Raw genomic sequence first — 72,089 nt, forward strand, 5'->3', positions numbered from 1 at the left:
ATAACATACCAAAATTAATGGGATGCAAAAAAAACAGTACTAATGGAAAGTTTTATATATTAAATTAATTAAGTTTATGACAGAGAAAGAATAGTTCAATGCAACAACAAAGAAACAAAACAAAACTGGAAAGATAATAAATTAAAAATCCCCAGTTAAATACCAGACTGGAAATCCTGAAAATCTAAAGGAGAGAACAGTAAATTGAAAGTAAGAAAACCACTGAATAAAATTAGAATCTAGTTTTGTGAAAAAGCAAAATAAAATGATAAACCATTGGTTAATTTGATATGAAAAAAGAAGCCAAATTATCTTGTCAAAAATGAAAAGGGTGAAAATATTTTTAAAAGGAAAGGTTCTGACAAAGGTCTCATTTCCAAAATATATAGAGAACTGACCCTGATTTATAGGAAACCAAACCATTCTCCAATTGATAAATGGTCAAGGGATATGAACAGACAATTCTCAGATGATGAAATTGAAACTATTTCCACTCATATGAAAGAGTGTTCCAAATCACTACTGATTAGGGAAATGCAAATTAAGACAACTCTGAGATACCACTACACACCTGTCAGATTGGCTAAGATGACAGGAACAAATAATGATGAATGTTGGAGGGGATGTGGGAAAACTGAGACACTGATGCATTGTTGGGAGTTGTGAAAGAATCCAGCCATTCTGGAGAGCAATTTGGAACTATGCCCAAAAAGTTGTCAAACTGTGCATACCCTTTGACCCAGCATTGCTGTTATTGGAATTACATCCCAAAGAAATACTAAAGAGGGGAAAGGGACCTGTATGTGCCAAAATGTTTGTGGCAGCTCTTTTTGTTGTAACTAGAAACTGGAAGTTGAATGGATGCCCATCAATTGGAGAATGGTTGGGTAAATTGTGGTATATGAAGGTTATGAAATATTATTGCTCTGTAAGAAATGACCAGCAGGAGGAATATAGAGAGGCTTGGAGAGACTTAAATCAACTGTTGCTGAGTGAAATGAGCAGAACCAGAAGATCACTATACACTTCAACAACAATACTGTATGAGGATGTATTCTGATGGAAGTGGAAATCTTCAACATAAAGAAGATCCAACTCACTTCCAGTTGATCAATGATGGACAGAAATAACCATACCCAGAGAAGGAACACTGGGAAGCGAATGTAAATTGTTAGCACTACTATCTATCTACCCAGGTTACTTATACCTTCGAAAGCTAATAATTAATGTACAACAAGAAAATGGTATTTACACACATGTATTGTACCTAGACTATATTGTAACACATGTAAAATGTATGGGATTACCTGTCATCGGGGGGAGGGAGCAGAGGGAGGGAGGGGATAATTTGGAAAAATGAATAAAAAAAAAAATGAAAAGGGTGAATTCACCACTAAGGAGGAAGACATTAAAGCAACTATTAGGAGCTATTTAGCCCAACTATGTACCAATAAATCTGACAGTCTAAGTAAATTGATGGATCTTTACAAGAACATAAATTGCACAAATTAATAGAAGAGGACATTGAGTATTCACATAATCCTATTTTTAGAAAGAAAAAAAAAACTAACAAATCATCAATGATTTCCCTAAGAAAGGATTTATGAATCCACAAGTGAATACTATTAAAAAATAAACAATTAATTTCAACACACTATATAAGTATTTGGAAAAATAGGCAAATAAGTAATCCCATAAAAATCCTTTTATGACACAAATATGGTGCTGACTCAGAAAGAGTCAATTTTGTTGCAAAATTTAAAATATGTATATTAGGAAAGAAATTATGGCAGTATATTACAAAGATCTTATACTATGAACAGGGTGGGGTCTATGCCAGAAATTCAGACTGGTTCAATATTAGAAAGACTTTAGCATGATATCAATAACAAAATCAACCAGAGTTATATGATTACCTCCATAGAAGTGGGAGAAAAAAGCTTTTGACAAAATATAACACTCATTCTTAATTATATCTAAAGAAAGTATAGGAATAAATGGAGTTTTCCTTAAAATCATAGTATTTATCTAAAACCAACAGCAAGTATTACTGTAATGGTGATGAGATAGGAGCCTTTTCTATAAGATCAAGAATGAAACAAGGATGTCCATTATCATCCCTATTATTAAATACCGTACTAAAAATGCTATTTATAACAATAAGAGAAGAAAAAAAATTGAAAAAATTAGAACAGGAAATAGGGGGAAAGAACTATTACGCTCTGGAGATTTTATGATGGTCAATCCCAGGGAAGCAATCTAGTTGTAGGCAAAGTGCAGGATTGTATTTAATGTGGGTATAAAAGTTCCATGGAAGAAGTATCCCCATAAAAATAAAGAATACACACTCCAGAATTAGCCATTATAGGAAGGTAACTCTATGTGTGTCATTTATGTTGTCATTCTCTGTATTTGCATCCTATCAGAGAATCCATTTGGCCTTCAGGAATGGAGAACCAACTAAGCTGAAATGAATCCTTATGAAAAATGTGAAAGACATGATTTTCAGAGTTCCAAGTCATTTTTTTTTTCGTCCAGAGAGTATTTGTGTCAGATGTTAGTAAGCCATCAGATGTCAAGATCTCAAGATCTGACTCTGAAGGCTCCAAAGCATTGTGAAGCAAGTAGTCAGAAAGATCTAAGTTTGACATTTATTAACTACATGAGCCAAAACAAGTCACTTATCTGCTGTCTGCCTCCGTTTATTATCTGGAAAATGGCAAAACAAACAACATCTTTTGAATTGTGTCAATAAAAAAGCATGCTTATAAAGCACTTTGTGAACCTGAAAGACTAATGTAAATCTTAGATTTTCTTTTTAGGAAGCCTCTCATACATAAGCCAATCTAAAACGTCATGATTCCCTTAAAATGGCATCCTAGTTTTTTATTTTGAAATACACTAATGTATGATCCCCCCATAAAAGAATCATGTCAGGTTCAGTTACCACTGTTTCCAAGGTAATGCTGAAAAGTACCCAATTGCACATTGGAGTTGATATTATATAAAATAAAATACTAGAGTTAATTATTGTTTTCCATTTCTCAGATGGGTTCTAACAACTCATCTTTCCCATTGAACTGTGAATCATTTCGGAGAACATGGAGGTGAGGACCTTTGGACAAAAGAAAGAGCAGGCATTAGGGAGGGGAAGGAGAAATTGAAAAGAAATATATTTCAAAAATAAATTGCTCCTTTCTCTCCAGTTTCCTCCCTGAGCAGATGGCTCACAATGAAAGCTAAGCATTTTAACCCCATCTCTCTGTTCCTTGTGGACCATCAGGACATTTTCTCTGCTAATTTGGCTCCAAGATGGCATCCCTTGCCAATCACCAACCAGGCCCAGTTCACAGAGACAAATGTCCGTGCTTCAGTGACTTTTAAGTCTTCTCCAGGTTATTGAATTAATTAGGAAAGGTTTCCAGGTCTTGACTCCTATCTCTCCACTGATGGCTTTATTTTTCAGATGGCTCATTGGGTGGGCTTGGCATCTCCCCTTCCAGGGACAAGAAAAGTGGAGGGAGGTAAAGGAGTCTGGCAGGAATTCAGGATGAAACCCATACAGAGCATCAAGAAAAGATATTTTAATTATTACCTGGCAGAAACAATAGAGAAAACCAGAAATCGACCATTCTGGCTTACCCTGAACTAAATCATAGAGAAAGTGATGCTGATCTTTAGCCCAACATTTTCCTCTTTCCTCCTTCCTTACTTTGTTGCTCCTGTTCTACAATGACTGCTCTAGATGTCATTGGGTATCTTCCAGATGACTAGAACTCCCAACTGGAGATCATTTTCCATGGGTTCATGCTCCATTCTCTCAACTATTCTTTTTTCCCTTCAATTCAAACAAAATTGAATTCAATTCACAATACCTTAGAGTACCAACTCCTGTCAGTTAAGTGGATTTTTTAAGACCTCTCTAGAGTTCTTATCCTCAAATGAAAACCATACCAAAATCTGTCTTGTGTATAGACTTCTTTAAAGTGTTGACTGTCCAAAAGAATGAATCACTTGCTCAAGATCACACAATCAGTATGTTTCAGGGACAAAACTTAATCCCACTTTTTCTAGTTCAGAGGCTAGTTCTTTATCCACTCTGACATGGATGCCATTTGTTATAGCTTTAAATAAATCACATTGTTTTTCTAAGCCTTGATTTCCCAGTTGGTAAAACTAGAATAGTAATTGTGATAACTGCATTCCAGACAGTAACTACTTAGCTCAAATTAGTTACTTAGTTCCCTATCTAAGAGGAATATTTTGTGTCCCAAATCTTAAAGGGATGTTGGGAAATCTAATATCTAACAGAAAATCTGGGGCCAGCAGAGCTCATCTGTATTTAGAGGGTATGAATCTCTTAGTTTGGAAGGAGCTAGATTAGTAGGTTTCAGACCTACTTTTCCCTGGATCTGTACTTGAAGTCCTTTCTGTGTATCCAAATTTATTTCCCATTTTTGAATTTTTCTTTTTACAGCAAGGAGCATAAACCATCACCATGAAAAACACCCTTATTTGATTGGGGAGAGTGGTTCTCATGGCAAATAGACTGACCATGAATCACTAAGACAAAATTGCTGTTTGGATGGCTGTCTTATGGGAATATGTAGGGGTATCATGCTGTCTTTTGAGAGAGAGTGGAAGGAGCTTACCCTAGGCTACCATCATCCTTCTTGTTAATGCAATGCAATGCTAAGCTTTACTATTCTGTAGCACTGAAGTATTATAGCTTTTGTCATGGCTACATACATTTTTGTCCACAGACCATTATCCAATCCTAGTTACTTCATTGGCATTTGTTGTAATTTCATTTTCTTGTTTTCTCTACCCCAATCTTTTCCTTTCTGTCTCACTTTTCTCTATCATCCTCATCTTCCTCTCCTCTCCCAATGGCTATTCCCTAGAAGCCTGCTTATCCTCATTGGTTTAGCCAGTTGTTCAAGATTCTTTTTGAAAACCATCTTCTCAGAGCTTCATGTCATTTTCTGCTGCTTGGCATCTGGGCAAAACCAAAGCTTCTGAAAATGTTCCTTGAGAAGAGACAGCACCCCAAAATAGAGGCACCCAGGTACATCTAGGGCAATGGACTTGTCATTGGAGGCAATTAAGAGTTTTTAATACTGGGTATAAAAAACTGGGACATTGTTTCTGGCTCTATTTTGGGGTGTCAGTCACAGCAGGAAGGGGGAAAATGTGGAAAAGAATTAAGACAAACTGAGCTAAAACCAAAATACTTAAAAAACTAAAGCAAATCCCTGGGACCTGGATCAGTTCCAGTTGAAAATTTCACTTTTCTCCAGAACATTTTTTAATTAAATGTGAAGGCAAAAACCACAGTTAAATTTCAACTTTTCCCCAAAACTTTTGGTTTTCTTCTGGAAGAAACCCAAAGGTCTTTTAACTCCCACTTCAGACCTAGTGAGATGAATCTTCCCTTCCTGTTAAGAGAAAGTAGGTCTTTAGTTACTATTTATGCATAAATTGAATTTTTAAAAGCCATTTTTTTGCATCAGATTTCCTAGTTTGCTTATTTTTTTGAGTCCTGATTCTCTGTCAATTTTACCTAATGTCAGTATGATGTGATTAAAGATGGTCAAGTTTAAGAACACTTAGCCAAAAATCTAATACCTTCATTAAGGGAAAGGGTAGCTACATTGATATTTCTTAAATACGGTATTCCAAAGATCTTGGAATCCTGTTCCCACTTCTGCCATTCCACTATCTTCATTTCTGGATACTAAGAATCCCAATAGGGTACTTTCTAAAGCTAGGGATGGCAAAACCTAGTAAAAAGATATAAACTTTTGAAGAGATTCTTGATTATATTCTAGTCAGCATAGAGTCATTTCAGTGGTCCTGCTTCATATGCTTTTTATTTCAAATCTGAATCCCTTTTTTATTTGTTTTTTTCCTAGTTTTTCTCAGCAACCCAATATTTGAAATCAATCCATGTTCTATACACCCTATATATTCAGACAAAAAATTTTATTCCTGTGAAAGTGATCTTGCCTCACTTTCTCTGACTGTATAAAGTTCTTCAATCATATCTTTACATTATTAGAAATAATTAAATTTGTGGTACCTCTAGGAAAACGATTCCTATGCATCCAAACACTTCACTGATAACAGCAATAGACAATTCACTGAGTATCTTGCCAATAGGTATTAAAGGCCAAAGTTAACTCAAGTCAAGTAAAGACTTTCAGTTTTGAGAGACTTCATTTCCCCTTCATTTTCATTTTGTAAATCTTTATAATTATTTTAAGAGCTTGGTGTTACTTAAGAGTTTATTCTCCCAACAAAAGACATCAGACATGTCCTAGACAACAAGCAACCTAGCTGAGGTAAGATAAGCTCATTTTTCAATCCTAGAAAAGGCTTCAAAAGCTGGCTTTTAAAGGAGACTGTTTACACATTGTTTTAGTTTGTTCTCAATAATTTAGTATCCATTATGCCTGTATTTTTTTCAGGTTGATTCTCAGTGGAAGCAGCCAAGTCTTACTTAGGATATGTTTAGTATGAGGAGGCAGAGAGGAGAGATGCTAATGGATTATCCATTACAGTCTTGAACTTCATTGACAGATCTTCATAGGAGGGAGACAGGGTGTGAGAGGAAGCAAAGGAGTCTTGATTAAGATATCACAGCAGCCTAAACTGGACTGTTTCACAGAATTTATCACTTAACTTGATATTATCCTAGATTATTCTCTAATTAAAGCACTATTATCTAACACTTGGAGGTTTTCAAAGAGCTTTACATCCATGATGAACCCAATAATGCTTCAGATATTATTGTCCCTATTTGTAAAATGAAGAAACTGAGGTTCACGAGATTCACTGGCATGTCCATAGTCACATAGATAGTAAAAAACTAACAGCATGATCCAAACTTGATTCTCTCTTCCTTCCAAGTCCAACTCTCTTGCATTGTTGACTGACAATCACAAAAAAACATAGAGTTTAAACAGTAATATATATTTGCACCCAGAGTGTGTGCCATTGTCCCCCAGAAATATTTTCCTCTTTGTGTCCACAAAAGGTTAACAAATACCAACAAGAAGAGACCGAATCCATTTTTGTGAAATTCTTTTGTTTATCAAAAAAATCTGGATGATCATTGTTGTTATCATATAATAATGTTCTTTAGATTATGTGGTACATATCACTAATTATAATAACTCTTATTATTCAATAACTTTGGGAAATTTTGGACTTTTATATAATGTTTATATAAAATTATCTATTTTCTATCTCCAATATTGCCCTAAATACTAGTCCTAAAAATAAATGCCTTTCAAAGCTCTCTCCAATCAAGCAAGCAAGCATCAGGCAGTTATTAACAATCTATTATGGTTCAAGCACAAGGGTTAAAAACATAAACATGAAATAGTCCCTTTCTTTGAGAAGCTTAGAATCTCGTCATATAGTCATCATGTTATAATCCAACTCTTTGTGATCCTCTTATGGGGTTTTCTTAGTAAATATAGAGTGGTTTGCCATTTACCTCTTTAGCTCCTCTTACAGATGAGAAATTGAGGCAAACAGGAGTAAATAACTTGCCCAGGATCATGTAGGCTAGATTAGAATTCATGAAGATGATTTTTTTCTGATTTCAGGTCCTGCACTCTATCCACTGCACCACCTAGGTCTTTCTGAAGACTTCCCTATATCTTGCACAAAATGATCAAAGCACTGAGGGCTTCTAGTAGCCAAATTCATTGAAGCTCTAGATTTCTCACTTATGCTCATTTAGAAGCTCAATCCAAACATCATTGTCCCTGCCCCCACTCCTGCCTCCATAGGAACTGCTCTCTTCTTGGAATTTAAACTTTTAAGTACAATTCAAAGGAAGTCTCTATGACCCCTAATGCTATTCCAAAGCTGATTACAGAAACTCCACAGAGACACATCCTGTAGGTTGTCCAAAAGTGAGCTCAAGAAATTGCCAGTAAGAAAGGGACCAATCACTTTTGGTAGATTTTAAGAAATGAAAAATGACTATTTCTATCAATTCTGCTTTTCATATGCCCACCTTCAAATTTGCCAAAGAACAAGAATGCAGTAAAGGGTCAGGAGACATTGAGTCAAGTCCAAACAAATGATCACAGAGATTTCCTGATGAGAAATATTTCCACATAATCGATTAGATATTTGTGACCCTAAGATTCAATCTGGAATTGACTCTGAAATTAATATCTGAATCAAGACATGGACAAATAAACACCTACAATGCTCTCTTGTCCAATTTTCTATGTAATTGCTGAGGTGGGAGTTGGAGAAATGTTGAACCTCATCACTCTCCATTAGCTGACTCTGATCCCTGGACAGGAATAGTATGTATACTCTTCAGAGCAAAGAGAGACTCTTTAAGGTGATGCTTCATTACAGGAGACTCAGTACAGAGCTACCCGCTCACTAACCTCCATCTGAAAAATCAATATATGAGGAAAAACCGTCATTTGGGAAGGAAGTTGGCAACAGTCATAGAAACATAGACTTCAAACTGTAATGGACCTTTGAGTGACTTCCCTAACGTCCCATAGTTACTAAGTGTTAGAGGTGGGATATGAAATTTTCTTCCTGACTCCAACTGCAGTACTCTATTATCTATTCCACACTGTCTCTTATGATAGAACTTTTCCAGGACCAAGAGCTCAAAAAATCTGTCTTGAAATAATTTTTTATTCCCAGTTCAGTAAGGGGGAAGAATGTTGAAACCTTAGGATGACAGAGGGAGCAAGCCACAGTCAGTGTTATCCCTGGGGGAGGAAATTCACTATCTAGTAACTTTTTATTTTTAATGAATTATTCTTGCAAACTCAGTGCTGTGCTTGGTTGTTCCTACTCTGCTGGAATGAAAGTGCTGGTAGAATCTATTAAATAGTGGTGTCTTTGGGAATAAAAACAACAACAACATAATTACCCAATTCTAGATCTAGTTCTGTTCCTAGTCATTGCTGACCTGAATCTCATTTCCAGAATGAAAGAAAAATGCATCCTCTCCAATTTGCAAGGAAAAGAGAATATAAAATATTTCCTATACTTAAAAATGTTCATGTGGGTGGGGGGTGGGGAGATAGGAACAAGTTTGTTCTTAGCTCAGAAACTGGGATCAGCATTAATAGTGGTCTGGCATTGTAAATGGGACTTGTGAACTAGTTTGGGAAGTAAAAATTGCATCATGTAACATGTAGAAATGTTGTAAGAAACAAATAAGGCAATCAAAGTGCTTTGTAAGTATAAAATGCTACAGAAATGCTTTGAAAAATGGCTGTAAAAGACAGAGGAGTATTAGAAGACATATAAACTGATGTAGAATGACAAGAGTAGAACCAGTAAAACAAGCTCCAATTTCAATTAGGACAATGCAAAAGAAAACAACAGTAATGTAAAATTAAATTTGAATTTTAACTGATTCTGTAATGACCACATCTGGATTTGCCGAAGAGATATGACTGTACTTCTGCTTTTTTGCAGAAATTCATAGGAGCATACAAAAAATTCGCGCTGGAAAAAACCTTAGAAGCCATATAGTCCAACATGTTCATTTCACAGATGAAGAACTAAGGTCCAGAATGGTCAAGAGACTTGCCCATAGTCATGCAGAGAGGACTCTTGATATACAACTCTATAAATACTGTCAGACTTGATTGATGTGTTCCAGAGTTTTGCTTTTTCTCTCCTCTTTGTGTTTTTGCTTTTAAATGATGAGTGTCTGAGTAGAAAGGGGAAGGGTACAATATATATAAGAACTGTAGGTGATAGAAAACAAAAATCTATGTCTTTGGATATCCTATAACAATAAATTCTGTCAATTATTTTGAAACAAGAAAAGGAGTGATATTTTATGCTATTTTGGTCAGTCATCATGAGTTGAAGGATCCTTTAGTTGCAAGAAAAAAGATAATGTTTCATGGCTGATTGTTGCAAGCATTGGAACGATTATCAAAGATCACAAGATCAAGAATTGGAAGATATCTTAGTAAATGTGTTTAATCCCATCACTGTATAGATGAAAAGACTGGAGATAAAAAGGCGAAATTATTTGGCCAAGGTTATATAGTTAATAAGAGACGGGGCAGGATTAGAACCCTGATATTCTTGTGACACATATAATGATTTGGTAAAGGGACTTTCTGGCTTTGTACCAGAGGAAAAACTGTAGTAATGACTAGAAATTACAATGGGGCAGATTTCAACTCAGTATCAGGCAAGATTTCCCAACAATTAAAACCTTCCCAAAGTAGAATGGACTTCCTTGGGGAATAATGAATTCCTAATTATTGAGAGGAGGGGGCTTTAAAAATGACTGACTAAATCATTCTGGAGAACAATTTGGAATTATGCCCAAAGGACTATCAAACTGTCCATATCCTTGATCCAGCAGTGTCTCTACTACATCTGTATCCCAAGGAGATCACAAAAAGAGGGACAGCATCAACATGTGTAAAAATATTTGTAGCAGCCCTTTTTGTGGTGGCAAGGGACTAGAGTGGATGCCCATCTGTTGGAGAATGGCTGAATAGGTTGTGGCATATGAATATTATGGAATATTATTGTTCTATAAGAAATAATTAGCAGGCTGATTCCAGTAAAGCTTGGAAAGACTTACGTGAATTGATGCTAAATGAAGTGAGTAGATCCAAGAGAACATTATACACAGCAAGAACAAGATTAAATGATGAACAACTGTGATAGATTTGGCTCTTTTCAACAATGAGATTCAAAGCAATTCCACTAGACTTGTGAAGGAGAGTCATTTCCATCCAAAGAGAGAATGATGGAAATTGAATGAAAGTGAGATTAAATGTTGATCAAAGCATAGCATTTTCACATTTTTTTTTTGTTTTCTCTTTTTTTTTCTTTCACTTTTTCATCTGATTTTTCTTGCACAGAATGACAAACATAGAAATAAGTTTAGAAGAACTGCATATGTTTGAACTATATTGGATTGATTTCTATCTATGGAAGGGGGTGAGGGTGAGGGAGGGAGAAAAATTTGGAATACAAAGTTTTGCAAAGGTAAATATTGAAAACTATCTTTGTTATGTATTTGAAAAAAATTAAAAGCTATTAAAATCATACTATAAAAAACTAGAAAAAATACATCATATACCTCTCAAAGCTTTGAGTAGGAAATTCATTCTTTGCTAAGTTAGAGACAGGGACAATTAAAAAATAAAATAAATTTGATGTGGAGAAGAAAAAAAAAAACAATGGCTGGCTGACTTAGGCACTCAAGATGCTGTCATCATGATTTATTTTTTAAGTGGCATCTTCCAAAGCTAGAATCTTATTATTGTGATCTCCAATTAATAAAAGGTACAGATTAGATAACATACTTCTGGTAAACAAAAAAAATTAAATGGATACTAAAAGAATATTTTTTCAGTAGAAATCTTTTACTTGAAGGACTATCAGTGTAAGGAAAGAGTCTAGAATTGGTGTTAGACCATTAACTGTTTATGTGCCATCACGTGAGTTATTTCACCTCATCAGAGTCAATTTTCTTCATTTGTAAAATGGGGACTATAGTAGTTTATATTTATAAAAGTCTTTCAGACTAAACATGCATTTTCCTCATAACAAACATTTGAGGTAGATAGGTAAATATTAGCATCCTTCTTTTGCAGATGAATTAAAACTCAGGATCCCAATAGAATGTAAGCTCTTGTCTTTGGATCCCCAACACTAAGTATAGTGCTTATTACAAGACAGGCAATTAGCAAATGCTTTTGGTTGAATAATCAGTAAAGAATAAGTATTAAAAGAAACTCAGAAAGGTTATGTGATTTTATCTAATTTAAGTCATGATATGAACTCTGTTCTTAGCCTATAAATCCATCAGTGTCAACAGGAAAATTCTCTCAAACTAGTATGGATTGGTAACTTTTCTGGAGCTTCTTGAGATCTTAGATTTAAACAGAGAAGGGACTTTAAAGTCTAACAAGTCCAAATACCCAATTTTAAACACAATGAAAACCAGGAATCAGAGAGTGATTGACCTACAGTCACGCAAGTAATAATCATAATTAAAATTCAAAGGATCCTCTGACTCCAAATCTAGCAACTTTTCCAGTGTACCATATTGTCTTTTATACTGATGTTCTCAAAGGTTAAGTGCTTTGTTCAGAATTAATACTAGCTAGCCCAGATTATGTGATTACTAGCAACATCATTATTATGAACTCTGATTGCCAACATATCTGGCTCTTCATTTAGCAATAGACTGGATATTTTAGTATAAACTAATTTTCTCCTGATTGGAGGTAGAATTTTTTTGTCCAGGACAGTTGCCTTCTTAAGGTAGAGTTTCGTTCAGTTTGGTACCCAAATGAAGAGTAGAAGAGGGAAGGTGTACTCTCCCACCATGTTTGTTTGTTTGTTTGGTTGGGTTTTTTTGAACAACATAATCTCATTTTTATTGGGACTTAATCAATTTTAAAAGGAAGATCCTTAACAAAAACTCTCAATTGAACCTAGGAGGCAAATGTAAGAAACTTACCTGAAAAATGGAAATGATAGCCTGAAGGTTAAATGGAGTTAGTTAGCAGCTGCCTTTGGCTCAAATTTACATGATGACTTTTTTGCCTCTGGTACCATGCACTGTTATAATCTTTTTAATTATACATTGAGAGTTGGAGAAGAGCAGCAGTTACCAAACAGCCACCAGCTGGTTTAGCTTTAATAAAGCATCAAGCTGCGAATTATGCCAGACTTGTTTGGTGCCAGTAGTTAATAGTTCACTGATTGCTTGCTGGATCAAGAAGGGAGGCAGAAGAAGTGGGGAAAGGATATGTAAACTATTTATGAGTGTAAAATGGGAGAACAGATAATACCTGCTCTGTCTACTTCATGGATGGTTGTGAAAATTAAATGTGATGAGGGGCAATTTGAAATTGCATATCACTAGGCCAGTAGCTCCTATTATTCCACAAAGAGTACAATGGAAAGAGTGCTTATTTTGGAATCAGAAGCCTGAGGTTCAAATCCTGAGTTTGCTATTGATTGATCATAATCATTGCATTGGGGTTTGATCTTGGATAAATCATCTCATCTCTCCTGGCATCAATTTTCTCATCTGGAAAAGAAATAATGTGTACTAGAAAGTCATGAAGTCTCTTCCAATTCTAAATCAATTCTATTCACATTTTAATTAGTATTTGTCAATATCAAGTTTGTTCATTTATTCTTTATATATACATATCATGTATGTAGACATATCTAAAATTTTTCAATAAAAAATTCCATTCTAATTCAAAGATTTGACAATTGGGATGAACTTTTAGGAAGATCCATTAGAATTCACAATCTGCCAATAATGGGTTAGACCCCTTGTGCAGAATGAAACCCAGATTTTTGACATGGTTAATATTGCTATTTATTTTGCTTGCCTATTTGTTATGAAGGTCTACTTTCTCAATGAAGGGAGAAGTGGGAGGATAGGAAAGTTCTTGTAAATTTTACAAATCATTTTAAAATAAAAATTGTTAAATGTGTTTTAAAAAGAAAGAAGAAAAACTGCAGTTTCTGTTTGGAAATAGTTAACTTTTACTTGTTAAATTTCATTCAGAATTTTTCCTGCCTTCCAATGTTCTCCGTTTTTAAGTGAATTTCAGTCACTGATTTTATCTACAATGTTTTATGATAGCATCACTTAGGAAAACCACTCTTCTGTTTCCTGAGTGAAGGAAACTTGGATTCCAATAGAAATGTTATTGGGAAAGATGAAGAAAAAAGAGGAGGAAGCAAGAGAAGTAGACTGATGGGGGCAGGATAATTCTAAGGAAAAGGTTATATGGGACATGAGAGAGTTGGAAAAATAATATTGGATAAAAGTTTGAATAATAACTAAGAATTTTTGTTAAATTCAAATAGGGAATGGGTAACAGTGATAGTTTAGAGTGTTGCCAGTTATGAGTTTGATGAAGACAGAAGGAGAAGCAACACATTCCCCATGATGTTTGGCAAGTGATCTTAAGTTAGTTGGAAGAAGAAAGTAGGCTCTAAAATGGGTTCCTGGGCTACCTGACCTTGAAGATAGCAGCTCAGGAGTTGGCATAGTATATGTTTGCAGGGGCTAGCAAGGTAAATTGTGAACATGGACATCGCCTTAGGAAAGGGACTGTTCCTCTTGGATATTGCCATTGTGTATCTAAGTGCAGATTGCTCCATACAAATTGCAGCTCAACCAAGAGGAGGTAGAAAGAATCAAGGGTGAGAAAGGGAAAATAAACATAGAAATCAGACAAAGTTGTCATTGATTATTTGAAGGATTTACCATCTCTTTTCAGTGGACCTAGAAAAAAATTAATAATCCATTTTATGGTACTTTCTCAGTTATGAGAATCAGTCACTGTATATTTATATGGAGATAATTACAATTCTGGAGTTGTTGCTTTCACATGCCCTTACAAAAGCTTTCAAAAGCAGCTGGGACTATCTTTGATCTACCCTTCTGACACTGAAAAAATATATAGCACATATTTCTTTCCTGCCCAAAACTCTTTAGTAGCTTCCTATTAAGCAATAAACTGGAGGAACAATAACAAATGAACAGAAGATACAAATTTCTTTGGCAATCAAAGCCCTCAAAGTGTAGCTCCAATCTATTTTTCCTACCTTATAACATTCATGCTACATTTCAGGATAATTAGACTAATCATTGTGCCAGTCTGAGTTTTCCTGCATTCATGTCCTTACCCATAATACTTCATGACTGGAATGATCTTTCCTCAACCCTCTCCCAAGTGAGTATCTCTCCCTTTTTAAAGGGTCACTTTCCCTAAGAATCTTTTCTAAATCCTATAGATAGAATTGATGATTCTCTTCTTCTTGAACCTGTCATATATCTTTTATGAATACCAATGCATTCATTATTTTCTCACTTAATATTTGGTAATATAGCATATTCTATCTAAATTATAATATTTTGAAATTAAAGGATATATCATTAAAAAACAAACAAACAAACAAAAAACCCTTTTCATCACCATTCCCTGACACATCTTTATATAGGAATAGAAACTAAACTTAGATTTTCACTGGTATATGGAACCCCCAAAAAGGGAAACTCCTTCTACCATTGCAGGCCATTGGCTTTTCTACATTTTATATTCTTAGTACACATCCAGCATCATACAGTCAGTATCTATTGGACATGGGATTTGAACCTAAGGCATCCTGATAATAAATCACCATGCCTCTCTATATCATGGATACTCAATAAATATTTGTCATTGGATTAAACTCAATCCATTACCACAGAAGTCCTACCATTTCTAAATCTTTCCCTGCTTTCTGACACCAATAGAAAATTTGTCAGGAAATAAGATTCAGAACTGGAAGGGACCTTATGGATAATTTTTCATATAAGAAGACATGAAAATAAATGATAGTCCCAGAGGTGTTTCAACTTTAAAATTCTGGTGCCTGAGATTGTACAAAGCAACTTGTTCCAATTTATCAAGGCAGGATTTGAACACAAACTGAGCAAAAATCCCCCCCCCCATGCCACACTATCTCTGACATATATTTTCTGTCTTCTCTGAGTGGTTACTCTTCTAACTTTATGCCTGATGATTTTGACTTAATCCAGTCCTTTGACCCTAATTTTGCAGCCCCACTGACTCACAAAGCTTCCCTTTGGGTGATCTCACATCAACAATCCATGATCAGAGCATAGGATTTAAATAACCACATTCACTACTAGGGGAAACTCTTCTTTTCTTTTCTTTTTTTTTTTAAACAACAAAAGAACTGTGTGCAAGGGACCCATTTAGAAATATTCATTCCAAAGTCATTTTCTTTTTATAGGCTGTAAATAAATTTGTGAAATCATGTAATTGTATGGCAATAACATGACCTGGAAATTACAAGGTAATTAAACATGAAGCATCCAAGTATAGTACTCCAAGAATAATTTATCTCTTCCTGCCAAGAGTCAGAGTTGTGAGGTTTTTTCTTTTCTTTTTTTCTGTTATACACCAATATAAAATGAATTACAGAGAGTTCTAAAATGCCAGGATCACAGAATTATAGGGCACTGCCTCTATAATTTGCATTCTTTATAACAGCACAGTAGAAAGTTATTATGCCTAGGATGTTCCTAGGTGTTTTTGTTTGTTTGTTTGTTTGTTTTGCCTTTTTGGTCATTTTTCAGGCTTCTTCTTTCTTTTAGTTATTCTTTCACACCATTGTATCATTATATGTATTATCTTGAATCTGTTTATTTTGCCCTACATAAGGTCATAAATATATTTCCATGAATCTGACTTCCCTATATTTGTCATTTTTTACTGCATTGATAAGTTTCAATCACATTCTCCAATTGAGGGTAACATAGTTTGCTTCTAATTTTTGCTGGGAGTATTTTATTTATGAATTATTTGATACCTAATTTGTTCTTTGTTTCTGTCTTTTACTTATTTGGATATGTCTAATAGTGGAAAAACAGGTTAATGGGATATTTACTAAAGTAACTTTTCATACATAATTTCTGGTTGAAATTCAGAATGATTATGCTGATACATGGCTCTATCTGATACATCAGTGAACTTGTCTTCCCTCATCCATTTCAAGATTGAAAATTCTCATTTTTTTAAATACTTATCATTTTGCCTGTAGTAAAATAAAACTTCAAGGCTATTTCAAATTTAATTTCTTATAATTAGTGATTTGGAGCAAATTTTCATGTAATCTTTATAAGTTGCATATCTCTTTCTGAAAGCTCCTCTTATTCTTAAATTAATTATCTATTAAGGAATGTTCTTAGTGATATATTTTACATCAGTTCTTTGCTTTTGGGGATCATAAGGGTTTTTTAATATGAACCAAGAATAGAATGTGATCAATAATATATTGCTAAATACAAAATAGTTCATATAAAATACTCATATTTTGAACTAATAGAGGATTTAAAATGGCATTTATTAGCATTACACATGATTACATAATATTCAGCAACTTAACATATGATTATTACTACAGTTACAATATACTGGGAATCATAACATAAAGTAGTTTTCAAGACTTCTGATTCATCATTTTAAATTTCACAATGGCTCTCTATTCTCTTTCCTTTTTCTAATCAAATTAACTAAAGGTTTATTTATTTTGTTGGGGTTTTTCATAAAAACCAACTCTTAGTTTTGTTTATTAGTTCAAAAGTTTTCTTACCTAATTTTCTTTTTCTTTTCAGAATTTCAAATTTGGCATTTAATTGATGATTTTAATTTGTTATTTTTCTAGCTTTTCTAGTTGCCTGTCCACTTCATTGAGCTTCATTTTCTCTATTTTATTCATGTAAGTGCCAAGAGATGCAAAATTTCTCCTAAGAACCACTTTGGCTTCATCCTATAAATTTTGGTAAATTGTCTCATTATTGTCAATCTCTTGGATGAAATTATCTATTATTTCTATGCTTTTTTTTGTTTCACTCACTCATTTTTCAGGATAAGATTATTTAATTTCCAATTAATTTTTGGCGTATTATTCCACAGCTCTTTATTATATATGTGATTTTATTGCATCGGGTCATAAGGTTTTAAGATCATATTTGATGTAGATTTTTCTTAATCTACCATTTCTTTTCTAATTCTATCTTCATTGATTTTATGCTTGCAAAAGCTTTTGAGTTTTATGAAATTGAAATTGTAATCTCTCTTCCTTACTTGGTGAAGAATTCACTCCATAATTATAATTGGAAAGGATGCTGGATCTTGTCTTCTAATTTTTTATGTTATGGTCTTTTATTCATTGACTTTTTAGAAAATACAATAATCATGGCCAAGATAAGATGCTGAAGTTCGGTACTATTTAGTTGTCATATTGAGTTTTTTGCTCAGTGTTTGGAGCTTTTGTTTTAATGAACAAACTGACACTGAGGAGAAATCCAGATACTATTCCTCTATTGTAAGGAAATATTTCATTTATCTTCTCTAGGGAAGTAAATGAATGCCAACATGAGTATCTCTTTTCCAAAGTGACCTTATGGAGTAGCTAGTTGGTGCAATGGATAGAGAACACCATCCCTAAAGTCGGGAGGACCAGAATTCAGATCTGGTGTCCAACATTTAACACTTTCCAACTGTGTGATGCTGGGCAAGTCACTTAACCCAAATTGCTTCAACAAAAAATAAAAATAAAGTGACCTCATGGCCACATCAAATTTTTGTTTGGAGAGTCTGGAAAACTGTTTGGCATATTTCATAGCATGCATTTATTTGACATACCACCACAGCTATAGGATCTCCATTCATTTTTTCAGTCATCTTGAAATGGTAGAACACCACCAAACAAAAACAGAGTCTTTAATTTATTTCAGGCCTTGAATGGGACAGTGGGTTAATCTGACATGCCCTTTATTTTATATCTCAATGAGTACATTTCATATGGCCTGCTAGAAAAATTCCTGGAAAGGGATATTGCATTCCCTTCGTTTCATTAATCATTTTCCATCTAGTTTCTCCTACTGTTTCAGCCCTGCTTTAATATTGAACGATAGTATCTCTCAACGATGCAGTATGTGAAGGCTGAGTGCCTTCCTATAAGTCTTTTCTCTATAAACGTCAGCCTCACAAAACCATCCCCAGGAGACAAAGTAAAGTCTAACTTTCAAGTCCTTTATGATATGGATAACATCTTTCCCACACAGACATTTGATGGGTTTTTTTAGACATGGAGATAAAACTGAGTAATAGATAACAGTAGATGGTATCCTATATCAACCCCAAAGTAGTAATATAAAACCTCTCCATATTTGTGTTGTTGAGGATTTCCTTTTATATTAAAAAAAAAGTCAGGGACAGCTAGATGGTTGAGTGGATAGAGCATCAGCCCTGAAGTCAGGAGGACCTCAGATACTTAATACTTCTTGGCTGTGTGAAACTGGGCAAGTCACTTAACCCAAGTTGCCTCAAAAAAAAAAAAAAAAAAAAAAAGTCTATATAATAGGTATAGTATCAGAAGCTAAATTAGATTAGCCTAATTGAAGACATCTAAATTATTGAGACTGTGGATGTTTGTTGAATGGCATCAGGAATCAGGAAAGCTTCAAATCAGGCCTTTGCTTTGACCCATGTGATTGTGTGACCTGAGATCAGTGCTCCATATTAAGTGCTTGACTAGACAGTTAAGAGCTGGTGCTGATATGCATTGGTAGAGGAAATGTCCTCAATAGCTGTCAATTTCTTGAGGGCAGAAATTGTTCGATTTTTGGTTTTGTAATACCAGCACTTAGCACAGAGGCGGGCACATAGTAGGGGTTTAATAAATGGTTATAGGATATTTAGATGCATCCAATATGAGGTATTGTTTTGCTTACTTATATTTATGTATATTTATATATTATATGTTATTATATTTATATATATATATATATATATTTATATATGTTATATTTATGTATATTTATGTGTCTTTCTTTTTCCTTTATATATATATATATATATATATATACATATATATATTTATACATGTTATATTTATGTATATTTATGTGTCTTCCTTTTTCCCCTGAGGAAGAGAATGATAGAAACTGGAGGGAGGAAAACATGCTTGATAATTGAAAAATACCATTTAATTTCAATTGAATGAGTGAATGGGAATTTTTTTTTCCTGAGGAAATCATGCAGATTGGGAAAGTAGTTGAATATTTGTGGGGAGAAATGGCTTTAATTTGAAAGTTCTCAACAGAGCAATAGAGCTATGAAAATTCATCAACAGGGCAGAGATATATTAGTCATGAATCAAGAGTTTTCGGTTTGATGAAGTTTCAAATTTACTGTTCTAGTTAGGAGGTGGGATGTTGGCTGGTAGATAAAATATAAAGGGAGGAAGGTCAAAAATAATAGAAAAAAGTAGTTATTAGTATCCCAGAGATGGAAATAAGTTAGTTTAACTCATTGTTAAATCATGCTTTCAGGATATAAGGCCTAAAAAATTGTCATCACAAACCCTAACAGTACTCCTGAATATTTTGACTAATGAGAATTTCAGCATTTGGTGCATAAAACTTGTGATGCTGAGAATGGTTAACTGACAATTTATGAACTAAAAGCTTTAAAATATTCTTTAAAATAGGTAATTTAGGTTAGCCTTGATCATATGACAAAAAATATCTATTTAGAAAAGAGAATGGGTGAGGTATGTAGGGCGGTGGATAGAGCATGAAGTTCTGAAGTGAGGAAGACTCCAGTTCAAATGCAGCCTGACACTTACTAGCTTTGTAACACTTGGCAAATCACTTATTCTATTTGCCTCCATTTACTTATCTGTAAAATGAGCTGAAGAAGAACATGGCAAATCACTCTATCAAGAAATCACCAAATGGGATCATAAAAAATCTGACATGATGGAACTACAAATGTTCCAGGCATTGTGCTAAGAAGTAAGATATACAAAGAAATTCCCATGTGATTCATGTTTTATTTTATTAAAAGATTTTTCTTTTAATTAATAGAAATGTATTTTATTTCCCTCTCACCATCTATCCATTAGGGAAAATGTTTTTGTAACTGATGCACATAATCAAACAAAACAGATTCCCCCATTGGTCTTTTATTTTAATCTTACTCTACACCCTTAACCCATAACCTTTCTGTCAGAAGATGGAATTCCTGCTTCATTGTTAGTTCTTTGGAATTATAGTTGGTTGATGCACTAACCAAAAATTTTTACCTCTTACTAAGTTGTTTGTCTTTCCAGTGTTTTTGTCATTGTATTAATTTTTCTTTGAATATAACTTTTTCTTCTTTGATCTATTCTGGTATGAATATGGTAGTGGTATATCTGGAATCTAGGGAATGCTCCATTTAATAACTTTCCGTATAATTTCAAATTGCTTTCCAGAATGATTGTCCCTATTCACAGATCCACCACCAAAATATCATTATGCCTGTGTTCCCCAATCCTTCCATCATTTCTCCATTTCTTTTTTTGTTCATCTTTAATTTATCTTTATTATCTTTATCATTAATTATTTTCATCATCATTAATTTGAATTTAAGCCCTTGAGGAAGGGGGCTTTTGTCTTTTTATTTTTTATCTTTGTCTCCCTTTAAAGTATCCTGAACAAATCATGTGCTTAATAAACTTTGTTCACTTGATGCTAAGTGAAATGAGCAAGATCAGGAGATCATTATATACTTCAACAACAATACTATATGATGATCAATTCTGATGGACGTGGCCCTCTTCAACAATGAGATGAACTAAATCAGTTCCAGTAGAGTAGTAATGAATTGTACCAACTATACCCAGCAAAAGAACTCTGAGAGGTAAGTATGAACTACTACATAGAATTCCCAATCCCTCTATATTTGTCCAACCTGTATTTTTTATTTCCTTCACAGGTTAATAGTACACTATTTTAAAGTCCAATTCTTCTTTTGCAGCAAAATAACTGTATGGACATGTATACATATATTGTATTTAACTTATACTTTAACATATTTAGTGTGTATTGGTCAACCTGCCATCTGGGAGAAGGGGATGGGGTAAGGAAGGGAAAAGTTGGAACAAAAGATTTTATAGTTTCAATGCTGAAAAATTACCCATGCATATGTCTTGTAAATAAAAAGCTATAATAAACATAATAATAAATTTTGTTCACTTAAAAGTCTACTATGTGCAAAAAATCTTCTAGGAACTATGATGGCACAGAAAGGGAAGCATTGTATTATTCCTGTTTTTACATGAAAAATGCCACTTGGGAATATTCCCATTTTAGTCTTAATAGGCAATACATAAGTTTTATGCTTTACCTTATTTTCTTTTATTTTTTGTAAAAGAAAAAACAATAAAAGAAGATAAACAAAATTGATTGTCTCACATGCTTGCGACCAATTATAAAACAATAGATTACCTCTGGAGGAAGGACGGCATCTTCAGGCACTCTGCAGAGCGAAGGGGTATATAAAGGCTCCATTTCCCCTGTTTTGAAATATAATAGATTTATATATAAAAATGTGTGTGTGTGTGTGTTAAGATGTGTGTGTGTGTATATATGCATATATATATATATACACACACACATATATATATTATATATATATATATATATATATATATATAATGGATAAAATAATGACTTTTGTTAAATTGTATTCTACATTTAAAAACTGAACTTACTTACTATGGGAGAGGCAAAGTTTAGAAAATATAATGACTCTAATCTTTGTAGAGCTTATAGTGTAAAAAGGAGTTAGGATGAAGGAAAATTCTGGGAAGATAGAGTAGGTTTCCAAACTTTCTAGATTTCCTTCACAAACAAGACAGAAAATTGTCCTAAAATGAGCATAGGGAACAAAAATAAAGGGACAATAATGAAGATACTTATCATTTACAATGCTAATAAAACATCACAGTAAATGAAAAGGATCACAAAATAAGGTCCAGTGGAGAAATCTTAAGCAACCAGTGGAAATAGGTCCTGGAAGAAATCTGTATTTTCAAGGATCAAGGGGAAATTGAATAGGCAAAGATAAGGGAGGAAGGTGTTCTAGGCAAGTTCAATTCTCACAAAGGAATGAGGGCACAGTATGTGTTTGATAGGGACAACAAAGAATGTAGTTTGACAAGAGTATTGAAAATAGGAGTTAAGTTAAAGACAGGCTGGAGAGGTAAGATAGTATTCAATTGTGTGAGCACATAAATGCTGGTTATTCAAGTTGAACTTATTAAGCAGCAGGGAGCCACAGATTACTTTTTAAGCAGAGAAGTGATATCTATGCATAAGAAAAATAATTCTGGTAATGGGTTGAAGTATACATTTCAAGAGTACAAAGTAAATAGGAAGGGTTTATTGGGAAGTTATTATGGTGGTCTATGTGAATATACAATTCACATAGTATTCATGGCAAAGAAGAGGAAAGGGGTGTGAGAAGCATTTCTGAAGAGGAATGAATAGGACTTGAATAATGTGAGGTGTGAAAACTTATATACATAGTGATAGCAATAACAAAAATAGTGAAGGCAGAAAGAAAAGCAAAAAAGGTGCTGAGTTTGAGTTACAGGAAAATTAAATAGATGTATCTTTCTACCAATCCCTATCATAGTTTATTTATTTATTTATTTATCATAGTTTAACATAGTTTATCTATATTTTATAATAATAGTTTTTTTTTAATTCTTCAAAATACATGCAAAGATAGTTTTCGGCATTCATCCTTGCAAAATCTTGTGGTTTAATTTTGGTTTAATAGATTTGGTTTTTTGGTTTAATAGATTCTCTTTTTTTATAATATCATTTCTTTATAAATCACCTTTGGAGGAAAAAAATCAGAACAAAAGGGAAATGTCACAGGAGAGAAAAAAAAAACACAGAAAAAAGAAATCAAATAGCATGTGCTGATTTATATTCACTCTCCAGAGTTCTTTTTCTGGCTGCAGATGGTAATTTCTATCCAAAGTTTATTGGGATTGCCTAGGATCACCAAACCACTGAGAAGAACCAAATCTTTCAGAGTTGATTGTAGCACAATTTTGTTATGGAGTACAATGTATTCCTGGTCCTGCATGTTTCACTCAGCATTCAGGCCTTTCTAAAATTAGCTTGTTCAGCATTTCTTAAAGAACAATAATATCCCATTACCTTCATATACATAACTTATTTAGCCATTCCCCAACTGATGTGCATCTACTCATTTCCCAATTCTTTGCTACCACAAAAACAGCTACTATAAGCATATGTGCATATGTGGGTCCTTTTCCATCATTTATGATTCCCTTGGGATACAGACCTAAAGTGGCACTGATGGGTCCTTTGGGCATCATTCCAAAAATTGCAAAGCCTTATATTCCAAATTTTTCTCCCTCCTTTCCCACCTCCCACATTTCCTAGACAGCAAGTAATCCAGTATAGGTTAAACATGTGCAATTCTTCTAAACATATTTCCATATCTGTTATGCTGCTCAAGAAAAATAAGATAAAAGGGGGAAAAGAGAAAGAAAAAAGTCAAGCAAATAACCACAAAATACTATGTTGTGAGCTATCTTCAGTCCCCACAGTCTCTCTCTGGGTGCAGATTACTCTCTCCATCACAAGTCTATTGGAATTGGCCTGAATCACCTCAGTGTTGAAAAGAGCCACATTCACTACAGCTGATCATCACATAATCTTGTTGTTGCTGTGTACAATGTTCTCTTAGTTCTACTCACTTCAATTAGCATCAATTCAGGTAAGTCCCTCCAGGCCTTTCTTGATTGTTTCTTATAGAACAGTAATATCCCATTACATTCATATACCAAAACTTACTTGTTCCTCCAACTGATGGCCATCCACTTCAATTCCTTGCCACTAGATCATATATATATATATATATATATATTAACCATCATGATCAGTTTCAGAGACTGATAGGGACAAAGTGACAAAGGGGTAAAGACCATTGAATCCAACCAGTACATTTTACACATGAGTAAAATGAAGTTTAGAGAGAATAAGTAATGTACCCAAGTTCACAGGTCAGAAACAATATTTGAGCTACTTTGCCTCCAGAGCATGTTCATTCCACTGTACCTTTTGCCTCCAAACTCCCTGGAAGGTTCTGCTATTCCTCAAAAGGATTATCTTGATAGAGAATAAGATCCCTAAATATCAAAAGCACATTCAAATTATATTCACTATGATGTACTTATGACTTGAGAAAACAGTCTTGAACCTTTCACAAAGAATTCCATCATCAGATTAAAACCAAAATGTCTTTTCTGAAGTAATACTTCTTTGTTTAATTTTCTCACATCCGTTTGTACTCTTCTCCATTGCACTTACCATGTTTAGTTGGACATTATAGTCGTTTGTGTGAAAGCCTTGACTTTCCTTCTACATTACACCTCAAAGTCAAGTATTGTGCCCTCTGAGTTCAACACCTAACATGGTACATTATTGGCAATATCTCCTTAATAAATGTTTGTTGAATTGAATTGAAAATTTCCTCAGCCCTTTCTTAATTCAATTCTTCCCCCAATCCTACAGTGTTCTCATGTGTAAAAGTTGCAGAATCATAGAGGTAGAAGAGACTTCTGAGATCTTTGAGTCCAAGCTGAACTGAATCTCCTCTATGTCAGACTCAATAAATGGTCATCCAGTCTTTGCCAGGTCTGTAGTGAAGGATATCCCACTATTTTCTAAGAAAGTCCATTCCACTTTGGGATAGCTAGAACTCTTGAGGCTTTTCCTTCTATCCAGTACAATTTTTACCTAATTTTACTTTTTATATAAAAACAGAGCAAGTCTCATCCCTGTTATACCTTATAGCCTTTTAAATAATCGAAGACAACTATTCTGTGACACTTAGTATTTGTGTGACCTTAGGTAAATCATTATCTCATGGCTTCAGTTATCTTATCTGCAAAATAAAGAGATTTGGACTAGATGGACTCTAAGGTGTTTTCCAGGTTTTAGCCATAGAATCACAATTTAGAGCTAGAAGGTACCTAAAAAACTAGAGGCTTCAACTCCCTCATTTTACAACAAATTTATGATTCTGTGACCCCCACCCCCAGATTATTCTCTTCTTCAGAATAAATAGCCACTGATTCTTCAAATAATTTCTATCCAAGTCTGTATGGATTTTTTTGTCCTTAACATTTCTGAAGGCAAATAAAATGAAACAGACTACAAAGTAGACTTATTTATTATTATAATGGAGAAGAGACTCAATGTAGTTCACAGAATTTGGGGCAAAACCGAAGACTTGTACATCATGATTTGTTTCTATTAAATAAGCCCATAATCAAAATGAAGGAATTGATTATCAGATCCCTTCCTGTTCTATAGCTAAGGTTCCTGTGGTCTTGATAAAGGAAACAAGGAAAGAGTAGGTAAAAAGAATAAAGAATCAATGTTCAAAAGTGAATTTGGGGGGAACATTTGTTGCTGAAGTTCAAAAATAGGAGGGTATCATTCATGTTACATTTTTCTGGGTCATTCTTCCTGACTTTCCCTATTAAGCATTTCAATATTTTCTAGGACAAAAGAAAGAAAAACTTCGAAGGTCTTCCTGTGCTTTGGGGGAAGGAGGATGTTGGGAAACCAAGAATGGGCCAAGCTTTTTAGATGTTGGTTTTTCCTGCTGTTTGTGATGGAAATGATAGCTTGTAGTACCAGTCTTTGAACTGTAGCCTTTGGCCAATTCTTCCAATCATGCTCATCTCTGAAGGATGACATCAAGGAATGCCCAAAGAGAGTGGAAGCAAGAGGATATCAAAGAAAAGTTCCTGGACTCTTATGATATTGTCTACCCCTAAGACCTCCCTAACCATGTCCTAAATGGTCCTGCTCTTTGTTCATTTGTTTTCTTTCCTTTTAACCTAAGATCTTAGATTGCAAACTTGCACAGCAACTATTTATAAACCTCAAATAGCTATTAGGTATGTGTACACAGAGGCGAGAAGAATAGCTGCCAAATGCATAAAGTAAATTGATTTGCACCTACAATTTCCATCTATTCACACAGTATCTTTGACACTAATGTTGCCACTGAGTTTCCATGATGCAGATTAATTGCATAAACGTTTTTGCTGAGCTCGCCAGCTTGCCAGTTGATTGTTTTACTGAATTTTTCCAAACTTAATACTTAATGGGGCAATGTGAAGCATTCCTGGTAATGCTAGACCCCTTTCTAAATTAACTCTCTGCCCTACCCAGTCATTGTTAATCAACATCCAGGGAATGCTTTTGCTAGCTATGGAATTTTGATTCAAATACTCTGGCAGGGAAGCAGTAGAGAGAAAAAAATAGCAATAATGTCTCTTAATTTTGTAGTGATTTATAGTTTTGAAGCATTTGTACATAACAGCTCTCTATACTTTTTAGAGAGCTGGCCTTGAAGTTAGAAAGTCCTGGGTTCAAGTTTTGCCTTTGATATAATTGACCATGTGAATCTAGGTAATTCTATTCAACCTAAGTTTGAAAATCATTGCTGTTCTGCCCTAATAGGAATGTCCTACATGAGTGAAATCACGAGTACAAAAATAAAAACACAAGCAAAAAAACCCTAACTTAAAAAATAAAAACAAAAATCCTGTGAAGTATAAGTATGTTACTTACATACATTACAGTATGTTATAATCTCTATATGTGAAAAGGAGTTAAATTAGGGCAGCTAGATGGTGCAGTGGAAAGAGTATCAGCTCTGAAGTCAGGAGGACCTGAGTTCAAATATGGCCTCAGACACTAATACTTCCTGGGCAAGTCACTTAACCGCAACTGCCTCAGCAAAAAAAAAAAAAAAAAAAAAAAAAAAAAAAAAAAAAAAAAAAAAGAGCTAATTATCTTTTTTTTTTTTTTTTTTTTTTTTTTTTTACATATAGGGATTGTATGAGGACATATAATAAGTATCGATTTGGGACTATGTTAGCATCTGAGAAAAAGAAGCTCTGGAATCTCTATAAGAAATTCCAAGTTAGTATCTCTGTTGCGATGATGAGAAGGAATGCTCATCAAGGCAGGAGAATTTGTTATTGAAATAAAGGGACATTGTGAGAAGAAAGAAAAGGAAAGAAATCCTTAAATCATGATGGAAAGGCTATTTTCAATAGGGAGATATCAAGAGTAAATGGATGCACAGTAGCCATCCCCTTTTGCTGAACATCAGAGGAAGGAAGCTAATGCTCATTAAAAGATGCTAGAACAGAAAAATGGAAGCAGGGTTGACATAAGTCAAATGGATACAAAATCATACAGAGATAGGTCACCAAGGCACTGGAGCCAATCAGTCAGTATTTCTCATTAAGTGTAGAGATAATTAAGGCAACAAGAATAAGAACCAATACTGGCGATCATCATTGCAGCTCATTATACTAGTGGGTTTTGTGCTAGGGAAAACATTATAGTGTGACATGGCAGAGTGAGTCAACTTCTCAGATCAGAATAAAGTCATAGGTCCAGAATTGCTCCTCAACTCTTGCTGAACAACTGTTTCCATGTTCCTCATCCTTAAATGTGTTTTGATTCCCTTATAATTCCTTCCATAGGGTTTGGAACCTAGGAGTTTGGTCCCATGTATATATGTTGAAAGAAACAAGGACACGTGTGTAGGGATCTATTTTTTCTCATTCTTTCAAGGTTGTGGAAACAAACTATGAAAAGGACTATTCTTCTTAGGTTTCCTGTGATGCAAAATGGTCCAGGCTATGCTTGATAATTACAAGATAGAGGCCTTAATAAGTTCACCGATCATAATAAGGGTTACTATTAATATAGGAAAGTACAATAGTCAGAACTTGTATTTCTAACTTTAAATTTTTTGTGCCATACTGTGGGCAAAATAGAGTAGAGATCCATAGATTACTAAATCTCTTCACATATGTAGATCTTGGTTAAATGTTCTCACATAATTTGTAAGCATCATATTATAATGGATGTTTTTTATACAATGCATTTTATTCTTGCAGAGAGGGATAGAAATATGGGCTACATTGGTAGGCTTTCTTTGGTATGGAAAACTCCCATAAGGGAAACTCTCTCCACCAATGTAATTCAGTATTTTCTTTCTAATTTACTCCCTTAAAGAGGTACCCAGAGTACGGAAAAGAGAGTTGACTTGGCCAAGGACATGTAATATGTGACAGATGTAGGGTGCAAATTCATCTTCCTGGTTTCAAGGTTCATCTTTTATCTTCTTTACTAAGATTGGACAAACTATGGTTTGGCAAATTATCTGCTGCCTGTGCTAAAATTCTATAAAAACAGATGATAGATAGTAGTTTGCTGACCCTTCACCTACAATATATAATCTCTCTGTTGTAAATAAACATTTCTTTAATTTTTTTTGCATGACATGATGTTGAACACCTGTTGGGAATGTGTATATGAATGCTTGGGAATGATGATGTTGAAAGGCAATATTCATTTATTTTAGGAAGTATCACATGCAGACTGTATTATGGATAATGCTGGTCATTGGAAGAATAAAGACCAAAATGGACTTTACCCTCAGGTTGATTCCATATCTGAAACACTTTTTTCTCCTCCACTCTTAAAAATGACTTCTCTGTCTTCCCTTAAGTCTTAACTAAAATCTTACTTTCTACAGGAAGTCTTCCCCAACCATGAAGTCTAGTGCTTTTGCTCTGTTAGTTCTTGTTTTGCATGGAATTGTTTTCTTGTTGCTCTCCCGTTAGATTGTTATCTCATTGAAGTTATCTCATTGATGTTTTTGCCTCTTTTTATATTTCTAGCACTTAGCATAGTCCCTGTAGGTTCTTAATAAATGCTTACTGACTGTTGATTAATGTACACTGATAAATACAATAAAAATAAAAGGCTACAAAGGAAATTAATTATACTGAAGTAAAGTATCAACCCATTTTTAAAAGTCCTGCATCCCGGGTTGTTAAGCTGGGATGTTCAGTTTTTTGTTTTGTTTTGTTTTGTTTTCATGTTATAGATGAGAATACAGATAGTTTCCAAGATTATATAAGTATATATTCTATACTTTTTTGTACCCTGTTGCTTACCACCACTTATTCTTTCTGTTCTCCTTTCCTCTTTTTTCTCCTTCCATTTCTCTGCCACTCCCATTTTTTATTCCTCCTCTTCTTTCCTCTCACCTCTTTTTTCTCTTCTCCTCTTCTCTTCTCTTCTCTTCTCTTCTCTTCTCTTCTCTTCTCTTCTCTTCTCTTCTCTTCTCTCCTCTTCTCTTCTCTTCTTCTGTTTTTGTATTCCTCCATCTCTCTGTCTTTGTCCCTTTGTGTGTATCTGTTTTTCTCTCTGTGTTTGTGACTCTGTCTCATTTCTCTGTCTCTCTCTCTCCTCCTCCCATTTTCTCTGTCTCTGTCTCTTTCATTTTAAATAGATTAACAGCTTAATACTAATGGAGACAGAAAATATCTTTGGGCATCCATCCATTCATACTTGAAAATGCTACATTTTTCTAAGTTCATGCTTTATTGAAAAATCATACAATGAAGATTGTTTTTAAATGATATAATCAAATATGAATATAATAAAATAGTACTCTACCAGAAGAAATTATAAAATATTACAAATACCAAGAAGCATGGAAAGACTTTATGAATTGAGGCAGAGAGAAATAAACAGAAGCAAATTAAAAAAAAAAAAATAGATCCAATGACTAAATAAAAAGAATAACCACAAAACAATTAAGTCAAGTCACCAAACATTTTTTAAGCATCTACTGTATGGCATACATTGTATTAAGTGTTGGTGAGACAAAGGAAAAAAAATACCCTTTGTCAAGAATTTCAAAATAAAAAGTGAATGTAACATTAAGAAGAGCAAGCATTGCCCCATAGAAGAGATGAGAAGATACCTTTCATTTCACAACATTACACAGGTTAGAGATTGATGAGCATGAAATATTGCATATATGTTCTGATCTACTAATATATTTGTCAGTTTTGGTAATGTTTAATCTTTTGCTTTTTTCTTTAAAATAATTATTTTTCATATATTTATACTATATTTAATATATATTGGACTACTTGCCATCTAGAGGAAGGCATGATGGAAGGGAGGGAAAATTGCAACACAAGCTTTTGCAAGGGCTAATGTTGAAGAATTGTCCATCTATATGTTTTGAAAAATAAAAAAGCTTTAATACAAAAAGATAAAATAAAATAAAATAATTGTTTTGTGTGATAGCTCTCTGGGAAGGGAGAAGCAAACAAATATTGGAAGAAATTTTGGCATTGTAAAAATATCTATAAAATTATTTTTAAAAAAAGACACGATAATAAAGGAATGAAAAATACTTGAGTAATTCCTTTTAATATGTGTTGAATGCTACTCAAAGAACAAGAAGATATATAAAGTTTAGATATGATTTTCATTGGTGCTTGAGATATGTAGAGATATAAGACACAAACAGATGCTTACCAAAAAAAATGACATGTAGTAGATATGCTCCTTAATAGAAAAAAGTTTAACTGCCCACAAAATCATGGGTTCAAATGCATGCACTGAGGAAAGAAGCAAGGGTTTTAGGAAGAAAGTGAAGGATTCTGGGGAAGAAATGTATGTATGGAGGTGTGGGGTTGGGGTGTTTTTGGTAAAGGAATATCTGCATATGAAATAATTTCCAACATATGGGTGTTTGCTGAGTCAAAAGTGATTGAGGTAATCCAGGACCCATTAAACATATGTTTACAATAATAACAGTAGCAAAAGTGTAATGGCAAAGATCAGGATAAAAGCAGTTCACATTGCATTAGCCTCAAGGCCTGTCATAACTGTATACTTACTTTTTGAGACTTCACTACTTGGTGCTGTTAAGTATTTTGTGGGGATTGTGAGCCAAACTAAAGAAACTAAGTTAGGGGCACAGAGTGATTGGCAGCATTTATAACGATTCCCTTTTCTATTTCCTACATAGCTTATAATAAAGTTGTCTGAAGTACAAAAGATTTGACCTTAAAAACAGTAAAAGCCCAAGTTGCTGTAAGAAAAAAATAATTAGCCCTCAATGGAGATCTAAAAATGAGGCAGATTCTGTGGTTCCCAGAGAATCTCTTGTGCAGTGACAAATGAGAGTCATAAAAAATATGAATTATTGGGAAGTCTCCTAGTTTGAACTTGAGTGCACAAGCCTAGGTTGTGTATGTTCAGAATCATTTTTCTGGTATTGGGTTACATGTGATAAGAACATTAGACAATTACAAATCAAAGCAAAGGTGGTAAGCCCTAATTAACCAAGGTAATCAGGGTAATCACATCAGGGAGATGGTACTTGGGCTTTAAAGGGTGAAGAATTCAAATGGTCAAAGGACAAAATTCTAGTAGATAATGGGGATATTAACTTCTCATAATCTAAAAATGTTATCACCAGATGACATGGCTAGGACAACTAAGGTAAATTAGTATTTATGCTCTTCAATTAAAGCCTAAGTTAGCATTTCCATGAACCTTGTGGATCATATTTGATGCATAATCATAAGCTAATGGTCACATGTTGTGCCTCCATTTGGTCATAGCCAAAGAGTTGAAAAAAAAAAAGATCTTATGAATATTTTGGCAAAGTAACAGTGTTTTTAAATCAACTAATCTCAGAAAGTAGACACATTTCTACATTAACTGCACTATACCCTCTCAAGCTGACAGTTTGTGACCGTGTACAAAGCTGACAGTTTGTGACCGTGTACAAAGCTGACTGGACGTTTTGTTAAAGAAGAGCAGCTAGGGGATGTTTGGAGCTCAAATCCTGCCTCAGACATTGGCTGAATAATCTTGAATAAGTTATTTAACATTTTAGTCTCAGATTTATCCTTGTCTTCCTTCTCCTTCTCCTCCTCCTCCTCCTCTTCCTCATCACCATCCCCATCATCTGTCAAATAGAAATAATAGCCACTATTTCCCAGGGTCGTTGTGAGAGTTAAATAAGTTAATAAATGTTAAGGGCTTCAGAAATCTTAAAGAACTATATAAAAATAGAGTGCCAGAAGATGAAGAGGAACTTTAGCTTGTGATAGCAAGCAGAAGCATAGCAGAGGAATACCCATGCTCCTTTGGATTTTCTTGAAGAATGTCCTATTTCGTTTTGGCCTCGGAGAAATCAACAAGCAGAGAATTTTTGCCCTTTTGTTGATGTTGATTGTCTTTTGCCTCATTCTACAGAAGCACCAAGAAACCAAAAGAAGCACACATCAAGAACTGAATGCATCAAGAAACTGAAGACATGGGCCAGAGGAGACACTGTGTCAGAAATCCTTTCTGCCTTCAGGGCTGCCAGAGGCCATTTCAGTCCTTGGGTCTTAGTGTGAGTGTTTAAACATATTATTGAAGTGAAACAGGCCCCATGTGAAAACTACACTTTGAGGACTTTGGCCTCCTTGTGCTTTCAAACCCTGAAAGGGACATTTTTACAGGTGATTATTGGAGCAGACAAGTTCAAAGTTTCCCTCATCTTGAGCAACCAGCCCTAGAGCTTTGTGTATTTTCCCCTTGGCTGCAAATTCAGAACAGACTCTTCCCAGATCGAGCTGCCTGAGGAAAAGGAGATTCTTGAATGTGACAGGCTATAGTGGAAGTGACCAAGTATCTCTTCCTGAACACAGGGTCCCAGGAAGAATGGGTGCAATGTGCTGGGAGAAATTAAGATTATAAATGAGTGGGGGAGATTATAACGAATCCTCTTTTAAAATAAGGAAAATGTCCAGGATTTAGGCATAATTTTAAATTTAACTTGTCAGAGACAGCATTATATGACCAAAGGTTTAATATGTAAGTAGTGGCCATCCTGGTTTGTTAAGGATGTGATATTTCAGGTGTCAGTGATCAAGTCCTTTGTTTTTTCTTTTTCATCTTCTTAACTTCTCCTTACCACCCTATCCCTGCCCTTGACACTTTATTTGTTTTTGCTATTTCTACTCACCAGAGACAGAAGAAAAGAACCACTTAGGCTATGTGTTTGTAGTTCTCATAGAAAAATGTAATGAGGAGAAAGTTGAGATTATGTCTTAAAATTGAGGTGTGTTTGTGATTTTCCTATGGAGTTTGTTGGCAGTGACAAGCAGTATAGCACAATAAATAGAGTATTATGTGAATAGTGACAAATTCAAATATCACTTTAAAAATTCATTAGCTATATGGCCAGGGGCACTTCACATGTCCTTTTTTGATATTTTTTTTCTTTTTTAATTTAATTTAATTTTAAAAAATACATAATGCTTTATGAATCATGTTGGGAGAGAAAAAACAGAACAAAAGGGAAAAACCATAGGAGAGAAAATAAAAACAGAAAAAAGAAGTGCACATAACATGTGTTGTTTTACATTTAATCTCCATAGCTCTGGATGCAGATGACACTTTCTATTCAAAATTCATTGGGTTTGCTTTGGATTACTGAACCACTGAGAAGAACCAAGTCTTTCATAGTTGATCATTGTACATTTTTGCTATTACTATGTACAAAGTATTCCTGGATACCTCTTTCAAACAAACAAACAAAAAAAAATCAGCTAGATAATCACAATGGGAGCGAAAATATAGCATTAGGAAGAGAGCATTCTCCCTGTGGTCAGGAAGAACTAAATTCAAATGCCCACGTCACATGCTAACTACATGAATCTAGACAAATCATATATGTCACATTCTGGCCTTTCTTTTCTCATATGTCAATTAAAGACATTAGTCAAAATGACTTTTATGTCCTCCTTCTAGATCTATACTTTGATCCTATGACCCACATAGAAGAGTTATTTATGTAAGGGCTAAGTTCAGCTGAATAGAGTATGGAAAGAAGCAAGAATAGAATATAGCAGTTACCAAATAAGGGGATTTTTAGTATATTTAATTTTTATTGCTAAATTTTTCACATAGCCTTCTTAAACCCTAAGCAGGTTTCTAAGACTTAATGGCATTGTTGTTCAGTTGTTTCGGTCACGTCCAACTCTTTGTGACTCCATTTAGAATTCTTTTGGCAAAGCATTTACCATTTACTTCTTCAGCTCATTTTATAGATGAGAAAGGTGAGGCAAACAGGATGAAGTGACTTGCCCAGGATCATACAACTTGTAAGTGTCTGAGGATGAATTTGAATTCATGAAGATAAGTCTTCCTGATTTCACGTCCAGTTTCTATCCACTGTGTTAATTAGCTGGCAAGGACTATTATGGGCCAGAACTCTGTACTTAAAACAAGAATTCTTACAAGGTGCTAACTCAGTGGAATTGATAAAGAGAATAGTTATCTAGTTTAACATGGTAAATTATAGTTCTCTAGTTTAGTACATGTACTTAGTACTTAATATAGTTCTACAAGATTCACACCTATGATGATGTCATTATAATAGAGCATATAACAGCCAGCAAGGACAAAGAGACAGATTCACTTCATCTCACACCACCTTGGTGGCTGACTTATCCTCCTGTACTTCCCCCAATAAGACCAAGGCCAGGCTGAAAGGCTCTCCAGAAAGCTTGTCTGGGCCCCAGGCAAGGAAACTAGATTGGGAAGGAGATAATAAAGGATTTGCACTTTAACAACTATTCTCCTGCTGATTACCCTACTAAAACAAAAGCTGGTCCCAAGACCTCCAGAAAACTAACAAAGAACATTACAAAGACTGCATTGTTAAATACATACTATAGACTACTACATCAGTGAACAAAGTTCCCACACCAAGGCAGAGACAAGTCTTTGATAGAAATACATTATAATCCATGCATTTCTCCAAGGGTATATCCTATCTTCCACTTATACAAGTACTGCTGATTTTCTTTACCAAAAAATCCTTTTATCCACCAGTTAATGATGATTCATCAAAATCCTTTAGATCCATTCTTGAAGTAGATAACTGGATGTTTTTTGATACCCTCTACCTGTGACCCCTCACCCTCATCTAAGTTTTTATAGTTTTATGCAGTTTTTATATGCATATATTGTTATGATGCCCTCATGTTAAGCCCTAGCACAATGGCCTCCATAATTCTCTGCCAATATTTTGAGCATATTGGAATTGGTCCTAACCATTACTGATCCTTCAGAGTTATTCATTAGCTCTAGGAACAGGGTTCTCTTGTTACTGAGATGTCAAACTTCCTTAGAAAAGTCCAATATAACCTTACCACAAGAGGTTCTCTCTTATTTCTAGAACTACATAGGATCATACCTATAATACTGGAAAGTTTTGAATTCCAGTAAATCCCCATTTTTACAAATGTGAGAACTGAGGCCTAGAAAAAAAGCCTGAGTGAATTACCAAAGGTTAAGTAAATAGTGTCAGAGGCAGATCTGTCTGAGTCCAGGTTCTTTGATGTCACAGCCATTGCTTTTTCCAATGTGCTATGCTGTCGCCTCATATGTAGCATGTGTTATTCATAAAATGACCAGAACACAATTGGCACCTGGGAGCTACCACTTGCCACATTAGGATGCTATATATTTTTTATCTTCATGTTCACTACTGAATAGCATCTATTAAATCCTTGTATAAAGGGCCCAGGCAGAAAAGAAATTTAATTCTTTGGGACCTGGATCTCACTTTACCAGTATTGTTCTACTGAAGGCCAGATTACTTTAAATGAATCTGTTCTCTCTAGTATTGCATATATGCGTATTCCCCTTGTGCATTCAACTATAGTAGAATAAAGAAAAAGGTCTCGATTCACTCTGTGCTACTTTTCTTGAATAGTGATTCATTGATCTTTGTGCTATATTCCCCTGATCCTTTGGGATCAGTGTATCTGCCTACTGTAGCATCAGACTTGATTCAGGCATTTGCAGCAGAATCAGGGTGATCTTACATAGCTTCTTGCTTGGCCGTAGAGACCCATTCCCAAGGATATATCCAAGAAATAGTAGAGATGCTCATTGCTGACATCTTAAGCCTGCCATTACCTGAAATGTTGTCATTGAGCTTAGCAACTCTAAAATGTCCCTTGTTGTTCAGTTAACTGAATGGTCTTATCATACATCAACTCTCTAACTACCGAGATCCGTTTGATTTGCCCATGTATTCCACAGCCACTACCATTCAATGCTTGTTTCCTTCCTTTCTCTTCTTTGTTTTTCCTTCCTTTTTCATGTTTTTTCCCTTTCCTTTCTCCCTTCCTTCTTGAATGTGATGAAATATCTTGAACTGATAAGCATGATGTCTATATTGAATCATGAGTTTGGGCTACGTTATATTGATTCTCCTTGAATCTAGTGACTACTGATACTTGAGCACTATGGCGTAATGGCAAGCGAGTCATCAAGGTCCAAAAGACCTGGCCTCTGACACTTCTGCCCATGGCATATACTTGCTATATCATCCCAGATAAGTCTCTTCACCTGTTCTAGGTAGCTTGCTGAGGCTATAACTGGCAGAGAAAGTGCCAAACTATATTGGTAAGGAGGGTTTCCTCCCCCTTTACAATACAATAAGAGACAGACAGAGAAAGAGAAGAGAGAGACTGAGACAAAGAAGCAGAGACAGACAGGCAGAGACAGACAGACAGAGACAGATAGATGCATAGAGAAAGTAAGAGAGAGAACTAGAGGAAGAGAACGAAAGAGAGAGAGAAACAGAAAGAGGCAGAGAATGTCCTTATAACAAAGAAATCACAGTCCAGTCCATATTTCTGTTGTCAGTACTTTACATTTCCATTTCAAACAACCATTGAGCAAGAAGATTGACACACAAATTTATCTTTTACTGTTGAACATTCAGTTCAAATGGGTCAGAGGCACAACATTCATTGAAGATTATGTGTTTAATTGCTAAAGTAAGTTATTCTTGGCAGGTCGAGGTCCTTGTTTTCAGTTTGGTCCTCCTCAAATCAGCGCTAATTATAAAAATGAATGCCTAGCAAATGCAGGATAAATAATGTAATTGCTGCCTAATCATTGTGCAAATTTCTAAACACTCACCTAATGACAGATAGGTTTGAGTTTTGCTCCTTCGAATAATCCCCTCCACTAATAAAAGCAGAAAAGTGGAGTGTTTGTCTCCTTCACAGAAACCATTTTAAACTAAGCAGATTTGGAAATCATTACATTGAGAGAGATTTGCCGATCACTGAGTCTGCATGGCCCTATCGAGTGTCAATTCAGTTCAAGGAAGATTGTTGACATTTTATGCCTTCCTGCCAGGTTATGTGTTTGACAGCTGTTCTGGGGGGTGTTTTCCCAGACTCTATCCTGGCTGCCATCATAAAGCCAATTATAGTCACAGGCAATTAATGTTCTTCTCCACGAGCACTCCTGGAAATGATGGCACACTGTAGCACTTCAGCATGAAATCAGTGACCTTTGGAAATAGAAACATGTGAGAGGAAACAAGCTTTGGTTTGCATGTGTTGTGTCCCATTAAGCCATTAAGGAATTGAAGGGAGATGGAACTTTCCATCTCCAGACAATTGTATAAATAGGTATACATATATTTTAACATATTTAACATGTATCGGACTACCTGCCATCTAGGGGAGATGGTGGGGGAAAGGAGGAGAAAATCTGGAACAGAAGGTTTTTCAAGGGTCAATGTTGAAAAATTACCCATGCATATGTTTTATAAATAAAAAGCTTTAATAAAATAAAAAAAAGAACATTTGTTCTCCTTGGGGATCTCAGGGATGGAAAAAAAGAAATGCAAACCAAATAAACAACCCCATAAAAATACATGAGTTATCTTGGTAAATAATAACAATGGCAATCATCAACATTTTATGTAGCACTTTTGAGTTTGCAAAGCACTTTCTATTAGTTATAGTCAGTACTCCCACTGTTATTAAGCCAATTTTACAGATTCCAAAAAGAAAAAAAAATGAGGTCTAGAATTGAAATATTTCTTAAAGGAAATATAGTTCAATCCTATAATTTTTACAGATGGGGAAATAGAAACTCAAAAGATCATGAACCCAGTTCAAAGGTATTAGAGTCAATCCTCCAAATCTAAATCTCTAGCTCTTTGGCAAAAATTATGAAAAACAAAATATTTCTTAAATGATTTCTTTCAATAATATCATTGTGTAATTAACAATATTATAATGCGAGAGAAGAGTGAATACAGTACTGAGCCCAGAGTAGGGGAGATGTGGGGTCAAGTCTCTCTTCTGATATGATCTCAGGCAATTGTCCAAGTCATAAAGTGGGACCTGCTCGATGGAAGAAATACCCATGCTAAGTGATACCCACATCTGTGAAAGCACAAGTCAATGCATTTACCTGATATTATGCTAATGGAGAAAAACTTGTTTTAGCATCAAAACATTTTTATATGTAAAATGAGATGATGTTCATAAAGTATTTTATTTCTATAATAAATCTGCAACTCCACTGGTGAGTGAACTGCTGCTACTAATGTGGACTCTCACCTATTCTGCATTATAACTTTTTTTTTAATCTTAAAGTGTTGCCTAGGTAACTGAAGATGAAATGACACGAATAGAGCCAAGTATATGTCCAAGGAGGGATTTAACCCAAGTCTTCCAGACACCAAGGATACCTTTCTCCTTTTCTTAAGGAAGGCAAAGAAAACTTTATGAAAAATGGAATTTTTATTCACATAATTATACAATTCATAAAATATTTAGGAATCAACGTGCCAAAGTACACAAAATGTATAGATTTGATTATAAAATATTTCCTAGAGAAATAAAGAATAACTTAAATATCTGTTTATGTCTGGAGTATGTTAATATAATAATGATAACAACACTACAAGTTAATTGACAACACCAATTGGACTAGGGATTTTTTAATATAAAACGTTTTATTTTCAAAATGCATGCATAAATAGTTGGGTTCTTTTTAACATTCACCCTTGCAAAACCTTGTGTTCCAATTTTTTCTCCTTCCCTTCCCCTCACCCACTCCCCTAAATGGTAAGAAATCCAAGGATATCTTTCTATCCACTATATTATGATGCCTTTTTGTCATCACAAAATAATATCAATGTAATTGGTATCTTTATTACATACTTAAGTATTTTTTAATTAATATTTTTATTTTAAAAATTGACTCTTTTTTCCCCCCATCTACATCACTATCCTAGTAGAGAGAGAATTACTACAAATATGCCATGCTGATGCGGAAAAGGATACATACTAGAAGACTTTCCTAGTACCCCAAATCCTAAAGTAGAGAACAGTAGTAAATGCTGGGGATCCTCCACAGAAAATCCTAAAAGCATTAGGTTAGGAAGCTGTTGTATGGTATAAAGAGAATTGTCTTTGGATTCATAGGCTCTGGGTTCAAATCATAACTTTGTCACTTTTTACCCACATGATCATGGATCAATAACTTCTCCCTCTCTGAGTCAGTTTTCTTAGCTTTTTTCCCCTGAGACAATTGGGGATAAGTGACTTGCCCAGGGTCACACAGCTAAGTAGTGTTAAGTATCTGAAACCAAATTTGAACTCAGGACCTCCTTACTTCAGGGCTAGCGCTCTATCCACTGCATCACCTAGCTGCCCCATCAGTTTTCTTATCTTTAAGATGAAGGAATTAGAGTAGATGAATTCTATGGTCAGCTTATAACCTACCAATGTCAGAAAGCTGTTTTCACTGCTCTTTGCCCCATGCCCTTTCCTACTTCTTCAGTTGGATTTACATATACTTTCCTTACCTTAACAACAGTTGGAAAGTTTTTTAAACTACTTTAATGTCTTTCTCCAAAAGTTTTCTTTTCTTCAAACTAAATTACTACAAATACTTCAATTTAGTGCTTTTAAAAACTGAGGTCCATGCATGTGCCAAAATGTTTGTGGCAGCCCTTTTTGTAGTGGCTAGAAACTGGAAGATGAATGGATGTCCATCAATTGGAGAATGGTTGGGTAAATTACGGTATATGAATGTTATGGAATATTATTGCTCTGTAAGAAATTACCAGGCATTTTTGCCTCTTCATCATATATCAGACCTATTTGTAGACCCTACTTAACCATTTAAAAATACCATAAGGAGAAATTATCCTGGTAGAGGATTGGAGAGAATAAAACTTTTAAGATGAAATATACAATATAAATATACAATAGGCAGATAAATCATTCATGTTTAGTCAACATGCTGGGTTAAGCTAGGTTGAGAGATTTGTGTCTGACATCCCTTGGCTTCTATTGCTGGTGACAGGTTGGTATCCTTGGGCCACAGATGTTTGCTCCTAGTGTCAATGTCCAATATGTCCAGTCATTGAGGCAGATGGTGAACAGGAAAATATTTCTAAAGTTTTGGAAAATATACCACCCGAGAGCACAAAGAGGGAGATGCCTAAAATTGGAATGTAATGTAATAGAATATTTGATTTGCCACCAAAGACCCTAACACTGGGAAGAGAGCCATATCTGAGAGGAAACAGCTTGGCTGACTTGTCTTGTGTTGCACTGCTTAATAACAGCCCATCACTGTCCCCATGGTGCCCCACTGGCCACCTCTGTTTCAGATGCCTTATCCCCTCCCCATTTTACACTCTCTATCTCTCTGTCTCTCTCCCTCTTCCTCTTCTCTCCTTCTCCTTTCCTCCCTCTCTCCCTCCCTTCCTTCTCTTCCTTCCTTCCTTCTTTTCTTCCTTCTTTTCTTCCTTCTTTTCTTCCTTCCTTCCTTCCTTCTCTTCCTTCCTTCCTTCCTTCCTTCCTTCCTTCCTTCCTTCCTTCCTTCCTTCCTTCCTTCCTTCCTTCCTTCCTTCCTTCTCTTCCTTCTCTTCCTTCCTTCCTTCCTTCCTTCTCTTCCTTCCTTCCTTCCTTCCTTCCTTCCTTCCTTCCTTCCTTCCTTCCTTCCTTCCTTCCTTCCTTCCTTCCTTCTCTTCCTCCCTTCCTTCCTTCCTTCTCTTCCTCCCTTCTTTCCTCCCTATTTCTTTTACTGTCTTCTGTATTTGTTCCTCTCTCTCATGTGCTCACACACATGCACATGCAGACACACACATACACACACACACACACACACACACACACACACACACATACACACACACCAGAATTCATGCCTATCCAAGCAGAAGTTTGGAACGATAGCTGAAAAAGTTAACAAATTAGTCATGAAATAAACATGCAAAATTTAGGTAAAAAGCACAAACATTAGATGTTCAGCTACTGACCAAATCAACATGTCTTCAGTTCATGTCGCCTGATGTTAGCCTTCTAAATGCAAGCAAAGCAAATGAGATTTTGTTTTCTTTGAATTCAATTTGCTGTTTGGGTGTGCATATGTTTCCAGCTACTTATTCTTCTGGGGAAAAGTTGGATTCTCAACTTCCACATTTCTTTCTTTTTTTCAAAGATAGAGATCTTCTATGTTCTCATTATTGTTTGACATTCAACTTATAGCTGAATTGTCCCTTTCTATTACAGATCCCGATTTTCAAATGAAAACAACTGGGTCTTTGTTTCATCATCCACCATACTAAGCATTTTTTTGTTATTCAGTGTGAAAATAATTGATGACTGCAGGCCAGGACTGGAGAATCCCCATTATTAGGAAACTGAGAACAGCTCTGAAAGCCCTTGAAGTAATGTTCCCATGGTCATATTACCTGCTCTGCCCTCAGCCTCCTGATTCCATCCATCCCACACACTATTTCCTACATTCTGACTCTTCCCATACACTGACCCTCCTTATACACTGGCCCTTCTCACACCATGACACTTCTGACTCACCCACTAAAGCTTCTCACATACTGACCCTTCTCACACACTTATGTTTCTCACAACTTTACTCACACACTGACCTTTCTCACACAGAATCTGAATTTTTGGGCATATGCTTGCTAGTTGTGTGACCCTGGATAAATCATATAACTTATCTCCATTTTCTCATCTGCAAAATGGTAAGAAAAATTATTCTTACCACTTTGTCTCCTTCACTACTTCCTCCTGTTCTTCTTGGGCAGAGATAAATACTGCAGTAGATAGAGTTCTGGGTTTGGAGTTAGGGAGACCCAAGTTCAAATCCAACTTCAGACATTTAGGGAAGTCACCTAACTTTTTTCTCAGTTTCTCTATGTGTCAAATATGAATATGAATAGTATATATCTCACGGGCTTGTTATGTGAATCAAATGCAAAGATAATCAAAAAATGCTTAACACAGTGCCTGATACACCATAAATACAATATAAATGTTAGCTATTATTGGTGGTGGTAATGGTGGTGGTGCTTTTATTGTTAAGGCAAGTTTGTCTATTTTTCATTGATGTTCTTTCCTTTTCCCCTACATTTTATCTTTTGATTATTTAATGCTATGGCTTTAGTTATCATTTCTTCACAAATAATCTTTGGTGTGTCAAACGCTAAATATCCAAAAACAGGGATGATATCTTAATATGAAAATTTCTCTTGTTCTTGACATCATTATTTATTTGGCATCACCTAGGCTTCCATGTTGAAAACCTTGGCGTTATCTTTGAGACGTTCAGGAAAGACTCTGGTGTGATGGCTATGGAACCCTTTTCAGGGCTGCTTACCACTTTTGGTGTACATCTGCCACCCAACTCTCACTTCCAGCTCCGGAAAGCTCTAAGATGCATAGTAATCACAATACAATAAACTTTTTAACAGATGGATTAGACCAGGTTGAGGATAACCAAAAAGCCCCAAATCCAGTGGTGAATTGGGAAAAGAAGGTGTTTATTTTAAACATGTAAAGACTTCCTAATGGAATGGACAGATAAGAACAATTTTTTTCCAACAGTCCCTGAAGATGGACAGAAGTGGGGGCCCTGTGGAATGCTTAGAGCTTAGTTAGACCTTAAAGATGCCGTGGTTACCATTGGATCTTGAGCCATTACCCACCATCTGGCTTTTCTCTTGCCACTTGGCTCTAATGACTATGGAAAAGAGGATGAAGCAAACTATTTCTCACAACTCTGCCTCACTATCCAATTTATGCAGAAATCAAAAAGACAGAAGGTATTATCCTTATATAGCCCTTTTTTCATTAACTCACTTTTACCTCATCCTCATTCCTTATATCCATTCAGACAAGCTATATCCATTCTATCTTTGCATAATTTCTGAAACTTCTCAGTTTATCTCTATTCATATTGCTATATCCCATCTCAAATAGAGGCCCTCATTGCTACTTTTCAGAAAACATTGCAGTAACCTCATAATAAATCTCCTTTCTAAGTTATTTATCCACATTGATACTGTGTTAACTGATTTTTGGAGCGGCTCTTGGCAGTTTCTGGAGACAACAGCACATTACAGACTTTATCTTGACACTTCCATGCTCAAAACTCCAAAGAGTTCCTATTGCTACAAAGGGAAATCTATAAAGATTTTTATAACAAACTCTTTCACTTTTGATCAAGAATACGATGTTTGGAATCCAATGAAAAAGACCCAGATATATTACATGAGGAAGAGAGACTATATAGAGTACAGTAACAATAATCAAGCAGCTAAACTAGACTAAGGTTATGAAGAAGAGCTCCATGTTGAAGACGAAACAGCTTTAAGGTTATTGTGGGCCAGATTGTTAAGGTAGTAAAAACAGGAAGGAAAACTGAGGCACAAAAAAATCTTGAATGTGACATTTTTAAAGTCAGTCAAGAAAGCATCAGGCCCATATGTCTATTTCATGCTTCTATAAAACTTTTTATGAGACAATATTTTGTCTTTGAAAGTTGTGTAGAATAGAAGAGGCACCTCGTAGTTGGAGTAGGACAAATATTGTCCTGTTTTTTTTAAGACAATTGAATGGAGGATGCCAAAGTATATAAACTCTAAATAAATGAGTTTGCCTTTGATTCCTGACAAATATATCTATATCGATATAGATATCCTAAATAAAATTATATAAACTATAATATTCTATATTATTAATTGGACAATTTCTATATATGTACAAAGAGCGAGACATATATATGTGTGTGCATACTTACATATAGAGAGAAACACTAATTTATATTATTATATATGCATATTATTATAATAATATTATTATATATACATATATTATTTGATATATATTGTATAAATATTATATATTATACTACTATATATTATTATATATACATATATATGTATAAAAGATAGTGATGATTACAAAGAATAAGACTTGCCAATTATTTCCTTTTTTGACAAGGCTATTAAACTCAAGGAATCAATTTATAATAAAGATACAATTTACAAAGAAGTTGTCAGACGATTACATCACTAGGAAACCCTTATTTGGTGTAGGATTAAATCAATGCTAAATTAGATTTAACCATTGTCTCCTCATTGTACTCAGTACCTTGTTTCAAGTTCTGGCCCATAACATCTCCTTGTAGGATCAGATCAATCATTCTGAACCATGCTAAATTAGATAAATATTGTCTCTATCCATTCCAGTGACTTAGCACCTTGTAAGAATCCTAACAGTCCGACTTCCGGCCAAGATGGCGGCGTGGAGGCAGACAGCTGCTTGAGCTCCTCGTTTTCTCTCAGAACTTACTTCATGATAAGCCTCTGACTTAATGCTTGACCCAGAAAGAAATCCACAAATTATCACCAAGAGAAGAAATCCTTGAAAGTCGCTAGAAAAGGTCTGTGTTTGTTCGGGGGAGGGTCAATCAGACTGGGCGCAGACTGAGGGCAGACAGCCAGAGCAAGACAGGCAGCTCACACAGCTCAGACCGGAGGGGGAGGGGTGTGATCTCTGCCGTTTCTGTGAAAGGGCTTTTGCCCCAGTGTGGATGCTCCGTCTTGGCAGCAAGCCAGGAGCGGTGGAGAGGGTGTAAACACTGGAGGTGAAGATTAAAACCCCAGAAAGCCAGCATCTCTCAGAGCCCGGCCACCCCCAACCCCCACCTGGACTGACTCGGTGCGTTCTCGGAGCCTCAGAGCACAGACTCAGTACAGTCATTGCTGTTCTGTTAGTGGCTCTCTGCTGCCCTACCCCCAGTCTGTAGAGGAAGCCCATTAATACCATCCAGCCCCATCCCCCGCAAAACAGACCAATTGTTTCTCTTGTCAGTTTGTTTTCTTCGATTCCTACTCTGACAAAATGAACAAAAAATTCAAAAGGGCTCTAACCATTGACAGTTTCTGTGTGGAGAGGGAGCAGACTTCAAATGCTGAAGAGACTAGGAACAGAATGTCCCCAGATGTATCCCCTGGGAGGGATATAAGCTGCTCCTCAATACAAAAGAACCTCATAGAGGAAATCAAAAAGGCTCTCACAAGAGAGCTGGAAGAGAAATGGGAAAAGGAAAGGGAAGCTTGGCAAGAGAGCCTGGAGAAGTCATCCCATGCATTCAAAGACAGAATGGATAAAGAAATCAAATCATTGAGAAACAGGATTAGTGAGCTGGAAAAGGTAAACAACTCCAAGGAAAACAGGATTAGAGAGCTGGAAAAAGAAATCAGCTCTCTAAAAAATACAATGGAAAAAAATTCCATAGAAGATAAAAACTCAATTGGACAATTACAAAGAGATATAAAAAAAGTGAGTGAAGAAAATACATCATTGAAAATTAGACTGGAACAAGTAGAAATGAATGACTCAAGGAGAAACCAAGAGGGAGTCAAGCAAAACCAGAGAAATGAGACAATTGAAAAGACTGTCAAGTACCTTACCAGAAAGACAACAGACCTGGAAAACAGATCCAGGAGAGACAATTTGAGAATAATCGGACTCCCTGAAAAATGGGAGGAAAAAAAGAGCTTGGACACCATTTTCGAGGAAATTATCAAAGAGAACTGCCCAGACGTTTTGGAAACAGAGGGTAAAATAGACATTGAGAAAATTCATCGATCACCTACTGAAAGGGACCCTAAAATCAAAACGCCAAGAAATATAGTGGCCAAGTTCAAGAACCATCAGACAAAGGAAAAGATATTGGAAGCTGCTAGAAAAAAACAATTCAGATATGGAGGATCCACAATAAGGATAACACAGGATCTAGCAGCGTCCACATTAAAAGAACGCAGGGCCTGGAACATGATATTCCGAAAGGCTAAGGAACTTGGTATGCAGCCAAGAATAACTTACCCAGCAAGAATGAGCATCATTTTCCAGGGAAGAAGATGGACATTTAACGAAATAAATGAATTCCATCTATTTTTGATGAAAAAACCAGACCTACATAAAAGGTTTGATCTTCAAATACAGAACTCAAAGACTTCTAAAAAAGGTAAAAAGAAATCTTGAGAACTATACTTCTGTCAAAAAAATATGTAAAGAACATATGTACAATTTGTCTTTGAAACTAGAGGTGGAAAGGAGATTATATCATAAAAAAGTATAAAGTGGTGGTACTACATCTCATGAAGAGGCAAAGGTAACCTATTATATCTGAGAAAAAGAAAGGAGGGAGATGAACATAGCGTGTATCAATAGACATATTCGATTTATGGTGAAACTTCTTCCACTTCATTGAAAAGTGAAAGGGAAGGAGTAAGCTAAGGGGAAGGGAATACAGTAATTTCGAGGAAAAGGGATAAAATAAGGGGAGGATCTTTAAGGTGGGGGAGGGATCCTAAAAAGGGAGGGCTGTGAAAAGCAAGTGGTGTTTACCAGTTTAATACTGGATAGGAGGGTAAAAGGGAAGGAAAGGGGAAAAGCATAAGCAGGGGTTAATAGGATGGCAAGCAATATAGAATTAGTCCTTCTAACCATAAATGTGAATGGGGCAAACTGCCTCATAAAGAGGAAGCAGTTAGCAGACTGGATTAAAAGTCAGAATCCTACTATATGTTGTTTACAGGAAACACACCTGAAACAGGATGAGACATTCAAACTAAAAGTAAAAGGGTGGAGCAGAATCTATTATGCTTCAGGCAAAACCAAAAAAGCAGGAGTAGCCATCCTCATCTCAGATCAAGCAAAAACAAAAATTGATCTAATTAAAAGAGATAAGGAAGGGCATTATATCCTGCTAAAGGGAAGCATCAATAGTGAAGCAGTATCAATATTAAACATGTATGCACCAAGTGGTGCAGCATCTAAATTCTTAAAAGAGAAATTAAGAGAGCTGCAAGAGGAAATAGATAGCAAAACTATAATAGCGGGAGATCTCAACCTTGCACTATCAGAATTAGATAAATCAAACCACAAAATAAATAAGAAAGAAGTCAAAGAGGTAAATAGAATACTAGAAAAGTTTGATATGATAGATCTTTGGCGAAAGCTAAATGGAGACAGAAAGGAATATACTTTCTTCTCAGCAGTTCATGGAACCTATACAAAAATTGATGATATACTAGGGCATAAAAACCTCAAAATCAAATGCAGTAAGGCAGAAATAGTAAATGCATCCTTTTCAGACCATAATGCAATCAAAATAACATTTAATAAAAAGCCAGGGGAAAATAGACCAAAAAATAATTGGAAACTAAATAATCTTATACTAAAGAATGATTGGGTAAAACAGCAAATCATAGACATAATTAATAATTTCACCCAAGAAAATGACAATAATGAGACATCATACCAAAATGTGTGGGATACAGCCAAAGCAGTAATTAGGGGAAGTTTTATATCTCTACAGGCCTACCTGCATAAAATAGAGAAAGAGAGGGCCAACGAATTGGGTTTACAACTAAAATTGCTAGAAAAGGAACAAATTAAAAACCCCCAGACAAACACAAAACTTGAAATTCAAAAAATAAAAGGTGAGATTAATAAAATTGAAAGTAAAAAAACTATTGAATTAATTAATAAAACTAAGAGTTGGTTTTATGAAAAAACCAACAAAATAGACAAACCCTTAGTAAACCTGATTAAAAAAAGGAAAGAGAAAAAGCAAATTGATAGTCTTGAAAATGAAAAGGGTGAACTCACCACTAATGAAGAGGAAATTAGAACAATAGTTAGGAGCTACTTTGCTCAACTTTATGCCGATAAATTTGATAACTTAAATGAAATGGAAGAATACCTTCAAAAATATAGCTTGCCCAGATTAACAGAGGAAGAAGTAAGTAGTCTAAATAGTCCCATCTCAGAAAAAGAAATAGACCAAGCTATTAACCAACTTCCTAAGAAAAAGTCCCCAGGACCAGATGGATTTACAGGTGAATTCTACCAAACATTTAAAGAACAACTAACTCCAATGCTATGTAAACTATTTGAAAAAATAGGGATTGAAGGAGTCCTACCAAATTCCTTCTATGACACAGACATGGTACTGATACTTAAACCAGGTAGATCGAAAACTGAGAAAGAAAACTATAGACCAATTTCCTTAATGAATATTGATGCTAAAATCTTAAATAAGATATTAGCAAATAGACTTCAGAAAATCATCCCCAGGATAATACACTATGACCAAGTGGGATTTATACCAGGAATGCAGGGCTGGTTTAATATTAGGAAAACTATTAGTATAATTGACCATATTAATAATCAAATTAATAAAAACCATATGATCATCTCAATAGATGCAGAAAAGGCATTTGATAAAATCCAACATCCATTCCTACTAAAAACGCTTGAGAGTATAGGAATAAATGGACTATTCCTTAAAATAATAAGGAGCATATATTTAAAACCTTCAGTAAACATCATATGTAATGGTGATAAACTAGAACCTTTCCCTGTTAGATCAGGAGTGAAACAAGGTTGCCCACTATCACCATTACTATTCAATATAGTACTAGAAACTCTAGCCTTGGCAATAAGAGCCGAGAAAGAGATCCAAGGAATTAGAGTAGGAAATGAAGAAATCAAATTGTCACTTTTCGCAGATGACATGATGGTATACTTAGAGAACCCCAAAGACTCTGCTAAAAAGCTATTAGAAATAATTCAGAATTTTAGCAAAGTCGCAGGATACAAAATAAATCCACATAAATCCTCAGGATTTTTATACATTACCAACACAATCCAACAGCAAGAGATACAAAGAGAAATTCCATTCAAAATAACAGTCGATAGTATCAAATATTTGGGAATATATCTACCAAAGGAGAGTCAGGAATTATATGAGCAAAATTACAAAACACTTGCCACAAAAATAAAGTCAGATTTAAATAATTGGAAAGACATTCAATGTTCTTGGATAGGCCGAGCGAATATAATAAAGATGACAATACTCCCCAAACTAATCTATTTATTTAGTGCTATACCAATCAGACTCCCAAGAAACTATTTTAATGACCTAGAAAAAATAACAACAAAATTCATATGGAAGAATAAAAGGTCGAGAATTGCAAGGGAACTAATGAAAAAAAAGTCAGAGGAAGGTGGTCTAAGTGTACCTGATTTAAAGCTATATTATAAAGCAACAGTCACCAAAACCATTTGGTATTGGCTAAGAAATAGACTAGTTGATCAGTGGCATAGGTTAGGTTCACAGGACAAGATAGTGAATAAAAATAGCAATCTAATCTTTGACAAACCCAAAGATCCCAAATTTTGGGATAAGAATTCATTATTTGACAAAAACTGCTGGGAAAACTGGAAATTAGTATGGCAGAAACTAGGCATGGACCCACATTTAACACCACATACTAAGATTAGATCAAAATGGGTCCAAGATTTAGGCATAAAGAACGAAATCATAAATAAATTGGAGGAACATGGGATGGTTTACCTCTCAGACTTGTGGAGGAGGAAGGAGTTTGTGTCCAAGGGAGAACTAGAGACCATTATTGATCACAAAATAGAACATTTTGATTACACCAAATTAAAAAGTTTCTGCACAAACAAAACTAATGCAAACAAGATTAGAAGGGAAGTAACAAATTGGGAAAAAATTTTTACAGTTAAAGGTTCTGATAAAGGCCTCATCTCCAAAATATACAGAGAATTGACTTTAATCTATAAGAAATCAAGCCATTCTCTAATTGATAAATGGTCAAAGGATATGAACAGACAATTTTCAGATGATGAAATTAAAACTATTTCCACTCATATGAAAGAGTGTTCCAAATCACTATTGATCAGAGAAATGCAAATTAAGAACTCTGAGGTATCATTACACACCTGTCAGATTGGCTAAGATGACAGGAACAAATAACGATGAATGTTGGAGGGGCTGTGGGAAAACTGGGACACTGATGCATTGTTGGTGGAGTTGTGAAAGAATCCAACCATTCTGGAGAGCAATCCGGAATTATGCCCAAAAAGTTATCAAAATGTGCATACCCTTTGACCCAGCCATACTACTACTGGGCTTATACCCCAAGGAACTACTAGAGAAGGGAAAGGGTCCTGTATGTGCCAAAATGTTTGTGGCAGCCCTTTTCATAGTGGCTAGAAGCTGGAAGATGAATGGATGTCCATCAATTGGAGAATGGTTGGGTAAACTATGGTATATGAATGTTATGGAATATTATTGTTCTATAAGAAATGACCAACAGGAGAAATATAGAGAGGCTTGGAGAGACTTACATCAACTGATGCTGAGTGAAACGAGCAGAACCAGAAGATCATTATACACTTCAACAATGATACTGTACGAGGATGTATGCTGATGGAAGTGGATTTCTTCAACATAGAGAAGAGCTAATCCAATTCCAATTGATTAATGATGGAAAGAACCAGCTACATCCAGAAAAGGAACAATGGGAAATGAATGTAAACTGTTATTTTTACCTTCTGAATCCAATTCTTCCTGTGCAACAAAAAATTCGGTTCTACACACATATATTGTATCTAAATTATACTGTAATATATTTAACATATATAAGACTGCTTGCCATCTGGGGGAGGGGTTTGGGGGAGGAAGGGAAAAAATCTGAATAGAAGTAAGTGCAAGGGATAATGTTGTAAAAAATTACCCATGCATATGTACTGTCAAAAAATGTTATAATTATAAAATAAAATATAAATAAATAAATAAATAAATAAAAATTAACAAATGATTATTAAAAAAAAAAAAAAAAAAAAAAAAAAAAAAGTTGTCAGACTCTCCTATGCTAATCTTTAGGAGAGTATGGAAAGATCTGGACCAGATGACAGAAAAATAGATAGATTTGGTACTAACTGAATGGCCCTATCCAAAGTGTAATTGTTAATTAATCATCATCAATATGAAAAGGGAGATTCCCATAGAATGGCCTAGGGAAATGTGGTTGGCCCAGAACAGTCTAACATTTATAGTTATGACTTCAATATAGGTATGGCGCTCACATTGTCTCAATTTACAAGGTGGAACAAAGCGGAAAAGGAGAGCTAACACACTGGATAAAGCCCAACTACCCTTTCTATCATGCTTTAAGGTTAGCAAAGCATTTTACATTGCTTCACTAAAACCCTATAAAATAAATTTTATTATTATCCCCTGTTTACAAGCAAGGCTGAGAGAAGTTTAGTAGCTTGACTGACATCTCATAGTAAATGTCTGAGACAGAATTTGAACTCCTACTTTCCATTCTTCAAGAGAAACACCAGATCCACTAAGCACTTAGTTAATTGTTCCAAGTCTAATTCTCTATATTTTATACTTCCTAAGATTCTGGATAAAAGAATGAGTCTCCAAAACAGCTGGTAATATGCTACTATTTATTCCTATGTACCATATTTACCCATGCTTTGGGTCAAAAACAATTCTAATTTCTCAGTGAATACTGATCTAAAAAAAAAAGAGCTTTGGTCCAAGAAGAAGCTTGGGGTCACTGAAAGTTCAGTACAGTTTCTGTAATGCAATATAACTCCCTCTCTTCTCTTCTTCAAGTCTGACTTCAGTTCATTATTTATTTACTGGGAGCATCCAAGACAAATAAAGTAATGGATCAACTTCAATAGGCCATCCATCCATCTATACATTCTAGTCTGGACAAGAAGTAGAAAAAGCAGCGTAAAATAGATCATTGTAGAAAAAGCAACATAAAATAGATCATTAAAGAAATATATGACCACAACAGGAGGCAGGCTGATTTTGCAGCAAAAGCTTATGGATGATACACACTTATCAATACATCTAAAGGAAGGACCCAGAATAGGCCCAATGTGGGGAGAGATGTAGTCACACAAGTCAAGAAGGTGGATGTGGATGGTTCATAATGAGATGAATTGAGTTTCAATGGAGCAGATCTCAATCTCTTGAGACCTGGATGGAACAATCCAACCTATTTAGGAAAGTCGACAGAACAGCTCTTTGGAAGATCAAGGCTTTGGCAGCCAACAATATGGAGAGAGAGGAAGATGACAGGGAAATTGTAATATTGAACCCGAAAATCCAGCTTCAATTTCAGGCCCTTCCTGATAACTTGCTCCAAACCTCATAATCAATACCCATTGATGTCCCTCTAGCTCCAAATTGGGGAAAGAAATTTGCAAATAATACTTCTGAGAACTATAGGAAGATTTAACCTATAGTAGGTTTTGCCCTTATAGAAGACATCATATTTCTTCCCAAGGTTTCCTCAGAGAATTCCAAGGGCTAAATGATTACATCTTTCTACTTGAGAGTGGCCAGGATTCTTTTATGCAAAAACATAACCATTATTCATAGAGTAGAGGGAAGAAAGTAGAAATCTGTGAACAATCCATGTAAGGTCAGCTCTTCATGGAAGAATCCACCAATCTTCCTCAACTCCCCTGTCAATCTGGCTAATGCTGTTGTTTTTAGCCCATTCAATTTCCTACCATGACATCAGGTTGTGTATTTCCCAACCAGTTTGTTGATCATATCATTCTCTATTCTTCTTGACATCCAGGATCAAGTCCCATTTCCCAACTCCCCTGTTTAGATGATCAGCTTTTTTCTAGATCTTAGAATCCAGATTTGAATATATGGTATTTAAGGTCATATAGGCAGATATGTCACATTTTTCAAATGTAGAAAAAGAAAAACTAGAATAACTTGCTTGCAGTCAAATAAATAGTGAGTACAAGAGTCTGGATAGGAACCCTGTTCCTCTGGATCCAAATGCAGGGCTCTTTCCATCTTACCATGGTTCTTCTAAAGATAACTTGCTCTTCCTCCCTCAGTTCCTGATCCTTTTTTTTTTAATTCTTTGTAAGGCTAGTGCAGCTAAATGTCTGAAGCATAATTTGAACTCAAGTCTTGAATCCAGTTCAAGTCCTCTATCTACTTTGTTATCTAGTTATTCCAGGAAGATTTGGGGAAGCTTGAGATGGTTTTTAGTTAAGGAACAAGGAGAAATGGCATTAATCTGTGAACAAATATGCAGGGGTAGGAATCATTTAATAAATCTACAAGCATAAGGATGGACAATTGCAGCATGAATAAGTATACATGAAAGTATATACAAACTCTACACTCAAAATGAATATGAGATAACTTAGGAAAAACGAAGTATCATCTGTGGAAATTAGGAAGGAAGAACAGTTAAGGTATCTGGTCTGGTATTGGCATTAGGGAACAATGAAAAATAGCTATAGACAACTAGGTTATTAGGCAGGCACTGGGCTTCTCAGAAGGATGGACATATGGATTGGGGGATTATTAGTTTCCTATAGGCATAAGAGGAAAAAATCTTGACTTTGACTCTAGGGATCCCAGGGAACTCTGCTTTAAAAGTAAGGAGGGGACTTAAGTCATTTGTTCTGGGTAGATTTCCCATAGTGATCCTCATGTATCTTCCTTATCCTGCTTCCTTATCCCTAAGTGGACATGAACAGCATCGATTCCCTACTGCCACTTTCTATGGGAAATACAGTAACCATCCCCTTCTATGGATGAAGTCCCAGGGAGGCATGGAAAGCCTTCACACATGAAAGAGGGCATCCATATAGTCCCCATAGAGCTCCCACAATTACCCTGCATTGTGAGGGATTCTGCTTCTCCATCTCTCTCATGCTCAAGCAACTAGTCCATAGCCTGCTTCCAAAGATTAATGAAGAGTGTCTATCATTATCAGATTTCTGATGCTCTCTTCTATTATAACCTTTGAGCTAGTTTTGACTCCTCTCTCTCTCCCTCTCTAATCTTTCCTGTCAGACCAACTACCAAAGAGTCCACCTTTACCACATCTCTTACATTGATACTTCTTCTATATTTAATCATTAGACTAGTATAAGTTGTCATTTCCACATATCTACAATACTACAATTCTCCGCTCCCACCAGTTTCACTGCTCTTTCCATTGCCAGAAAATCTTTTCTCCATTTCAACAAACATTTGTTAAGCATCTACTATATGACTATCACTATTTTTCATGTATGAACATGTCTACTTCTGTGCTCAATAAGCTCCATTGGCTCCCCATTGCCTCCCAAGTCCTAAATACTTGATCACAACCTAACAATACTCTTCTAGGCTTATCCTTTGCTATTTTTTGCAGGCCAATCCTATGCTCTGGATATGTTATATGCCTTTTGGGTTTTTATTTTTGCTTTTTTTTTTTTTTTTTTTTTTTTACTTTTTTTCATTTCAATTTCTTATATCTGGAAAACATTGACTCCTTACTTTTATAGCCCATTTCAAGTACCACCTCTTCTAGGGAAGCTTTCTCCCAATTACTACCCCTCTTTAGTTAACAATCCCTTGGATCTCTCAATCTATGTTGTTTTACATATCCCTAATAAACTTATACTGTATAGTGTTTCAACTATAGTCAAAATCGTGCTGGTAAATATTTAACAGTTAGCTCTCCAGGAAAAAAAACCATATGCAACAGATATTTAATTTCAATTAATATTTTCTCCTTCATAGTCTTAAATCTAGACAATCAACAAAACAATAAATCATGCCTTGATTCATAGTTGTCTAATAGTCTAATTTCTGAGATGTTAAAGCTCACACTGAAAATTTAACAATTGACTCTCCCAAGCTGGTACAAACCAACTCCACCCTGTATTTGTGTCTTCTAGATTACATGAACTCCAAAAGGTCACTTCTATGACCTTTAGCCATCATTTACTATCTGGGAACCTCAGTTTCCTCATCTGTAAAATTAGGAGATTAAGCTAGATGTGTAGATGTGTTCTGAGTATCATCCATTCAAAATCTCTGATTCTATGAGATCATAAATAGATTAGAGGAACAGAGGATAGTCTACCGATCAGACTTGTGGAGGAGGAAGGAATTTATGACCAGAGGAGAACTAGAGATCATTATTGATCACAAAATGGAAGATTTTGATTACATCAAATTAAAAAGCTTCTGTACAAACAAAACTAATGCAAATAAGATTAGAAAGGAAGTAACAAATTGGGAAAATATTTTTACAGTTAAAAGTTCTGATAAAGGCCTCATTTCCAAAATATATAGAGAACTGACCCTAATTTATAAGAAATCAGACCATTCTCCAATTGATAAATGGTCAAAGGATATGAACAGACAATACTCAGATGATGAAATTGAAATTATATCCACTCATATGAAAGTGTTCCAAATCACTACTGATCAGAGAAATGCAAATTAAGACAACTTTGAGATACCACTACACACCTGTCAGATTGGCTAAGATGACAGGAACAAATAATGATGAATGTTGGAGGGGATGTGGGAAAACTGGGACACTGATGCATTGTTGGTGGAGTTGTGAAAGAATCCGGCCATTCTGGAGAGCAATTTGGAACTATGCCCCAAAAAATTATCAAACTGTGCATTCCCTTTGATCCAGCAGTGCTACTACTGGGCTTGTATCCCAAAGAAATACTAAAGAGTGGAAAGGGACCTGTATGTGCCAAAATGTTTGTGGCAGCTCTTTTTGTAGTGGCTAGAAACTGGAAAATGAATGGATGTCCATCAATTGGAGAATGGTTGGGTAAATTATGGTATATGAATGTCATGGAATATTATTGCTCTGTAAGAAATGACCAGCAGGAGGAATACAGAGAGATTTGGAGAGACTTACATCAACTGATATTGAGTGAAGTGAGCGAACCAGAAGATTACTATACACTTCAACAACAATGCTGTATGAAGATGTATTCTGATGGAAGTGGATATCTTCAAGATAAAGAAGATCCAACTCACTTCCAGTTGATCAATGATGGACAGAAACAACTACACCCAGAGAAGGAACACTGGGAATGGAATGTAAACTGTTAGCACTACTGTCTTTCTACTCAGGTTACTTATTCCTTCAGAATCCAATTCTTAGCGTGCAACAAGAAAATGGTATTTACACACATATATTGTATCTAAGTTATACTATAACACATTTAATATGTATGGGATTGCCTGTCATCTAGGGGAGGGAGTAGAGGGAGGGATGGGAAAATTTGGAAAAATTAATACAAGAGATAATGTTATAAAAAAATTACTCATGCATATGTACTGTCAAAATTTTTATAATTATAAAATTAATTTAAAAAAATATCTGATTCTATATAACAATCTTTGTATATTCACCAACCCAGAATGACTCCTAAAATATTTGTTGTATGAATGATATACTTCCAAGTAACTCCCATTTATACAGAAGAATTCCTAGCATATCAATACAATGTCCCTAGCAGGAGACTGGCAAAACAAACTTCGCCTTCTAGAAAGCCCTTGCTCTCCAAAGCATTAAAAAGAATGCTTGGCTAATACTGTTTTCTATGGTCTGCCAGATTCATTTATTTGCCGAATTATGAAAACGCCCTTGCCTCATCGTGGTTCAGATGGCAATATACATTTAATGGCTCCTATGAAATGGAAAAAGGGAAAGATTTGTTCACTTTCTACAACTCCCTGGACTAATCTCACTGCCCTGTGTCCAACAAGGAGCGGGGAGCCAAGCAACATCATTAAAGTGCTTTGCGACACTAATCCATAGTGACAGATGTGGTTAAAAATGGATGCACTCGTCAGAAAGAGCACATTTCATTTTCTTCCCAATCCTGGTTTTCATTGAGAGTGGTGAAACTGGTGGGAGGGAAGTGAATGAGAGCTACAGCTGGATCCCACTAGAATTTGTCCTATAAAAGGCAGCTTGAGCAGAGATTCGGACCCCCATGCTTTCAATACTTGCCATGTATCATGAAGCTGGGGTGCTCTAGAAAGGACATCATTTGAGACACAAATGTCTTTTCACGTTGCATCTCTTATGAGATCTTAAGGATCTAGCCTCCTGATATATTTTTTAAAAAGACTCTACAACAAGCTAGGAGGTGAACCCATAATATAGATAACTGTAGATCAGATCCCACCTCAGGTACTAGCTCTATCACTCTCGGCAAGCCACTTAATCTCTCTTTGCCTCAGTTTCCTTATCTATAAAGTGGGGGTAATAACAGCACTTACCTCTTAGGGCTGTTGTGAGAATCAAATATAATATTTGTCAAGCACTTTGCAAATTTTAAAGCATGACATAAATGTTATCTATTATTTATTATGTCTCCTCACCACAAAATCTGTTATCCAACAGGAAATACCCATCATTACAGATTCATGGTGATCCTAGAAAGGACCAGGGACACACTGGGGGAAAAGTATCTCCAAATTTTATGCTTTTGCAGTGTTTAAAATCTAATCACTCCTTATCTCTGCCTCTTAACATCTGTTGGTTCCTTCACACTGAAGCCCAAATGACACCTGCTTTAATTTTTTTTTTCTTGATCCCCCAGCTGATATGGTCATGTTCCCACACAAATTGATCTAGAAATTATTCTCTACATATTTTTTCTGTATTTACCTATTTACCTGTTGTCCTTACTAATATAACTTGTAGAACTTATTATAGCTGGAATTAGAATCCCAGGAAAATAGCAAATCATTCACTTTGATTAGAATATGGAATATGCAAGAAGAATATAAAATAAGTTGACAGAGATAGGATGAAACTGTTCTTATCTTTCCTCTCCTCAAAAAAAATATCCTGTCTTGTAAGCATTTTGCTTTATAGCTATCTATATACAGAAGGCAATTTGGTGCTACAGTGAGCTCTGGGTTTGGAATCAAGAAGACCTGAATTCAAGTCCAATATCAAAAACTTCCTAGCTACATAACCTTGCACAGGTCACTTAATCTCTATTAGCCACCAGAAAAGGAAATAACAAACCATTCCAATTTTCTTTGCCAAAATGACCCAGAACAGAGGTCCATGAGGGCAAGAAGATTTGACTGAAATGATTGAACAACCACATCTATTCACATGTTGTCGCTCTCAGGTAAATTATAAGCACCTTATGGTTGGAGACTATTTCACATTTGCTTTGTGTCTCCAGGGCCTGGCATAGAGCCTGATACATTTATTGCTGTCCAGTCATTTTAGTCACGTCCAACTCTTTCTGACCCATTTGGAATTTTAAGGCAAACAAAGGTTAAGATTTTGTCCAGCTAGGAAATTTCTGAGACTGGGTTTGAACTCAGATTTTCCCAATTCCAGGTCAATTTACCATCACAAAGATAATCAGTCTGGGACCCTCAGAGTTTCTGGCCAGAATAGAAAAAAATTGCTGTTTACACTTATTCTAAGCCATCAAAATCTAAACCATAAGCCAGTGAGTATTGGACTGGAGCCATTCAAAGAAAATCAGAATTATTTGGGTTTAAAGTCTTAATCAAATAACGCCATTTAAAACACAATTGACTTTTTTAAAAGCTTGTTTTTTCCAGAAATCAAAATAAAAACTGTTTAAAGCAAAATGTAAATTGCCCTGGCTTTTTTTGGGAGAAGGAGAAATTAATAGGAGGAAGAGAAGGAAAAGGAGAAGGGAAAGAAGAAATAATGCTAACAGTATTTTCATTTCAAATTGGCAAACTGGGTGCCCATAGAGGAGCTATTATTACTTTCAAATAATATGATAGAGACAATTAATACAAAATTTTCTCTTAATAACTCAGTTCACTAGCTCCTTCCCAGAAATATGCAAAATATCCATGGGAGGAATAAGCTTAGACTTAGACTATTACAGTAATGAGGTACATGTGTTAGAAATATATGACAAGGTTTAACTCACATCACCTGCTAAGTCCTTCTTCCTGAGTAGAGACTTCCTGCAGAACCTTCATAGTTGTTGTTATTTTTATTGTTGTTGTTACTATTTTTATTGTTCTTGTTCCAGGAAAACCACGGGTGGAGTTTTGAAACAAGTAAAAAACTTGCAATGATACCGACTATCTTTTCTGGCTCTATATCACTGCTTTCTTCCAAACTGTTTGATAAAAGGCAGGTGGCAATTTTGATTTAATATTATTCAATAATATTAAAGCAACACATCAGCAAGAAACATCCATCCTCCCATTTCATGGGGAAGAACTATATTTAGTTTTTCCTACCCCGATTCCAACAGATTCAATATTTGAGGGAAAAGAGTCATTTGTTCCTAACTATGAACACTTAGCATATTGACTAGGCAGAAATATCCTCTTTGAGATCACAAGGGCTGATGGCCTTTGTCAATCCCTGTGCTTTATAAATTGACTTGAGTTCATTGTCCTGAGGTTGTCTGTCTCCTCAATAATATGCCCTGATGCTCAAATTCCAACCCCAGTTCAAATGATTGGGGAACAATTCTGTTTGCCTCAAGTCTTCCCAAGAAAGGAGGAAGATCTAAAATAGACCAAGGATAAAATGCAGATCATTAATAGAACAGATAGTTTTATTCCCACATAGGAAAAAAAAAAACAGCAAAAAATAAAAGAATCAGAGAATTCATTCCATTGAATTAAAAGATGAATGCAAGCTGTATTAGAATATTTTCAATAGAACTTCTTATTAACTATATTCAATTAATGCCCAGTGGAGAATCCTTCTTTCTAGTGAGATTTTTTTCCAACTTCTTTATTGTTGTTGTTCTTCTCATTGTTCTTGTTCTTTTTCTTCCTTCTCCTATTTCCTTCTCCTTCTTCTCCTTCTCCTCCTCCTTCTTCTTCCTTCTCCTTCTCCTTCTTCCTTCTTCTCCTTCTTCTTCTCCTTATTTCTTTCTCCTTCTCTTCTTCTTCCTTCGCCTTCTTCTTTTCTTCTCTTTTCTTTGCAATCATTCTCTTTCATCCAGGTAGTTACTGCTACCAGTGCTCTTACTACCAAAGATGCACCAATAGCCAGTACCCTTCTTCTTAAATAGTCAGCAGGAAAGAAAACCTATAAACCTACGGATTACATTCACAGAGCAAATATATAAGTAGAAAAGTAGGTGAATAGATAGATGATAGAGATATAGCTATATACATTTATAAATATAATATACTGTATATGATATATGTAATATATACTTACATGGATGTATATTATAGTATATATAGATTTATATATATATATATATATATATATATATATATATATATATATATATATATATATATATATATATATATATATATATATATATATATATATATATATATATATATATTAGAGTTCCAGCTCAGCAACCAATTAAAAGAATCCTAATAGCCAATAATATACAGACAGAGGATACATGTGACTGCTCTGAGAGATGGATCCCCAAATGGGTTGCCACAGGTACATTTTAGGATCGTGGACTAAGAGTTGGCAGGAACCACAGAATTTGTCTAGTCCAATTCCCTGATTTCACAGAGAATGAAATGTAGCCCAATACCTGAGGTGAGTTGCCAAAGGTCATATCAGCAGAAAGTGGCCAAAGTGGCAATGTTACTGAGGTTTTCTGACTTTCCCATTCAGAAATCATCCAAGCTAAACTGGGATCACATTCTAGGCAAGTCAGTCTCTTTTGCCTTGCTCCATTTGTTCCTCTGTACATCTGAAAGCATAGCAGATAAAACAGGAGACTCCATGTCTAGCAGACATCACATGTGCCTTTCAGATCCTCCAAAAATAGCCCCAACCTACTTTAGCACTTGCCACAACCAAGTGAGCTATAGTTACAGAGGTAGTAAGAATCACTCCCAGTGTTTTCTTAAGGGGTTAGTAAGAGAAAGAAAAATGACCATTCCTAAGGCTTTCAACCACTGGATCTTACCCTGAGATTATTAACCCCTTTACTGCTCAGTAAGATTTAGGAAGCCCATCAAGGTTCATAGCACCTGCTGTGGGGAGTGTGTCTTACCATATCTATGAAATCCTTGAATAAATGTTCCATTCTTTTGGAGGAAGAGACTTATCACTTCCAGAACTTCTTGAGAGGTCACTTTTCCTTCCAGGTGGGAGGGGATAAAGGAAAGAAATAATTTCTCTTAAATGACAGAATGCATTGCTCAAAACATGGAACTCATTGGCATTAAGGGATTTTCTAGATGAAATGCCAGCTCCAGATTAATGGACAAACAAGCCTGACAGAAGAGAAACCCCTTGAGTTTCTTCTAATCCATGTGGCAATCTCACCTTCCTAGTAGTTTAGCAGCTTTCCAATATTTCAGTTTCTCAGTCCAAATTATGAGTTGTTTTCATGTCCTCATTAATTATGTGAATATGGCAAATGTGGAAAAAAGCTAAATGGAGATTTCTGGCTTAAAAGCTATGCAGAACCAGGTCACCTCTCCTACATTTAAAGACCTGTTTCATGTATAAAAATCAATTGAAGGGGTCAATCATTTGGAAAGATGCTATTCTCCATACAGATATTAATTTACTGCTCAGTATGAGAAGGAGAATAAAGCAAACAGTATTCAAGATTTAAGAACAATTCTTTGATGGCTATCAAATCACCCCCTCCATGAAGAAAGAGATTGTTTCATTTTTCTTTAAATCATCTGGCACCAGCCAATATAATCTGGAAAAGATTTTCTGATCTCTCAGGCCTCAGAGAATTCTTTTATTGAGGGAGTTTATCTGCTGGAAATGTCAACAAAATCACATCTGCCCCCCCCAAAAAAAAGATAAAAAAGACTAACTTACATAGCTACATATGTGTTGATTGAATTGTCTTGACTTAAAAGTCAAGAAGACTGAGTTCAAATCCCATTTCAGATACTAGCTCTGTCACCATGGCATCACTAAACCTTGTTTGCCTCACTTTCCTCATTTGTAAAATGATCTGAAGAAGCAAATAGCAAACTACTTCAGTATCTTTGCCAAGAAAACCCAATAGTGAAGAGCTGAAGCAACTAAAAAACAATGTAATTTGGCTCAAATTGAATTGAATCAAGATGCTTCAGAACCTATTCCTATTTGGGCTCCCTTCTATATTCTGCTTATCTCAATTCAGATAACCCTAATGGCTTCAAAAGTAATTGAGGTTCTCTGCATCTCCTTGGGATCAATTACATAAATATCACTCTGGTGATGTTTTGTGAAAGTCAGATGACCATTTGTCTGGTTTGATATAGACAGAGTCTTGGTTTAGGTATAATTGGGATGGAGAGAGAGCAAGATCTAGGATAAAGAACTGAACCTACAGGCAAAGAAAGTGAGTTCAAATCCTAACTCTGACGCTTATTATATGTGTGGTCCTCGACAATTCAATTAATTTCTCTGGGTGCTTTATCTATACTCTAAGGGAGAGGTGCTAACTGGTTTTTAATGCTTTCCAGCTTCTGATCAGTGAACTGCTAAAGCTCCTTCCACTTCTGAGATTCTCTGATTCATTGTGACTATAAATCATGGAACACCATAATCTCAGAAGTACAAAAATACAAACAATATAAAATATGATAGAAATATGGTTCATGATGATATTTGGACCACAGGACATTGCTAAAACGGATGCTTATGTTTTTAAGACTTGAATGTTAAATCATACCGCTTATGCTTACAACCTGTATTTGTTTGTATTTTGAGTAATTGAACTTTTCTGGCCATTAGAGATCTAGTCCTCTGTCATCCCAAGTGAAATCAATTGTATTATAGAGGAAGTGTATAACCAGAAAAAGAGGAGAGCAGACTTAGGATAAAATTAAAGTCAAGCTACAGACAACTCATGGTGTCCATTGGTACCTACTTAGATGCTAAAATAAAAATGAAAAAAAATACAGAGGATTTAGTAGCTGCTCCCTGGATGATATGTGGGAACACGTGAACTAGAACTTTGAGAAGGCAGAAGATATTACTGTTATCTGTGTCTGTGAAAAGAATACTCATTTCTAAGTCATCACTGATGTCAAAGTGCTAAGGTGTCAAAATGCCAACTCTACCTCCTTGCTAATGAAAACATTTATGAACTATTCCTATATGTATTCATTTACTGATGAGGCTCATATTTTTTCTAGTATAATTAGTACTACTGATTTCCAATCATTAAGTTCTGGGTAAAACCAGAGAAAAATAATTAATATAATCTTAACTCTTCTAACCAACTAACCAATGTGAAAACAGGTAATATTAACCTATAGCTATATAGCGCTTTAGTTATGTTGTTTGACCATAACAATGACCTGGTGATGTATTATAAGTATCATTATTCTCATTTTATAGATGTGGAAACTGAGACCTAGAGAGATCAAGTCCCATAACCAGTGTCAAAAGTAGGATCTGAAGCCAGGTCTTGAATTTGATCCAAAGTGTGGGGTAGGTAATAACATGTTCCTCTCTGACATAAGCTCTGTGCCCCCTAATGCCAACATCCTAATCAGTCTACCACTTCTTAGTTAGATGAATAAGGAAGGTAATCATGGGAAAATTGAAATTACTGGGTCTTTTTGCTCTATCCCTGTCTGTCTCCCTATCTGTCTCTCTGTCTACCTTGGTCTCCCTTTGTCTCTTATTCTATCTCTTTGTATGTGTCTCTGTTTAAAGGTCTGTTTCTTCTTCAAAGAAGGAATAAATATCAAGATCATTGGCACATTTTGGAGATTAGCTGCAATTGTTCATTTTGGAGAAAAGATAATCAGTAGATATGTCTAACTATGGATGTATCCATGGTTGTGTGTAAGAGAGAATGTGGAAGGACTAGTTTTTAAATCTTCTTTTAGGACTTTCCTAAAGCATTAAGCAAACCTCCCATTTAAATGCCAAGTGAGCGTGTGTGGATGCATGCACATTTCTGGTAAATTCATATCTGTAATCACAAATTCCTAATCATCATCAAGTATTTATCACATGCCCCCTGGGAAGATGGCCCTGGGCCATCCTGTAATCATCAAGGCACAGTTACTAGGATGCCATCTGCCCTTTGTCTCTCCCATCTCCTTCTCAATTTCCATCACAGATAAAACTCCTTATAATGAACAATTAATAAACAACAGCAGCATGTATTTACAATGTCCTTTATAAAGAGGTACAGAGAGCACTTCATATTGATCTGTCTCTTCATAAACTTTTTTACCAGAAAGTTGAATAAATATTTGAACAACTATAGATATCATTAGGACTTGATTCCCGTCCCTTTATCAAGGTGGGATCAACTCAATAGGACATCAAGAAGCCAGGGGCCTTGAAGATGTCTTAATTCCCAGCAGAGTAGAAAGAGAGAAGTGATAGAAACTGGCATCAAGTTAAGAATCCTGCAGAGAGCACAGTATATGGCACATAGCAAACTCTTAATAAATGATTGACTGATTAACTGATTCAAAACTGGCTTCTAAAAATCAAGAGTCCATATCTATTTGTTTCTTTACACTTCAGATGGAAATTGAGTCTGGGAACAAGAAATGGCATTTTAAATGAATCATTCTTTCTAGATTTCTGATCTCTTATCCAAGCAAAAAAGAAGCAAACATTTTCTTTCTCACGGTTTCTTCCTTTTGGTCTGATTTTTCTTGCACAATATTACAAATATGGAAATATGTTTAAAGGGATTGCATATGCTTAACCTATATCAGATTGCTTACTGTCTTAGGTAGGGGGAAAAAAGGGAGAGAAGGAGAAAAAAATTAGAACACAAAATCTTATAAAAATGTTGACAACTATCTTTACATGTATTTGGAAAAGTAAAATGTTATTGAGGGAAAAAAGATGTAAACAAGCAAAAAGGAATGAATCAATCAATACTCCTTTTATTATGTGTCAGGCTCTGTGGTAGGTGCTGGAACAAAAACAAAAGACAAAAGACAAAAACAAAACAAAACAAAACAAAAAAACACCATACAATTCCTAGCCCCAAGGAGCTTAGAGACCACCAAGAACCAACTTATACATATATATATACACATATATATATACATACATGTATGTATATATATATGTGTGTGTGTGTATATATATATATATATATATATGTTGTAAATATAGATCAATGAATAGGTGAGCCACCAGTAGTTCAGTTGCAAAGAGTGGAGGAAAGGTATCATAGGGTCATATACTTAGAGCTAGGGAGGATATCTTGATCAACCTTCCTCTATTTCATATTCATAAAGGTCAAACGGACTAAGTGCTTTGTTCAAGGTCATGCAGGTAGATTTAAAGGTTAAATTTAAATCTAGATCTTCTGACTCCAAAGGTAGTGGGTATCTTTGTGCTGTTTTTGTTTGTTTGTTTGTTTTTTACTATATCTCACATGTCATGAACCAGGATTATTTTAGTTATGTCTCCCTGCAAAGGATGTGGAATGAATTACATTTGAAAACAAGAAGATAGCCATTGGGTGAGTTATGTTTAAAAGTTTTGATCTTGAAAGTATGGTCTGGTTTGGTTTGTTGGAACAGGCAAAGGTCTAGACCTAATTACATCTATGCAGGGAACAATCTGGATAGTGCATTGAGAGCCAGTTTTGAAGCCACAAAGACCTGGGTTCAAATGTTGTCTCTAATATATAGATAGATAGATAGATAGATAGATAGATAGATAGATAGATATAGATAGATATAGATATAGATATAATATGTATATAATAAAATAATAGCAAGATGGTCCTGGAAATGATATTTGTCAGGTTCCTCTTTATTTAGTTGGTTGATCATTCCTTTAGTAAGGATTTTAAATACCATTCCATCTCAATTCAGGAAGATGAAAATTAAGAAACCAAGAGGCAAAATGCTAGATTTATAGTCAAGAACCAAATCTGCCGTTAGATTCTTAGTAGATATATGACTATGGATAATTCCCATAACTGTCTCAGTTTTTTCACCTATAAAATGCTATTAATAATAATGCTATTGCATACACTTCTTCTGTAGTATAAATGAGTTAAATTATGTGAAGCATTTTGAAGTCATATATATTTTTATTATACATCCTTCTCAATTGAAAGATTGGTGACTGGGGCAGAGGAGTACATGCACTGTCAGCTATGCACACTGTATATTTTAATTTATTTGTTACAAGGGGAAGTTCAATGGTGAGGGTGGTCAGGAGTATTGTTTATGGTAGCATTATAGCCAGAAATAGGTAGGACACAAAAACAAAAGTCATCAGTAGAGCACTTTTGGACAAAGAAAAAAGTATAAAATATGTGTTAGGTAAACTTGAACACAAATCCTTAAGTGGAGTTGCAAGTCTCATAGTTTAGAAAAGTCCTCCCCAATGCAATAACCCACGACTTATGTCTCTCCATCCCATCCCACTCTTATCCATTTCCTCATACGAGTTCGTCATAAGGTATGCTCTCTCTCTCTCGTTCTCTCTCTCTCTCTCTCTCTCTCTCTCTCTCTCTCTCTCTCTCTCTCTCTCTCTCTCTCTCTCTCTCTCTCTCTCTCTCTCTCTGTCTTTTTGCTGAGAAAATTGGGGTTGTTACTTGCTCAGGATCACATAGCTAGAAAGTATTAAGTGTCTGAGACCAGATTTTAATTCAGGTCCTCCTCACTTCAGGACTGGTGCTCTATCTACTGCACCAACTAGCTGTCCCAAGAAACCCTTTCAATGTGTTCAAGGTCTTCTTCTCTCCTGAAATCATGTAGCTACAAGGAGCAACCCACTTGGTATCGCTTGCTCTTGCCCAAGACACACACATGACCAATCAATCCTCTCTGTCTAACAGATTCCCCTAGGGACCTCTTTTACTACTCTTCATCCCTGAGGTTCCTCATTGGTTGCAGCCTGCTTCCCTCTACCGCACCCTTGCCTTCTATATGATTCATTTTTGATTCTTCTGATACCATTGTATCCCTGGTCTTGATGCCATAGAACACCGCTGATAGATATCCAGAAAATGGGACTATTGGGTAACATATCTAGGGAAGATGAAATAGAAGCCCTGATGAAATCAAAAAAGAGATGCTGACAAATGACTTCCAGCTTATGAAGAAGGGTTAAAACAACTATTTTTAAATTATCTAGAGAAAGTTGCTGTTGCCTATTATTTCATGAAGAATGTGAAATGTGAGGGGAACAAGTCAGTGAGTAAAAATCATTAAGAAAACCAGTTAGAGAAAACCATCAGGTGGTATTCCTAACTCCTCAGGAGTTAGGCAGAGCCCAGGTGCCAATTTAAATAGTCTGATTAAATGCACCCTGAATATTATGAAATTTAGTGCAATCCTGAAGGGAGCTAGATGCTAATGACAAGATGGGAGAATCAAGGAGTTTGAACTACTTATTTTAAACCTAATGTAAAAGATTACCCTCTAGATCTTACTCCATCTTTTATTTGTGAGCCAAACTCATCTCTGCAAAGTGAAAAGAGATCATCTGGAACTGAAAAGGAGACTGGATTCTTTGAACAAAGAAATTATAGTATTAAAAGATTTAGCATTGACAAGGAGCTCAGAGACAACTTCAACTAACCATGGTTATAGATTAGGAAGCTAAGGTGACTAAAGCCTAATTGGCTCATCATTATCCTCCCTCTTCCTCACTCCCCATGTCCAATCAGTCACCAACTCTTGGCATTTCTCCCTGCACAACATGTCTCCCATCTTACTCTTTGTCTCCAGTCACAAAACTACCAACTGAGTTCAGATCCTCATCATCTCTCACCTAGATTATTCCAATAGCTTCCTAATTGGTTTCCCTGCCTCAAGTTTCTCCCCTTTCCAATTCAGCCAAAACACAGCTGCCAGTCATTTTCCTCAAGTGCTGCTCTCATCATGTGACTTCTTACTCAACTCCAATGGCTTCATAGATAGATAGATAGATAGATAGATAGATAGATAGATAGATAGATAGATAGATAGATAGATATAGATATAGATATAGATATAGATATAGATATAGATATAGATATAGATATAGATATAGATATAGATACACACACACACACTCTGGTTAGCTCTTATTGGCCCCAATCTGTCTTTCCATCCATATCAGACATCATTTCCCCTCCTGAACCAAAGGGGTTTCATCTCTATTCCTCAAATATGACTCTTCATCTCCCAGCTCTTTGCCGTTGCACTGGTCATTCCACACACGTGGGATGCATTCCCTGCAACTCAGTTTCATCCTCTCATCCTCTGAGACAATTCAAGCACCATCTTCTGTCTTTCCTGTCACCCCAAAGATTAAAATGCTTTCTCCTTATATTTACTTTTTATTTGACTTTTATTCCCTTTATATTCTGTTTTATAGCAATAATTTGTTTTATATGTGTGTGTGTCTATATAAACACACACACATATATAAACATGTTATATATGTATATTTGTATCTATATTGCTCCCACCATTAGTAATAATACTTAGCATTTATATATTACTTTAAGATTCACAAAGTTCTTTACCAATATGTAATTTGATTATCGCGTCAACCTTGGGAAGTAGGTATTGTTACTATTCTCACTTTACAGATGAGGGAACTGAGGCAGACAGAGGTTAAGTAACTTACACAGAGTCACAGTATCTGAAATGGAATCTGAATAAAAGTCTTCCTAATTTCAGGTCCACCACTGAGCCCACTGTGCCACCTAGCTGCTATGAAAATGAAATTTTGTTGCCGGAAAGGATTGTTTTATTTTTTTGTACTTTTATTCCTAGTGCTTAATACTATACTTGGCACACAGTAGGTACTTAATACATGCCTTTTGATTGAAGTAATGGAGTAGAGATTCAAACCCAGTCCATCTGATGAAAAGGGCTTTGAAGATCAGGCTAAAAAGTCAGGAGGTTTTTTTGTTTTATTTTGTTTGGGGTTTTTTGGATTCGTTATTCTCTCCATTCCCAGAAGTACTAATGCTAATTGTAATAATTAGCATTTATAGAGTTCTAGGAGGTTTACGATATGTTTTCTCACTTTATTCTCACAACCACTTTGGGGAGCAGGTTCTATTATTATCTCTGTTGTACAGATGAAGAAATTGAGGAACACAAAGGTTAAATGACTTCAGCTTCCCAGTTACTTAACCTTTGTGACTACCCTAATGTCATGCAGCTATTAAGTATCTGAGACTTCATCTGAACTCAGACTTTCCTGACTCCCAGGCCAGTGCTCATCAGCTGTATCATTTAGAGGGCTTCGGGAAGAAGCCCTTTTCTTGGATAGAAGATTTAGAGTGAATGGGCAGAACAATCATAGCAAGGGCATCTCTTAAAGGCCAGTGCTCATCAGCGTATCATTTAGAGGGCTTTGGGAAGAAGCCCTTTTCTTGGATAGAAGATTTAGAGTGAATGGGCAGAACAATCATAGCAAGGGCATCTCTTAAAATTCTGATCCTTGACCTAGCAAAAACAAATCCTAAAATTCAAGAGATTTGGAGGGAGCAATTGTGTCCTTCATAGTCTTGACAGATTGATATAAAGGTGCTGTCATAACCACACAACCAAAAAAGAAAAAAAAGTGTAAAAAAACCCCAACAAAATAATAATCAAAGTTTCCTAAGAGAAAGCTATTTTGGGTACATTACAGCTCTAACAATGGTATCCTCAAAATAAACTTTATTGTGTGGCCTCTCAGCAACTCCTACCCATCACAGTCCCGCCGCCAACATCATAAATCATTCCTAAATTGACTATTATGCTGGGGCTGAACACTGGAATGATAAATAAAGTAGGCCAACCATATGGATTTCAGGGAGAGAGTTGTTAACTTCCTTGGGTGTCAACTCAAAAACAAGAAAGCAGGAACAGAGCTGAATTTATGCCCTTGGTTTTTAATTTTCCTCTTAGTCATAGAAGTGGAGCATGTGCAGAAGAGTGAGCTCCTGCTTCCTACCTTATTTATGGAAGATGAAGATGTGGTTAATCAGTGATGTTCTCAGTATCTTTTCCTCTGGGTTTTGAAGGACATATGAGCAGCAGACACATATGCCTTCCTAGGAATAAACATCCTGAAGATCCTTAATGAGAAGCAGACTCGAGGTCCTAGCATTGTTGTTGTTGGAACTTCACTCTCAAAAAGGACTAATGATATTAGGAAGGTGATGGCTTGACTTAAAAGTGAATTGTATTTAAGTGAGGAAGGGGTGTGCAAAGTCACCAGTCTCACCGTCTCCTCCAGAGACATCTGGGTCTAGTGGCAAAACACAGATGAAGTTGACAGGAGATGGTCTCAGATGCAATGGGAGACCTTGGCCTTTAAGGCAACACCTATTCAGTGATTAAGGCTAAGTAAAAATCCTGGCTTTGTAGCTCTACAATGAAAAGAGTATCCAAAGGTCTTTTCAGCCAATCCTTTCCATTTAGAGATAAAGAAACCAGATAACAAGCAACAGGGTCAGTTCTAGAAGTCTTCTCTTCTGATTCCCAATCCAGCATTCTTTCCACTAACTATACTACAGATCCAGGCAAAGGTGGAGAGGAGTGATGATATCAGAAAGATCTGGGTTCTAAACTTGTATTTGACACCTTTTATGTGACCCTGAGCAAATTACTTCTCCTCTCAAGGTTTCCAATAAACTCTCAGTGCCCAGACTACAGATAATAATAGTGGCTAATGACTATAATAAGTAGCATTTATGAAGTGGAAACTTTAAATTTTGTAAAGCACTTTATATATAAAATACATAATATAATATATTGTATATTATAAATACATTATATAATTATATATAACATAATATATATTATAAATATATATATAAATAATATATATTTATCTCACTTTATTCTCATAATCACTCTGAGAAGAAGTGCTACCATTATCCCCATTTCACAGAAGAGAAAATGGAGGCTGGAGGTTTTAAGTGTCTTGCCCAGAGTCACACAGCTACTAAGAAATTGAGGTTGGATTTGAATTCATTTCCAAGTGCATCACACATCCAGTACAACTTAGCTGCCTCTAAAGAAAGGGTCTTTCCATGAGAGAAAACATAGAGTTAATATAATGGGAAAAAACCACCAGGTTCAAAACTCACCTCTGACACTGGGTGAACTTGGGCAATTGTGATCTCTAAAACTTTTTTTTTTCTTCATCTGCAGAATGAGGGGGTTGAACTAGATCTCCACTGAGGTCTGTTCCAACGTTGGAACTATGATCTCTGCTTAGAGAGAATGGTAAACTTCACTGGTGAAGGGAATTTCCACCCCACTAAGAATTTTCTGTACGACTGGAAAAACACAGATCTGGAAAAATGTTTCTTGCCTGGAAGAAGTAAGCGCAGAAAAGCGGGGGAAGACAATGAAGATATCAGTATTACCTGTCCCCTCCATACCACAGAGCTGTAATAATGTTTGATCTTAAGAGTCATGCTCTTCAGTCAGTCTGAGTCCCATCAACCCATGGTGAGTGAAAAGTTATTCAAGGATGGTGTTATGTACCCTTCATGAATTATGCATCTTAAACAAACTTACATGATCCAAAGCACTCTAGTGGAAGCCTTTTAGCTAGAAGACGGCCACTGGAGAGCTTGGCTACAGATCTCCAGTGATGCTCTGAAATAATTCAGCATCCATTGTCTGCTATGAGACTCTCTAACTCATTGACGCATGATATGGCTTTTCCTTTGCTTTCTGCAACAATGAGGGTGCCTGTCTCTTTTTCATATGGCAGCTGAGAACTGGAAAATTCCTTCAACTTCTTTTAACAGATGAAGAAACTGAGACCCAGAGAGAGTAAATAATTTCTCCAAGATCACATCAGTAGTCAGTGGCAAAATCAGAATTTATGTTTTCTGATACTAAGTCCAATTCCTTTTTTCTATACTACCTTATATTATTTCTGATTTCTCTTTTGTTTTTTCTTTTGGCAAGGCAATCATGGTTAAATGACTTGCCCAAGGTCACATAGCTAGTAAGTATCAAGTGTCTAATATTGGATTTGAATACAGCTCCTCCTGACTCC

Source organism: Sminthopsis crassicaudata, chromosome 1, assembly GCF_048593235.1.
Source record: "Sminthopsis crassicaudata isolate SCR6 chromosome 1, ASM4859323v1, whole genome shotgun sequence".
Taxonomy (NCBI): domain Eukaryota; kingdom Metazoa; phylum Chordata; class Mammalia; order Dasyuromorphia; family Dasyuridae; genus Sminthopsis; species Sminthopsis crassicaudata.